This window comes from Mobula birostris, chromosome 8 (assembly GCF_030028105.1).
Source record: "Mobula birostris isolate sMobBir1 chromosome 8, sMobBir1.hap1, whole genome shotgun sequence".
Classification (NCBI taxonomy): domain Eukaryota; kingdom Metazoa; phylum Chordata; class Chondrichthyes; order Myliobatiformes; family Myliobatidae; genus Mobula; species Mobula birostris.
In genome coordinates this window covers 78445667-78504476 of record NC_092377.1, presented here as the reverse complement: position 1 = coordinate 78504476, position 58810 = coordinate 78445667, and the positions used below count along the sequence as shown (strand labels likewise).

General features: G+C 41.3%; 1 protein-coding gene across 1 annotated transcript; it reads right to left on the bottom strand.

Moving 5' to 3' along the window:
• Positions 1-6988: 6988 nt before the first annotated feature.
• On the bottom strand, positions 6989-57750 carry ankef1a (ankyrin repeat and EF-hand domain containing 1a). The gene is made up of 10 exons (XM_072265507.1): positions 57537-57750; positions 56935-57328; positions 33360-33559; positions 28309-28458; positions 23763-23886; positions 16003-16825; positions 14723-14949; positions 12135-12316; positions 9433-9561; positions 6989-7455 (listed from the first exon to the last, which is right to left on the bottom strand). The coding sequence occupies exons 2-10, from the start codon at positions 57281-57283 to the stop codon at positions 7315-7317; spliced, it is 2325 nt and encodes a 774-aa protein (XP_072121608.1). The 5' UTR covers positions 57284-57328; positions 57537-57750; the 3' UTR covers positions 6989-7314.
• Between the last annotated feature and the right edge of the window lie 1060 nt (positions 57751-58810).

The window sequence follows — 58810 nt, the reverse complement described above, 5'->3', positions numbered from 1 at the left end:
CCTTAAAGCCATGTCCTCTTGTATTGAGCAGTCGTGCCTTGGGGAAGAGGCGCTGGCTATCCACTCTATCTATTCCTCTTAATATCTTGTACACCTCTATCATGTCTCCTCTCATCCTCCTTCTCTCCAAAGAGTAAAGTCCTAGCTCCCTTAATCTCTGATCATAATCCATTGTCTCTAAACCAGACAGCATCCCGGTAAACCTCCTCTGTACCCTTTCCAATCCTTCCACATCCTTCCTATAGTGAGGCGACCAGAACTGGACACAGTACTCCAAGTGTGGCCTAACCAGAGTTTTATGGAGCTGCATCATTACATCGCGACTCTTAAACTCTATCCCTCGACTTATGAAAGCTAACACCCCATAAGCTTTCTTAACTACCCTATCTACCTGTGAGGCAACTTTCAGGGATCTGTGGAAATGTACCCCAAGATCCCTCTGCTCCTCCACACTACCAAGTATCCTGCCATTTACTTTGCACTCTGCCTTGGTGTTTGTCCTTCCAAAGCGTACCACCTCACACTTCTCCAGGTTGAACTCCATCAGATCCTCTGAGATGTTAACCAGAGGAACCTGAAGCTGCTCACCCTTATCCACCATTGACCCCTCTCCCGACTTCCCTTTTCTGCAGTCCATGATCAACTTCCAGGTTTGGAGTTGATGATAGATATAGGAGAAACATATGGGAGAATGAAGTGTTTAACCTGTGGGCAGAGCTGATATAAGATGGTCCAAGTTTAAAATTACCCTTCATATTTCAAGTGATTGAAAGAAAATAAATAACTTGCCAGTAACAGAGGTGTTATTTTACCACAAAGAGGCATTATAACAGTGAAAACTGGAAACTAATATTTATCATATGATCCTGCAGTATACATTTTCCTGCCTGTGTTTCCAAATAGGCACTTCTGTACCATTCTGTGGCTTGCAACAGATATGTGCAGAATTTATCAACAGTTGTTAAAATGTTTACTGCCGTTGAATTCTGAATTAGGTTTTCTCTACCATTCCAAAAATATGTGGATGACTGTAAGTCATAGCAGCAGAATGGGGTAATTTGGCCCATCAATTCTTCTCTGCCATCCAATCATGGTGGATTTATTAACCCTCTCAACCCCATTCTCCTGCCTTCTCCCCATAATCTTTGATGCCTTTGGTAATCAAGAACCTATCAACCTTCGCTTTAAATATACCGAAAGACTTGGCCTCCGCAGCCATTTGTGGCAATGAATTCCACAGATCCACTGGTTTCCTCCTAATCTCTCTTCTGAATCTGTGCCTCCTGATCCGAGACTCTCACACTATTGGAAGCATCCTCTCCACATCTACTCTTTCTAAGACCTTCAGTATTCAATTGCGGTCCCGCACCCCCATTCTTTTAAACTCCTGCAACTACAGGCCCAGAGTCATTAAACACTCCTCGTATGTTAAACCTTTCTTTCAGTCCCAGGATTATTCTCCTTAACCTCCTGTTGATCCTCTCTAATGCCAGCACATTTTCTTAGATATGGAACTCAAAACTGCACACAATACTCCACATGTGGTCTGACAAATGCTTTGATATTCTAGTCTTCTGGAAATTAATACTAATATCGCATTTGCCTCCCTTACCACCAACTCAATCTACAAGTTAACCTTTAGGGAACCCTGCACCAGGACTCCCAGGTTACTTTGCACCTCCAATTTCTAAACTTGCTTCCCGTTTAGAAAACAGTCTGCACCTGTATTCCTTCCACCGAAATGCATGACCATACACTTCCCTGAGCTGTATTCCATCTGCCACTTCTTCTTCCATTCTCCTAATCCGTCCAAGAGCTTCTGCATACTCCCTGCTTCGTCAACGCCACTTGCCACTCCACTATTTTATATCGTCTGCAAACATGGCCGTAAATCCATTAATTCGGTCATCCAGATAATTGACAAATAATGAGGAAATTAGTGGACCCAGCACTGACGCCTGTGGAATACCACCAGTAGCTGCAGCCAACCAGGAAAAGCCCCTTTATTCCCACTATTTGCCCTCTGCCAGTAAGCCAATTTTCTGTCCATGCCAGTATCTTTCCTGTAATACCACAGGACCTTCCTTGTAATACCACAGAAGCAGTGGAGGCTACCTCAGTAAATATACTTAAAGATAAGGTTGATAGAGTTTTGCATAGTAGGGGAATTAAGGGTTATGGAGGAAAAGGATGTTGGTGGAGATGAGTCCATGGCCAAATTAGCCATGATCTTATTGAATGGTGGAGCAGGCTCAATGGGCCAGATGGCCTACTCCTGCTCCTATTTCTTATGTTTTTATCTTGCTTAGTGGCACATTGTCAAAGGCCTTCTAAAAATCCAAATAAGTAACATCCACTGACTATCCTGTACCTGCCCTGCCTAATATTTCCTCAAAAGATTCCAATAAATCAGTCAGGCAAGATTTTCCTTTAAGGAAACTATGCTGATTTCGGCTTATTTTATTGCGTGCTTCCAAGTACCCCGAAATCTCATTCTTAATAATTGACTCTAGAATCTAGCCAACTTCTGAAGTCAGGCTAATTGGCCTATAATTTCCTTTCTTTTGCCTTCCTCCTTTCTTAAAGAGTGAAGTGCCATTTGTGATTTTTCAGTCCTCTGGAACTATTGCAGAATTTGTTGATCCTTGAAAGATCACTACTCATGCTTGTACAATGTCTTCAGCTACCTCTTTCAGAACCGTGGGGTGTAGTCCATCTGACTTATTTATGCTTGGACCTTTCTGCTTCCGAAGCACCTTCTCCTTAGCAATAGTGATGACACTCAATTCTGCCCTCGATACTCTTGAATTTAACACTGGTCACAAAAGAACAATATTTCCTACTCTTTGTTGCATGCATTGATCATATAAGAAAATGACAAATGAGATATAGGAAGTCCGTTTGACAAACCTTATCCAACTGAAAGCCACTACATTCCCTCCATCATTTCAAGTCAGGCTCTATTTCCTAAGAAAAACAACATTAATGAGCAGCAATCTAAAAGAAGTATTGAGATCCTGGTTTTCCAAACATACTTAGGGAAAAAAAAGCTGGAAAATTTGTCCTTAAATAGCTAACAGTCTGCAAAATTTGGCTATCAAAGCAAACTGGCTATGGTTTTGATTTGAGTTGAGAGATTGTCTGCAGTCTACTGATAAATGCCAGAAGCTCTGGCCTAGGCCAAGTGGTGGTTGCAGACTATCTGCCCACTACACTGGCCAACCAACTCTGCTTTCATTAAACACAATAGAAAGATTAAGCAGACATGGTTTCCACCAAGCTCAACCTCAAAGTCGCCCCTGTAATTTGCAGCTAACAATAACTTGTTATAAATTTTAGCATGTGGTGCTTTACACTCCAAAATGACAGATCTCAGATCATTAATATCCTCTGAATATAATCGTGTAGTTAATTTTCCATTTGTGATGCCCAGTAGATGGCACTACAAGCACAAAAATGCAGTTGCTTTAATGTCCATGAAATAGAATGTGAGAACTTTTTTTTCCAAGTGACCTAAGTCACAAAACTGCAAATTTTTTTTCAGGATAGCTGGACTCATAGAAATGTACAGTAAAGGATGTTCTTCAGCCCATGATATCCTCGCCAATTAGAAAAGTCTGTCATTATCTACAAAAATGTATCTTCTAGTTTTTGTTCTCTCATCTAATACGCTGTCTGACCCACTGACTTCTTCAGAATTTTCTATTTTTGTTCCAGATTTCCACCATTCTGGCATAAATTGGGTACCTAATGCCAAATTATAGATGAAAATTCTATCCATCATGAATGCTTCCTACATCGTTGCTTAGAGAATGCACCCAAGCATGGGAGGGAATTCATCCAGAAATGAACCAATCATTGGGAAACCACAGTCGTAGGGCCATGGAAGAAATACAGCATGAAAAGAGTCCCTTCGGCCCATCAAGTTCATGATTACCATCAACCACCCACTTACACATCCAACAAACCCATTAACTCCCCCAAATTCTATGGCTTACACACACACTAAGAGGCAGCTTACAGTGGCCAATGAATCTACCAACCTACATGACTTTGGGCTGCAGGAGAAACCAGAGCACCCGGGGGAAACCCATCCAGTCACAGGAAAAACGTGCAAACTCCACGCAGACCCTTGGAGACTGTGAAAATCTCTTTTGCCACTCTTATGTACGAGACTTCTTCACACATGTATTTAGTCAGAGCTTATTCTCTTTCACTCCACAAATGATTGATTGTTCTCCTTTGATCTCAATGACTCACCGAGACTTAGTTCACATTCGTTCCACCAAATGAAGGCAACTTAGTCGTTTTTGCCAAAAGCAGACACCATTTCAGTGACACTGTGGTTTTGATGATCACCCATAACATCCGCTCGGTTGAGAATGGTGATGGAGAAAACAAATAAAAGGAGGGAGACTCTGTAACCATGTGGGAGCCAAACAAGAGGCAAGAGCTACAGTCAGAAGTGCCCAGTCTGTAAGTCCCTAGTTTCTTTTGGTGCTTTATGCATTTGCTTCTGTTGGTTTAGATTGGTATTTCCAGCTTCTCCACTTCTGATTTATTGTAATGTCACTTTCAATCAGCCAACAAAGTTTACTGCCTAGAATAATGCATTACGTTCACAGTCTCAGGTAAATTATGCAGATAAACATGTTAAGCCGTCTGCAGCAGTATCGTGTAACAGGATCACTGGACTGGAGTGGCTTTCCCCTTTCTGACTCTAGCGCATTCCAGCATCAGCAACAAAAACTGGTCTAATTTCACTGGAATTCATAAATGTAGGTGAAGGATGGAGTTAAAAAGAACTTGCTGGGCATCAACCTTAAGAACTTGAAGCGATAGAGATGAGGTGCAGGTAGCTAGTGGGGGAAAGTTAAAGAAAAATATATATTTGAAAAGGAAACGTACCAAATTAAATAAAGAACCTGCAGTTAACTATGAATAGCCTTGTTAGTTTGACAGTCTATTTCCCACAATAACCAAACTGAGCATATCATATATCAAAATGGAATTGAAAGAGCGATCTTGCATGTTTCAATATAATTATATACAGTAATTTAAAAATAGTTTTAATCCTGAAGTTGGGGATGTGAGGGTGCAGGGGAGGGGGAGGGGATTGTTGGTGGTAGTTAATCGCTCGTCTTTGTCTGTTAGATCCCATTGAAATTCATAGGTTCTTATCTAACTTAACCCGCCTTTTCTAAGCTGATGTAGGAGCCATATATTGGAACTTTTTTAAACAAGTAAATCAGTGTCTAAGGATGCCATAAAGACTAACTCCTAGTTTAACAAGCCTATTGAAGTGAGGGGAGTAACCAGGGCCTGATTAACTCCAAAATGTTGTACATTGGGCTGGTTGGGAAGAATGACAGGGTTACCAGGTGTTCCTGTTGGAAGGGACCTTTGGGAAGTTTCAACTTACGGTATTTTGGAGGTCAGCTGTGAGTCAACAAAACTCACATTTGCTACAAATTCCTGAGTCAAAATCTCTCACCACTATGTTTGTTTAGGACTCATTCTTTGTGGATTTCTGTTCCACTTTCACTCACTCCCTTCTCTTCTGTTCAGCCCCTCCTCCCTTTCTTTGCTTTCCTCTTTTTCCCTTATGTTCCCCTAATCTCACTTACCCACCATCACTTGCTCCTGCTTCTTTCTTTTCCTCACCTTCCCTCCTTTTCTTCACGCTGATCTCTTCCTTACCGTTCTCACAGTCCTACTCTAATCCCTTCATCACCCCACCTTTTTTTAAACCTTCCTTCCACCTTTGTTCTCCCTCTCACAAAGCTCCCTTAAAGGAGTACATCTGCAGAATAAGTAGCCCGGTAACAACAGATTTTATTTGGATCAACGTAAACTCACTTCTCCTGTAAATGCTCCTGGTGTTGCACTCGGATAATGTCATTATATCTGCATCCATGGTGGAAGACAGTTCAAGTGATCATGGACAACTCACAACTGATCAAATTTATGGAGTGATGTGGTTAGGCCCTGAAGCCACCATAATTGCCTTGTACTCCGTGAAACATGGATCTTTATAGTTAAGGTGCTAAAAAAAAGCAGTGGTGTCATGTGAGCAAATTTGTAAGCAAAGACTTCCTGATACAAAAGATGAGACTGCTACCACTGAGGCTGTCATGACACATTTAAACCTATCGTGACTTATCAAGACCAGTTTTTAATAAAGAATGTGATTATTCTATTTGAGGGAGAATGGGAATATTGTGGGGAGAAATCTCATTTCCCGATTCACCACTATCCCTGTTTCAGAGAGGATGCAGAGAAAATTCACCTCACGAAGTCCAGAATCAAGCAGTGCCAATATACTTCACTATGCACTAAGTATCGAAGTACTTAAGCCATTCAGCCCATTAGATTCCAACAGAACATCCAATAGTCCCATCCCCTGTTCCTTATGTTCCTGGTACCCCTCTGAGATGCATATCAACTCCCCTTTGATTCTTTGTCCCTTAACTACACAAATTTACAGTGCCGTAGTGGATTAAGAACTGCAGTTAAGAGAAAAATATGCAAAATTCATACATATGACAGCTGAGGTCAAGGTGTAAATGGGTTGGTAAAGTGAAAGGGTTAACCATTAAACCACCAGTTGGTCACCTTCCCCTTCCTTTAGTGCAGGCTGACAATGCATAGCTTTCCCTCTTGTACCTGCTCCATTTTGGCAATCGGATCATATGTGGGAATGCCAGACTCAGAAGGATGGAATGCATCTAAAGATTCCTCATTTAAAATTGCTGATAATCATGTTGCTCTCAGAAATGTTGTTAGGAAATAATGGTTTGACGTGCTTCGATTACTGCATGTCTGAAGCCTCAAGATGTGGAAAGTTAAAAGCCTTTGAACTTGGGGCTTTCATGGTTTGGCATATCACCCAAGAAATGTGGACCTTCTTTTCTGCAACTTATGCATGTGCTAAATCCATGATGTTACTTCTTGTAGCTCAGAGTCCATCTAACTGTACACATCCATGCCATATTTCACCATTTTATTACTTTAAGATACAAACTGACAAAGTTCAACAATGCAGACATTACATACTTCAAACAGATATTCAGTAAGATAGATGAGATGTTGTAGAAATTGACTTTACAAAATAAAATAGATCACATTTTTTAAAGTTTTAAACACCTTCCAATCTTTTCTCAAAATACATATTCACATACATTTTTATGTGTATTTGATAGTCCTTCCAATCAAAATATTTCTGTTGCATCTGCCTTTAATTCGCAATTTTCTGTGAGGTTATAAATTCTACAGCTGCTTTGTGCATTATTCTCAGTACCTGCCACCTGTATTTTACAATTCTTCCAGTCTTGTTCTGATATTTTTTTTGAAAGGCATTAGGAAGTCACTAAAATCGACTTCATAGGTGAACCTCTCCCGGTTTTCAACTCTCTTCTGAATTAGTTCTTCAGTTGTTGGTGGATTAGACCATATCTTGGAGGAAAGGGAAAATACTCTTACCACATGAAATTCAAATAAAGCAATTGTCAAGCAGAACAAGTTTATGCATCAAAAAGCAAAAAAAAACTTGCAGATGTTGGGAACCTGAAATAAAAACAGAAAATGCAGGAAACACTCTGAGGTCTGGTGAAAGGTCATTAATATAAAATATTAACTGTTTCTCTCTTCACAGATGCTGGTTAATTTGCTGAGTATCTCCAGCATTTTCTGTTTTTGTTTGACCCTTCATTTGTCAGTTATTGTGAATAAAAGAAAAATTAGGCTGCATTGCCACTACCTTTATTCTGACAATGTTCACCTGCATATTTATTAAAACATAAATTGTACTGTAATACCATTTCCACTGGATATGTAGTTACAATTGGAAGCAATTTCTATTTATGTTAATCTAGTAACAGTACTATCTTGTACATTCAGAATGTTTATGTGTTGCAATTATGATTTAAGCTAGCTGCATCTCCCCACCTTCTTCATGTGATTTGGGAGTAAACCCCGAGGAAAAAGCCAGAGCTGGAGTCCCTTAGGTCGTCCTACGTTGAGTTCAATGCAGACTGGCATCTCCGATACCGCTGGTGCCAAACTGTATTGGTCTCTGCTGTTCCTTTGGATTAATCAGCAGCGTGGAGAGGGGGAACCTGCTGCACGGGCAACAACTTGCTCTCCATATCCTACTGCCCTGGCTCACATATCACAGACAGCTGGGATGCAACATCCATGGCCAACCTGACCAATGGTGGGCCTCAATAGATAAAAGGTACATTGGGGATACAAAGGAAAACATATTTTATACAAAAGTAGTTGTGACTTGTAAGAGTGGTGGAAACTAAACTTTCGAGAAGGGATAGGACAAGCACTTGCAGGTGAAGAATAGGTGAATTGGGCTGACTGACCAATAAAGAGCCACCAGCAATGTTATGAGCTTAATGTGTTAATGTATTATAAATGTGAAGCTTTTCACATTTTCCAAATAACTCATCCATTACCTTGTTCCAGTGGATTTGTCACACCGCAAATTAAACTGTAAGTGGCTGGTGGGAGATTTGAGGGTGGATTGTTAATGGGTATATATGAGTCGAAGCAGGAGAATAACTTACAGTTGAATAAGTGCAGACATAAAATTTGTGGATTGCTTTTGCAGTCGGAGACCTGATGGCTTCCTTCTATGTTGTATGGAAAGAGAGGAAAGAGTGGCAAGTGTACTTCTGACATTTTAACAGCTATTGCCCAGTTTCTGCTGGAATGAGTTAAAATCCCTTCCACAGTAACCCAAAAAGAGATTTGCTTCTATTTAATATCCCACTGCTGTTCCTAAATTCCTGTTGAGCTCTAATATAGGCCTCAACTCCACCAGTCACCTATGATATTTCAGGGAATCTGTATCTGTTGGCTTTTCATTATGTCTTTCAACCTCCATTTTACCAACCAAAGCTTCGAGGGATGAATAAGTTCTGTTCTTGGGTTTATGCCCAAGATAAACAGTGTGTTCCATTCGGCTGTTCTTCCATATATTGAATGCATTAATAAGCATATTTTCCAACCTGCTCTTCCCCAAAATAAAACCTGAACCAGCTGACAAAAAATGGTGGGCCTGTTGATGGGTTAATTGCAAAGCTATGCTGACCTCAAGAGATTACACTTGCAGGATTCATTCAATAAATCTGAGAGTGCAGGATTCATTCAATAATTTTCAGACATTTAGTTTGCAAAAATTTTTCAGCATTTGCAGTTTGCCTTCCCAAAAATTGAAGCCAAATTGCCTTAAATCTTTCTGTGGACTTTAGTGGGGAGTTCGTGGTAAACACATTAACATTTGATTTCTTTTGCAAGCTCCAACTATTCAATTATCTGCCACAGTAGATCCACTAAGAATCTGAGGTTGTATGCCAGCTTTAGGAGATTTAATAGTCTTAAATGTGTTAAAAAATACAGCTTTGCAGATCTTGTACTTACACTTTTTGGTACAAAGGTTATGTCCACTTTCTTGGCCACTCCACTATTTAACATTTCACTTTTATGTGCTATGCTCTCCCTGTGGGTTTCACTCTTTGGGGTTCTTGCTGTGGGATGCTGTATTGAAACCTGTATTTGTTAGAGAAAACTGTGTTTAGAGTGAAAGATTGACATTTATTTTGAGTGGGACTTCACCAACCATAAAATATTCAATATTAGCCAGAAGATCATGTACATCCACAGCATTAAGCCATAGTTTGCTAGGAGCAGAGAGCTGCAGTTACATTTATTCTCAACTCATTGAAACCTAGAGTCGTTATATGTTATAGGATTTACAAACTTTGAACAGCAGTATCTCTTGGAGCCATAAAGTATGCAGTGTCTTTTAGAGGAAAATGGACTTGGGCATGGAATTGTAATGACATCAGCATTCATTATCAGTATTTTTTGAAACTGACAGCTACTTTTTGAGCATGTGCAAGTGGAAATAGAAATCCACTCAGTGATTCCCTGCTTTTTTATAATGCTTCAAGTACAATCGTCCAACATAAACATTACCCTCAATTCTTGCTCCTAGACAATCAAAAAGTTAAGTCTTACGAATCTGATTTGTGAAAATATACTACATCAACTTTACTGGTGAACAATCTATCTGGCCCTGAAGAACTGTTTACATGTATGGGGTTTAATTCTCTCAAACCTATTTGAATTTGATTTTGCAAAATCATTCCAACATGTCAATACATGGTCTCCTCTATGAGTACGATGATGCCACACTCAAGGTGGCGGAGCAACAACTCCAACCTGATGGCATGAACATCAATTCCTCTAACTTACAGTAATTTCTGCCCCTCCTACTCTGATTCCCTTCTCAAACTTTCTCTTCTACTAATCTGCCCGTCATCACCCTCTGGTGTCCCTTCTTTCCTTTCTTTTATAGTCCACTGTCCTTCCCTACCAGATCCCTCCTCCTCCTGCCCTTTACTTCTTCTACCTAATACCTCCCCCAACCAAACACCTCCTCCCCCATCTGCCACCGGCCATCTTGTACTCCTCCACCATCCCCCCCTCCCAATTTTATTCTGGCTTCGAGTCCTGATGAAGGGTATCGGCCAGAAACATCAACTGTTTATTCCCTTCCACAGATGCTGCCCGAGTTGTTGAGTTTCTCCAGCATTTTGTGTGTGTTGCTCAAGATCTCCAACATCTACAAGATCTCTTGTGTTTAAAATTATATGAGGTTTATTTTTATTTTTAAGTTATATTTTATTTTAGTTATACTTCCAATTTTTAAAATAAATTGGTTGATCACCTGTTAGATTAAATTGCTGGATGCCATAAATCCATTTGAAAAGCCCCAGCCTGAAAGCCAGACTAAAAGAATCCATGCCAGAGCCTTCCAAATCTTAATGTAATGAAATTGTTATGTCCCCTTCTCACCAACAAAAACAAAATTCTTTCAAGGTTTGGCAGGATGGAGATGGACAGGGTATTTCCTCTGTTTAAGGAGTTCAGGAACCAGGGATCACAACCTCAGAATGAGGGGTTGTTTATTTAGTGCTGAAATGAGCAGAAATTTCTTCACACAGAGCACCCTAGACCTTTGGAGTTCTCTGCTCCGAAGATCTATCATAACACGTTTGATGAGTTCATTCAAAACAGAGATTGTTAGGTTTCTGGATATGAAGGGAGTGAAGGAAAATGGAGATAGTGGTACAGAGATGGACAACCATGATTTTAATGAGTGGCCAGGCAGGCCTGAGGGCCAGATGACTTAATCTCATTCCTGTCTCTTAGGATCTGTGCCAATGTTTCAAATAACCTAATAACCTGAAAACTGTATGTGCTATGTACATCCCTTGTGTTTAGATTTTGCAACATTTTTACCCTCCAACTGTGTTAATTCCTTGCTGAAGGGAGGGGTGCCCACAGAGGTCTGAAGAAGCATCACTCATTCTGTTCAGCATTGACTTCAGGAGTTTCAGAGAATTCATCAAACAAATCTCTGCCACAAAGAAAATGATTTACCCCTTAATGTAATCAAATAAGAGCTTTACCTTTCACTGATCCAGCTAACTTTCATCCGGCATGACCCTTCCAAAATTTCTGGGATTCTCAACTCTGAATGGTAGACATGGTCAGAATGATTTCTGGGGCCCTCAAGAAATAGGTTGCAGCCTTTACAGTTTTGCAACTGCAATACTTTTAGAACTGAAATCTCTACTTAATTTCATACCCAACAACCCACCCCCACCCCCTGCCCGATAACTTCCTCACAAACACAATGTGGGGAAAATGGTATCAATGAGGGTGAATAGAGGGTTAGCATTAATAGCTGGTTTGTGCTTAGCATGGAATCAGAGGGCTGACAATCCTGATTTTGTGGGGGTAACTCTCTATGCCCATCATCATCCCACATCAAGTAGAAAGGTTACCTTTCCTGGTAGCTGCCCAGGTAGGGACCCAGACTGTGGCTCTCAGACACCCACCCTGGTGCTGTAACCCCTGTAGCTTCCACATGCATTAGTAAAGCCTGTAAAGCATTGGTGAGTATCGTCCCGTAGTAAGCATCAGGACCAAGGCCAGGTTTGTGCTCTTTATTTTCACATTTACCAATTAATAAAAAACTGGCTCCAAATTCATAAAAAAAAAACATGCTACTGGAAAGACTTCATAGGCAAGACAGAAAATGTGTTGCCTACCGTTTCTCCACCCAAAGCTGCAGTGGTCTGAGGCCTTGAAGAAGCTGCACTTTCCCCTTTTGCTCCTTTTCCTCCTTTGTCTTTTGGCTTCTCCTTCTTTGGAAGACTATCCACCTTGGTTTTGACCACTTCAATTATCCTTAAGTCAGCATAGACATTTGCAATATCCAAAGCATTTTGCCCTAGTTTTAATGAAAAAAATAGTTTTTGATGTAATGTGATATTGTCAAGATGTTCAAAGCATATAGAAACTGTCATTTACCGGTGTTGAAAACAATTCCACCACAGCACTAGAAGCAACTGAGCATAAAGCAAAAATATGGCTTTAGAAGTAACAAAAAGACAATGAAAAACTGGACAAAATATACATTAGTCCCTCGTTTCCTCAGGGTACCAAGGAATACTTCAAAGCCTAATAAGTACTTCAAAAATTAGACACTGGTGTAGACAAACATGAGAGTGAATTTACAGATAGTAAGGCATGCAAAAACATCAATGAGATAAATTGTTAATCATTCTTCAAAAAGTTGGTTTACGGGATATAAATATTTACAAGAATACTGGAACAACTTCACGTTGCCATGGGGATTTTTAGCTCTTGACTGCATACAATGCCACAGATTAATGTTTCATCAAAACACATCAGCAATGCAGATCTTCTTTTTCCAATGTTCATGTTAAACTTCTCTTAATAACAATGCTTACAGCAAATATTGATGCAGTGAGCAGCAAGTCAAAGCTTGTTGTGAGCAAAATTATCTTATTTTCTGTTAGTACATGTAGGCATTATTGCCATTGATTATCCAAAAAAAAACCCCAAATAAGGCAGAAAGAACAAAGTAAAGGTGCTTTCTTTACTCTTACTTTCAATATATAATTTCCAAAATTGTTGTATATCCTGCTCACCAATGTCTTAGGCATCTCTCGATGGTTACAGTTTACATTATTTCAGGATTTTAAGGAGCTGGGCTGGAATATCCAATTTCGAAAAAAAAACTGTGATTGACAATGCTTGTCAGTAACTCAAGATTTTCCTTTGGTGAATAACTGCTGAAATCTCCTCAGCCGAGGCATAGGAGCGGACGGTAAACAGGACAAATTTTGCTGGAGTCTGAAGCACAAGTGGAATTCACCAGGTATCTGTGCTGTGTAAATTCCAAACTAAATTCTGGTTGAGGGTAAAAAAATATACATCTTCTATCTTTTTTACTTGGAGGGGGCGGGGCAGAGCAGGCGGAGTCGGTTGTAGTAGGGCAAAGCTTTGTGGAATCTGGTACGTTTCTATAGCCATTCTCAGATCTATCACATTACAATCTATCACACCACCATTAGGCTCCCTTGGAAGAACCGCTGCATGCTTGATCAAACGGAGTTTGCATTTGAACTGTGATAATACTGAAATAAAACAAGACAGGAAATGTTGTATATGTTTAGGGAATATGTCTACACTTTAATGGAAGGCACAGTGCCAACTCTGCTTCTCTTTCTATATACACTCCTGATGTGTTGAGAATGACAAGCACATCTATTTATTTTAAACTTGCAGCATCTGCGAAGTTTTATGAAAATCATCATTGCATGAGCTCAAGTTCTGGGCTATTGCAGTGAATGGTAAACTGCCCAGTAACACTTCTGTCAGTTGAGAGAAAGGGACATGGAATAAATTGCTCTATTAATGGGACTGCACTGTAGTGTAGTGGTTAGCACAATGCTTTACAGTGCAGGTGACCTGGCTTCAATTCCTGCAGCTGCCTGTAAGCAGTTTGTACGTTCTCCCTGTGACCGTGTGGGATTTCTCTGGGTGCTCCGGTTTCCTTCCACAGTCCAAAAATACCAGTTGGTAGGTTAATTGGTCATTATAAATTGATTAAGCTAGGATTAAATTGGAGGATTGCTGGGCAGCGTAGCTTGAAGGGCTGGAAGGACCTATTTCATGCTCTATCACAATAAATTAATAAACAACCAGCTGTCTTAAGGAAACAACTATGGAAACTTTAATTCAAAGTGATCTGGGATGATAAGTCTTGATTTCTCACTTCAGACACTTTCAGAAGTTTCTCCCTTGCACAGAATGCAAGGTCTTTCTATTACTGTGCCTTAGTTCCACAATAGCATCTGAGCCACAACAATGATGGCTTAGAGTTGGCATGAACACTTGGGGCATCTTGATGCTGCAAAGATAAAGTACAACTAGTTCTTTATTTACATCGAATGAGCATTATTTTTATTCAGCGCTTGGAACCAAAGAGGGAAAGAGAACATCACTGGTGCCATAGAAATAAACAATGAAAAAGAAACTTGCTCCATTTTGAGTTATGAAGGATGATCTTTTTAAATGCTTCTTCAGTTATTCTAAATTTCTGGGGATATCAGCCAGTTAACTGTAGTTCATAATAGGTCAACAAACCTTTGAATTATCTCAGACGTGTGCTAGAAGTAAAAACCAGCTTAGATACAAGGCATCTGACATACCAACGACTATTTTGCTCCACCATTGCATGTTAAAATCTAGACAGGTGTAGTTATTAGAAATATTTCTACTTTTGCAGTATATCATTTGCCAAACACGTCGCACAGTTCCAGCCTACCTTTAGAGTTCTCCAGTTCAACATTAGCACCTTGGCTAATCAAATATTTCACACAATCCAGTCTGCAGCTTTCTATTGCCCTCATTAAAGGTGTGGCTCCATTGATGGAAACTGCATTTACTGATGCACCGGCCTTCACTAGCAGTTCCACGATGTCTAGCTGTCCTGCATGGCATGCATGGTGAAGGGGCGTCCACATTAAATTGTCGTATGCATTTACATTAGCCCTAGAAATGCACAACGCATTGTAAGAATATGCATTATAGAGGTATTTCAAATGGAGCTACTGATTTATTTTGTGTATGCTTATTCCAAGTGATATATTTAACAAGACGTTAATAATGCTCTCTTTTCTATCATTCTGGTGATAGACAATAAACCCCAGGGCCTGCTAACATGAAAAACAGAGTTACAATTGTTGATTCATCAGTCCTCAATGATACAAATAATGATGCAGGTCAACTTCTTTTAATGCTTTACTTCGTGAGGACAATAGTAAATATTTATTAAATGTAATTTATTTTTGTTCCTTTTAAGGGGTTTTGGCTGACTGAAGTCAAGTGTTTAATTTTGCAAACAGCTCCAAATATTTACTTCCAGTTGGACAAAGATTCATTATGAAGAAGGCAAGGTGTAATTACAGTATCATGCATTTTGTAAAACAGTACAAGTGCAGGGTAAATTTTGAGCAATGAACTGAAATGATGTCAGATGCTTTCCTGGAATTTGGTTTATTAGCGTAATATTGGCAAGCTTGCAGCATTACATTTTGGCTCCAAAAGAAATGAGGAGGGGAAGAAACAGTGGCTAGCTACTTGCCTGTCACAGCCTTGTAGGAGATCCCACCAGGAGAAAACAACTTTAAACCAACAGAATAAATTTTGAATACCTTCCACTCAATCCAATGTGATCAATTATGGGTAACCCTCGGTAATTTCCAATGCAAGTACATGTTCGGCACAGCTTTGTGGGCCGAAGGGCCTGTATTGTGCTATGTTTCTAATTAATTCTCCTGCAATCAAGCATGTGGAGCTCTCTGGAACTCTGCATGCTGTGCCATTGCCAGGAACTCTAGACTGATACCAAATGACATGAAATACATGGTCAGCTACAACCCTATTGTCTGTACTCTATATGGTGAGAGATGACAGTGCAATTGGCTGACCACTTTTCACTCCTGAATTCGCTACAAAGTTTTAAACTAGTTTGCAGAAAAATATACACAAGATTGATGAAAATAAATTTAGACATTTTCAATGTCAGCTGGAAAAGAAACTTACTTTGCTTCCACAAGGTACTTGGCAAGTGTAAAATTGCCATCTGCACACGCTGCCATAAGTGGTGTTGTAAAATATTTGTCCTGCACATTGACTGGTATTCCCAGATAAAATGCTTTCTTTAAAGACTGCATATCATCAGCTTTTGCTGCATAGTTAATGCTCGTGAACACTTTCTCTGGTTTTTCTAAGTACCATGAAGAATCATCCTGCAGTGGATGTTCTGGTGGCTTATCACGGGTAAATCGATTTGTGTCAGTGAAATTCTTAAATAGTTCTATCATAAATTCTGGTGGACCTCCATCTTCACGTCGAATTATATATTCTTCTGGAACTGTGCAGATTGGTATTGGTATATTCAGCTTGCCTTTCTTGCCTTTTCTGCCTTTCTTTCCCTTTTTCTTCTTTGGTTCATATGAAGACATAAGGTAAATCTTTTCAAGGTATTTAGTACCTTGGAAGAATTCATTGACATCAATAATTCCAGTACGAGATTTGTCAAGTGCTGCTATTAATGTACTGACATTCTCTTCATTTATTGGTGCATTCCTTTCCAGCAAAATTGCAGCGAAATCCTCTCGGGTAAGCGTGCCATCCCCTCTGTCCATTGTTGCAAAAGCATTCCGGAGAGTATTTTCATGGTACAGAGACCAGTCATAGAAATGGATGGCCCAGGGTGGACTTGGATTTTTCACACCGGGTTTGGAATACTTATTGTAGAGTCGTTCTGCCTTGCGTAGCTCTTTCGACACAGCTTTAAAGCCAAGTGCTTTGCCTGCAGCCCTAGGAGTTTTTAACTGTAAATTTTTTACTTTGGGATTGCTCCCTGAGAGAGAGAGAAAAAAAAGTTAGAAGAAGAAGAATTACAAGCTTTGCATTGTGGTAAACTTCCAGATATATTGCCTTGTTTCTCTCTTCCAGTTCCATCATGACAATGAGGAACAATATGTTCTGACTCGACAATTCAATGTTTTTGACCGTGTTAAACATATTTAAGAAATATACACTAAGGTGATGCATTTTGGGAATTGAAGCACATAAAACTGAGGTGCTGCAAAAGTTTCCCATCATTATAACTCACAAAACTGCACCTGAGCTACTGTACTTCAATGACTTAAAATACCATGAATAAATGATGCTGCCTGAGCTGCTGAGTTCCTTAATTTTGTTTGTGTTGCCAGACAAGCAAGGCTGGAAGCAACCACAGGAACCAAAGGTCTATGATGTTGTTCAGTGCTCACAGGATGTCTCTGAGCACCTGGAAGGAACAGGACTGCTCCTCTGCTCTCTGGGAAGAGATCCTTGGGACTACTAAACATCACATCACTGCAACCTCAAATTCCTTCAGCGAGTTACCACACATCAAGGACTATTTCTTTAGGGTCACCAGTTCCCAGTCCTGTTGCTACTCCTAAGTCCCCATTCAATGACCTTCTTCAATCCCTCCCACTTTCTAAGGTGGTGCATTTTTGGAATTGAAGCATATAAACCTGAGGTGCTGCCATTATATTTTTCTTGCCATTATAATGTACAAAACTACACCTGAGCCACAGTACTTAAATGGAAAAAAAAATATTGACTGGGGATTGTTTTTAATCTACTTTAGAAATAATAGAATGTGGGAGGTGTTGAAGCAGGCCACTTAATAAGAACGAAGCTAAATAGGGACCAGAATTGAAGGTCAATTGTGGGAAAAAAACATGAAAATGGGACTAATCAGGGAAATTGCTCAAAGCATTACTGAGCCACAATGATCTAAGAAGCCCCTATCTGATAAAACCATGACCCCGTACTATGGCAAAATAACTGGAAACTTGGAACCTCAATGAGACTCCTCATGCAAGTGTTTATTCAATTTCCTTGCTATTGAATCGGCTTCCACCAAGCAGTACAACACGTTCCAGATTGAATGGCTCTGAGTTAGGCAGCTGAGGCTGAGAAAAAGAAAACATTCATTGCTGGGGAACCTCTGGTAACCACCTAGGGAGGTGAAGGAAGCAGAATGATGGGGATTCATGCCATTGTGGGAACAGCTATTGTTGGAGTGGGGAACTGAGGCTTCGGCAAGGAGAAGTCCCCGAGGCCATCTTTGGATGGTCATCTATAAGTGAACCAGTGTAGGAGTCTGAGGTCTGAGGCTTTGGCTTGAGAGCCTTCAGTACACAGGCACAGGTGAATAGCTGGTAAGAACTGGTAATATAGTAGTTACCTAAAAAGAAACAAATTACAACTAAGTAAATAGAGTAGGATTGCAGGATCAGGTAACGTGTCGTAGCTGTATGATGTGGGAGCTGGTGGACTCCATTGTAGTTAACCCAATTTCAATGGTTGGCAATAAGGCCAAGATCACCAAAACCATGTTGGGTGTGGTCAGTGTGTAAGTGGACCAGTGTCGGAGTCTGAAGTCTGAGGCTTTATCTCAGGAGCCTTTGGCAAGCAGGCATAGGCGTTCTGCAGCGGACTGTATGGGGACCACTTCTTCTCACGTTCTATGTCAATGACTTTGCTGACAGAATTGATGATTTCGTAGCCAAGTTTGCAGATGATACAAAGATACATGGAGAGGCAGATAGTGTTGATCAAACAAGGTGTCTGCTGAAGGTCTTAGACAGATTGGGAGAATGGGCAAAGAAGTGGCAGATGGAATATAGTATTGGGAAGTGTATGGTCTACACTTTGGCAGAAGGAATAAAGGTGTAGACTATTTTCTAAATGGGGAGAAAATTCCAAAATCAGAGTTGCAAAGGAACTTGGGAGTCCTTGTGCAGGATTCCCTAAAGGTTAAATTGTACATTGAGTTGGTGGTAAGAAAAGTAAATACAATATTAGCATTTATTTCAAGAGGACTCGGAACTTTAAACATAGGATGCAAAACTGGGCTGAGAAGTGGCAGATGGAGTTCAACCCAGATAAGTGTGAAGTGGTTCATTTTGGTAGGTCAAATATGAGGAGATTTCCAAGGCTGTTGCCTAGATTGGGGAGCATGACTTATGAGAATAGGTTGAATGAACTCTGTCTTTTCTCCTTGGGGTGACAGAGTATGAGAGGTGACCTGATAGAGGTGTATAAGATGATGAGAGGCATTGATCGTATGGATAGTCAGAGGCTTTTTCCTAGGGCTGAAATGGTTGCCACAAGAGGACACAGGTTTCAGGTGCTGGGGAGTAGGTACAGAGGAGAGTCAGGGATAAGCTTTTTACTCAGAGAGTGGTGAGTGCATGGAATGGTGCTGCCGGCAATGGTAGTGGAGGCGAATGCGATAGGGTCTTTTAAGAGACTTTTTGATAAGTACATGGAGCTTAGAAAAATAGAGGGCTATGTGTAAGCCTAGTAATTTCTAAGGTAGGGACATGTTCAGCACAACTTTGTGGGCCGAAGGGCCTGTATTGTGCTGTAGGTTTTCAATGTTTCTGTGTAGAATAAAAGAGTAGGATGTGATGCTGAGGCTTTTACAAGGTATTGGTCAGAAAACACTTAGAGTATTGTGAGCAGTCTTGGGCCCCTTATCTAAGAAAAGATGTGCTGGCATTGGAGAGGGTCCACAGTGGTTCATGAGAATGATTCTGGGAATGAAAGGGTTAATGTATGCGGAACATTAATATTTGATGACTCTGGGCTTTTATTCGCTGGAGGTTAGAAGAATGGGGGGGGGGTGGAATCTAATTTAAAACGATTGAATGTTGAAAGGCCTAGATAGAGTGGATTTGAAGAGGATGTTTCCTGCACTAGCCATGTTGAGGACCAGAGGGAACAGCCTCAGAATAGAGGGATGGCTATTTAGACCAGAGATGTGAAGGAATTTCTCTAGCCAGAGGGTGGTGAATCTGCAGAATTCATTGCCATGGATTGCTGTGGAGGCCAAGTCATTTAGTATATTTAAAGTGAAGTTCGATGGGTTCTTGGTTACTTAGTGTCAAAGGTTAGGGGGAGAATGCAGGGAAGTGGGGCTGGGAGGGATAATAAATCAGCCATAATGGAATTGCAGAGCAAACTCAATGGGTCAAGTGGCCTAATTCCACTCCTGTGTCTTATGTTACAATCCATTATTAAGATTGAGATTTCAAGTTATTTGGAGGCACACAATAAAGTAGGCCAAAGACAGCATAGTTTCCTTGAGGGGAAAACTTGCCTGATAAATCTGTTGGAATTCTTTGAGGAAATAACAGGCAGGATAGACAAAGGAGAGGCAGCGGATGCATTTACATGGATTTTCAAAGGCCTTTGACAAGGTGCTGCATGTGAGGCTGCTTAATAAGATAAGAGCCCATGGTATTACAGGGAAGATACCAGAATGGAAGAAGGTTGGCTGTCTGTCAGCAGACAAAGTATCGGAGTTAAGGGAGTCTATTCTGGTGGGCTGCCGGTGCCTAGTTGTGTTCCACAGGAGTGGTATTGGGACCACTTCTTTTCACGTTATATGTCAACGATTTGGAGGACAGAATTGATAGCTTTGAGGCCATGTTTGCAGATGATACAAAGACAGGTGGAGGGGCAGGTAGTGTTAAGGGAGCAGGGAGTCTGCAGAGGCTCTTGGACAGATCAGGAGGATGCACAATGAAGTGGCAGATGGAATACAGTGGAAGAAGTATAAAATCATGCACCTTAGTAGAAGAAAAAAAATTGTAGACTATTTTCTAATTGGGCAACAAATTCAGAAATTGGAAGAGCAAAGGAACTTAGGAGTGCAAGTGCAGGATTCTCTAAAGGTTCACTTGAGTTGGCAGTACAGAGGGCAATGCAATGTTAGCATTCATTTCAAGAGGGCTAGAATATAAAGCAAGGATGTAATGCTGAGAGTCCGCCTACAATTAGAGTGTTGTGAGCAATTTTGGACCCAATTTCTAAGAAAGGATCTGCTTGCATTGACGAGGGCCCAGATGATGTTTATGAGAATGATCCCGGTATAGAGGACGCAGCAGAATAGAAGGCCATCCCTTTAGAGGAGGTGGAGGTCCCTTCCCAACCCATCTTCTTATTGTGGCTTCTTCGCCCTCCTTTCCAGTCCTGATGAAGAATCTCAGCCTGAAATATTGTTTGCTTATTCATCTCCTTTGATGCTGCCTGACCTGTTGAGTTCCTTCAGCACTTTGTGTGTGTGTTGCTATGGACTTCCAGCGTCTGCGGAATCTCTTGTGTTTTTGTTTTTCTGGCAGTCTTGACAACAGCCATAGTTCCGGGTTTAAAGCTGATACAGTACTCAAAAAGTTGCCAAATATTGACTCTCTCTGGATAGGTAAGTGGATCCATAAGAAGGAGGACATTTAGACATTGGGCGTGTTCCAAGCTTGTCAATAGCTATAGAAAGGAAGCTCTATAACCTTCTATTCCCCATTTCCATAAGATGATGAGACATAGGAGAATTAGCCTCTATCATCTGATCATGGATGACTTATTTTCTCTCTCAATCTCATTCTACTACCTTTTCTCCGTAACCTTTGACATCCTGACTAATTAAGTATCCATTAACCTTCATTTTAAATATACCCAATAACTTGGTCCTCCATCTATGGCAATGAGTTCCACAGGTTCAGGACCCTCTGGCTAAAGAAATTCCTCTTCTTCTAAAGGGACATCCTGGTATTCTGCAGTGTCCTCTGTTCTAGGCTCTCCCGCTGTTGGAAACATCCTCTCTACACCCACTCTTCTATCTGAGCCCTTCCATATTCAGTAGGTTTCAATGAGATTCCCCACTCATTCCTCTAACCTCCACTGAGTACAGGCCCAGGCCACCAAATGCTAATATATTAACCCTTTCATTCCAGGGATCAGCCTCATAAACATCCTCTGGACCCTCTCCAATGTCAGCACATCCTTTCTTAGATATGGGGTCTGAAATTGTTTACAATACTCCAATTGTGGTATGACCAGGGCCTTTTAGAGTCTCAGCATTATTTTCTTGCTTTTATATTCTAGTCCTCTTGAAATGAGTGCTGACAATGCACTTGCCTTCCTTACTAACAACTCAAGTTAACCTTTAGGTCCCATTGCACTTCTGATTTCTGAATTCACTGCCCAATTAGAAAATACTCTACACCTTTATTTCTTCTACCAAGGTGCATGACCATACACGTGTTTCACTATATTCCATCTACCACTTCTTCGCCCATCATTTATGGTTCTATTACTATTTTTTATTTATGGTGCAATTGTAACGAAAACCAATTTCCCCCCGGGATCAATAAAGTATGACTATGACTATCCTAATCTGTCCAAGTCCTTTTGCAGACACGCTGCTCCTCAACAATACTCACCCTTCCACCTATCTTTGTATTGTCCACAAAGCCGTCAATTTTGTCATTCAAATCATGGACATATAACATGAAAAGATGTGGTCCTAACATCAACCCTTGTGGAATACCTCTTGTCACTGGCAGACAATCGTAAAAGGACCCCATTGTTCCTATCCTTTGCCTTCTGCCAGTCAGTCAGTCCGAATCTTTCCTGTATCATGGGCTCTTATCTTGTTAACCAGTCTCATTTTTGGCATCTTGTAAACAGCCCTCTGAAAATCCAAGTAAACAACATCTACTGACTGTCTATCCTTTATGTTATTTCCTCAAAGAACTCCAAATGATTTTTCACACATGATTTTCCCATAAGGAGACCATGCTGACTTCGGCCTACTTGATCATATGCCTCCAAGTATTCTGAAAACTCCTCCTTAATGATGGACTCTTAACATTTGCCAACTGCCAAAGTCAGAATAACCACAATGGAGTTCACCAATTCCCACATCACACAGCTACAACACGTCACCTGATCCTGCACCCTTACTCTATTTAGTGTGTCGTAATTTGCTATTTTTAGGTGACTAGAATACATTAAAAAAACTTAACCTGTTCTTACTTGCTACTCACCTGTGCCTCCTTGCTGAAGTCCTTATGAAAGGTCTCAAACTGAAATATCAATTGTTTATACCTCTCCATACATGTTGCCTGAGCTGCTGCATTTCTCCATTTTGTGTGTGTTGCTAGAGAAGCAAGGCTGCAAGCAACCAATGGAACCAAAGGCTTCTGATGCCTTTTAGAACTCACAGGATGCCTTTGAATACCTTGAAGGAACAGGAGCGTTTCTCTGTTCCCTGGGAATTAATCCTTGTGACTACTAAACTTCACATCATTACAACCCCCACACTCCTTCAGCTAGTTACCACACATCAAGGACTGTTTCTTAAGGGTCTTCAGTTCCCAGTCCTGTTGCAACTCCTATATATATACCGGTGGAGGAAGATCCAATGATAATTTCAGAGCGGGATGCAAAAAAATGCTTGAAAAGCTGCTATGGAGAACGAGCAGAAAAGTGGAAGACTAATTGGAAGGTTCTTTCAAAGAACTACCACTAATGCATTGGCCTAATCCTTATGAGCTCTCATCTTCTTACAGAGTTGATCTCGGCAGATTTTTTAGCAAGAGGTCAGTTTCAGATATTAAAGCAAGTTCAGTCATTAAAATTGGCTTGTCTTGGAAGCTTTAAATGTGAGCTACACATCAATAGGTGCAAGGCGACTAAGGCCAAATTTTAGAGCAGTAACGAAATGCAGCTGCAATGAGTCTAATAAATATATTGCACATTATATAATACAAAAAAAAATCAGCATTTATCTAACACCTTTAACATTGTAAAATGACATACATTAGACAATTGGAAGCCTTCAACTTTTGCCATAACTCTATTAGATGTAAAAAGATGTAATTTGGAAAATGCACTAAGCTGGAAGTATCTGTGGGAAGCACTTGCTTGCCTCATAGGCTTCGTAACTGTACCTCGTTGTGCCAGAAACTTGGCACAGTCAGCAAATCCTCCCATTGCTGCAAGGTGTAAAGGAGAGTTTCCATCCATGTTGATAACATTGATATCGCAGTCATAAGCAACTAAAGCTCGAAGGACCTAAAATAAAATAAACATATTAATAAACTGCCAGTTTCATTTATTGAGCCAATGGATCAAAACCTTTTATTCCTTCGGTGCTATGAATCTGAAAATGATACAACCTGGAGTAAACTACGTCAGCAATTGTTTCCAAGTCACACCAGCGGTAAAATTGTATGGAGCCTGTCCAGTTGGGATCCATGGAAGTGCATCGGGCATTTTCTCAGAGCAGCTGATGACTTCAATTGTCATGCAATGCATGACTGAATATTTCCTAACATAAACTGGAGTCCAGAAAGTAGGGAAGGGAAACGCAAGCAGGCTTTTTCCACTGAGGAAGGGTGAGACTAGAACTAGAGGTTAGGGCGAAAGATGAAATATTTAAGCAGATCCAGAGGGGGACCTTCTTCACTCAGAGAGTGGTGCAAGTGTGGAACAACCTGCCAACGGAAGTGGTGGATGCAGGTTCAATCTCAACATATAAGAGAAATTGAGATAAGCACAATGGTGTGAGGGGTATGGAGGGCTTTGCGACTAGGCAGAATAAGAGTTTGGCACAGACCAGATGGGACAAAGAGCCAGATTTTGTTCCGATAGTTCTCTATAACTCTGTGACTCTATAAAAGAGAGAAGCAGCACAGCCTGCTGAGCTCTGTAGTTAGCTATAATTGAAGAGCCACCTCACTCACAGTCGGACACCTCACAGGCAACTTCAATGCCACTGCCAATAGCTCAATACTCAAACTGCGCTCAAAAAATCAAAGAGTGCTTTCTGGAGATTGTAAAGAGAGAGGAAATCATTCAAAGAGTGCCTTAGAGGGTTCATTCCAATGTGGATAGTTCCCTTTCTATTCCTGGAAGCTTCCATCTCAACTGAAGATATAAAACAAATAATCTTTATTGTATATTTATTGACATATAGTATCTTGGTATTGACAAATCTACACTTTGAAAAGAACAATAGCATTGAACAGAGCCATGGATTTATGAATGGAAAATCTTGTTTTAACTGTTGTTGGAGTTCTTTGAGGATGTGACTAATTGAACTGATTAGAGGTAACCATAGGAACGGACTATTTCGACTTCTCTAAGGATATTGATATTCCAGCAAAGTTGGTCATTGGCATTAGAGCAGACAGAAATGGGGTAATATGCTGATATGATTTGAGGATTGGTTATCTGAAGGAAAACAGGGTTGGAATAAGTAGATCCTTCTCAGATTGGCAGGCTGTGACTAGTGGATTCTGCAGGGAGCACAGAGATTGGTGCTTCATGATCTGCTGGCCATTTCCAACTGTTCTATGAAACAGATCTGACCTCAATTTCATAGCTTTTGCATGTCCTTTTGTTTACTTTCTCTCCCAGTATCCACATTAGCAATCAATTTTAAATGAAGTCTATCACTATGATAACCTTATTAGAGATAGTTCCTTTATCCTTTACACTCCTCCCCCTACAATTTCAAATTTAATTTAAATTTTCCCTGTGCTGGTTCTGACAAAGGATCTTTGACATGCAACTTTAACTTTCTTTTTCCCCAAAGATGCTTGATCTGCTAAGTGTTCTGGCATCTTCCTAGATTCACAGAGTCATACATCAACTTGAATTGAGCTCCTTTTCTCACTTTCCTAGTTTCTACAAAGTGTCTTCAATCTGAATCATTATCTCTGTTTCTCTTCTCACACTGGCTGCCTGACCTGCCGAGTGTTTCCAGTAAATTTTGACTTCATTTCAGAGATGAATAAACTCTCGCTTACTCTGAGAGCCTGAATTATCTCATTTCAGTAGGTAATGGCATAGCCAAACTTCCATCATGAAGCCCCATCCCCTCCTCCCCTGCCCCACTTGATAAATGTTTCTGCCGTCAGAAGAATTAATGCTGATGGGCTTATGGACTCAATGCTTAGATTTTCCTCTAGGAAAAAGACAGCTAGACAGTTTCAGGTTGAAAGATTGGCTATTTACAAAAGAACATAATTGAGCAGAGTGAGTCAGCCAATCCCTAAAGCCTGCTCTGTCCTTTAATAGATGACAGCTTATCTGATACTGGCCTCAAATTCCACTTCCCAGCTAATTGTCTTAACTCTTGACTCTCCTAAGGAAAACGCCTGTTCTTTCTTAGATGGATTCATAGATTGGACCTTTACAGATCACTGGCGTAGGGAATTCCAAAGATTCACAACCTGCTGATTAGAACCACCTCCTCATCTCTGCCTTAAAGTGTTCTAAGACAATGAAAGAAGGTGAAGAGAAAATCCGTCACTCAGAGGGTTGTAGAACTTTGGAATTCTCTATTCTTGAAAGCTGTAGTTTATTTCTAATAAAAACATTGTTACTTCTCATTTTACTATCCAGCACATTTCAATAAGTGGTTGAGTCAACCGAGAGGCAACATCAGGCAGTTGTCCAATCCAGCACATGCCAGGTAGTGTTTACTGTAAGTCACTATATTCAGTGATGAGAATCATAAATTTTTGGACATAAAGGAAATCAACAGAAATTATTGCACGGTGGGTCAAACAGTTTTCAGCCAAACACTAGAATAGGTTCAAGGGGGCATTCCACTTTCGCCTGCTCAGTCCTCTTATGCCTATGGCGGACACCATCTGAATGGCTCTTCACATAGCCTTAGATGACCTGAACAGTACAAACACCTATGTCAGGATGCTGTTCGTTGACTATAGCTCAGTGCTTAATACCATCTTTCCCACAGTCCTGATCGATAAGCTCCAGAACCTGGGCCGCTGTACCTCCCTCTGCAATTGGATCCTTGACTTCCTAATTGGAAGAGCACAATCTGTGTGGACTAGTGATAATATCCCCTCCTCGCTGACAATCATCACTGGTGCACCTCAGGGGGGAGTGTGCTTAGCCCACTGCTCTATACCCATGACTGTATGGGTACACCATCTATAAATTTGCTGATGATACAACCATTGTTGGTAAAATCTCAGATGGAGAAGAGAGGGTGTACAGGAGTGAGATATACCAACTAGCTGAGTGGTGTCGCAGCAACAACATTGCACTCAAGGTCAGTAAGATGAAAGAGTGGACTTCAGGCAGGGTAAGTCAAGGGAACACAAACCAATCCTCATAGAGGGATCAGAAGTGGACAGAATGAGCAATTTCAAATTTCTGGGTGTCAAGATCTCTGTGGATCTAACCTGGTCCCAACAGATTGAAGCAGCTATAAAGAAGGCAAGACAGCAGCTACATTTCATTAGGAGTTTGAAGAGATTTGGTTTGCCAACTAAAACACTTGAAAACTGCTACAGACGTACCATGGAGAGCATTTTGACAGTCTGCATCACAGTTTGGCATTCGGGGTGGTGGTGGGGAGGGGCTATTGCACAGGACCGAAAGAAGCTACGGAAAGTTGTAAAATTAGTCAGCTCCTTTATGGGTACTAGCCTCCATAGTATCCAAGACATCTTCAAGGAGTGGTGCCTTGGAAAGGCAACATCTATCATTAAGGACCTCATCACGCAGGACATGCCCCCTTCTCATTGTTACCATCAGGTAGGAGGTCCAGAAGCCTGAAGGCATATATTCGGCGATTCAGGAACAGCTTCTTCCCCTCTGCCATACGATTCCAAAATGGACATTGAACCCATGAACGCTACCTCGTTTTAAAAAAAATAGATATTATTTCTGAGTTTGGAGTATTTTAAACTTTTCAATATACAGTACATACATACTTACTGTAATTGATTTATTCATTTTTCTTTCTGTAGTATCATGCATTGCATTGTACTGCTGCTGCTAAGTTAACAAATTTCATGGCACATGCCAGTGGTAATAAACCTGATTCTGATTCTTCTAGCTCCCACCAATTTTCTTGAACTGGGGTTACTTGCTGTGCAAGGCAGTCATTCTACAGCCTCAGCTCCCAAAGAACTCTATTTCTGATGAATAGGGAAACCTCACTTGTGCTCTTGCAAACCGCAGAAGAATTTAACTCAATGCTTGACTTTGTATAGAGTGTGCAAGATACCCCTGGCAGGCTTTTAAAAATTCATGGCTGGAACATTCAGTTCTTTACTTTAAGTTGTCTTTGAAGCAGAGATGATAGATTACTTAAAAACAGCTTTCAATAGTTTCAACAAGGGATATTAAAGAGCATAGGAAGATCGCAGGAGATTAATGGAACTAGTTCATGTGAAGAAAAATATCAGGCTTGACTTGATGGTTAATTACCAGGTTTCTAAGCAATGTTTTTATGGTTCGGTGCCACTTGAATTACTTCAGCTTCCTGCATTCAATAATACAACATTAAAATAGCATGTATTTAACTTAGTTTGAAGTTCAGACGGAAGCTAATGCTTATTAAAAAGCCTTACAATTTTTACAATTTTATTCTGATACCAAGAAAAATGCAACACAGTTGATTCAATGACTAAACTTACACAGCAGATGCTTATAATGTTTTGATTTTTGTACCTCAAGGAATCCCCCCTGGGCAGCAAAATGTGCAGCATTGTACCGATCCTTTTGTAGAAGATTAACCTCGCAGCCTTTCTCCAGGATAGCGCGCACAACGTCAACGGCACCTTCTCTGGACGCTTCCATTAACGCTGTATGGCCCGTTGCCTGTGGAAGCATGCAAAAGGTGAAAAGATTGGAATATCAAGCTCAATCAACAAAGGAAGTTCAACTTTGTCACTTGCAGTATACGGCTTGCGTGGAACAGATTACACTAAACAACTTATCATGAGGTGTATCATTGTTGCATTAACTTATCATTGATAGTGTATGAAGACCAATTAAATTTCAGGTAGGTATTTCCATGAATTATAATCAGTGACGTGGCTCCTCAGAATGCCAACAAATGGAATAGGATGCTGATAAACCTGGAAAACTTATCTTATATATCCCTCAAAAAAATGTATCTGGGCGTTTGACATGGGTTTCCCAGCCTACTGCATTAGTTGAGAATGATTCCCCTAGGAAATGCCAAGAATGGCTTTAAACAACTACCTACACATTTTCCAGGTGAGAATTTTGTTGGATTTAAACCACAGAAATGACAAGAGATCAAGAGAGCCCATGTAGAATTTAAAGACCTTCACAATACTCTCCACTGCACCAGCTAACACTGCAAATAGAATTGTGTAGCTTTTCTGATGTTCCTAAAACTGAAAGCATACAAAGGTCATCTTTATCATTTGAGTAGATTCTGATCCTTGCTCTCACAGACATTCAATGGTACTGTACTATCATCAGAAAATCCCTTTACTTATAACAAAGAACTTAAATGTACTGACCATGTAAGAATAGTGCTGACATATGCAGGTTAGATATGCATTTGCCTCCTGAACCTGGAATCCCTTTCCACCATCTACATGGCACACATCATGGGTGCGACATAATTACTCCCCGCTTGCTTGAATAAGTACATGTTGAGCAATTCCCAAGAAACTTGACAAGATTCAGGAGCAACCAAAGCATTGATTTGCCATTTACTCTCTCCACCACCATCACAGTGTGTAACATCTATAAAATGCACTTCATCAACTCTCAACCTTCAAACTCTTTCCCGCAAACTATTAACCCTCCTGCCTGCCTTCCACACTCACCCAACCTAATTCAAAGTTTAGAGACAGTGTCTAAGATTGGGGTTAAGTTTAGGCCTCTAGGCCTTGTGGCCTTCCAAAGTCTGGGGCTTTAGTTTCCAATTACAAACTAACAACAAAATTAGAAATGATTATTATTTTGCATATCAGCTGCAGCCGCTAATTCCTCCTCCTGCTCGAAACAACTGTACATGATTATGTGCATCCAGCACTTCACCTTTATAAATTTGGTTAAAGAACATTGAATGGAACACAGCATAACACAGCATAAAAACAGCCTCTTTGGCCCATCAAATCCATACCGCCAACATATATTTGCACTAATCCTGCATTTATCTCATTTTTTAATATTCTCTCAGATTCTAAACCACTAACCCCAGATTCTAATCCTTAACTATATTCTTAATTTAGACAATAAGAGCGCCAACTGATCCATGTCTTTGGTGGAGGATCCAGGGCAGCCAGAAGAAGCCACATGGTCACAGAAGGAACCTGCATGTCAGCATTCGAGGTCAGGATTGGGTCTGGGTCTCTGGCACTGTGAGGCATCAGTTCTATTCATTGTAAAAACATAGACTGGCTTTTTCTGGTGAAAGATGACCAGTTCCCATACAAGTAAATACTAGAAGGTAAATTATTCTATCTCATTTCTAGCTTCCATCAATTTTCTTGAAGATGGGAAAATGGAATACATTTCTGAAATGCATTCACGGAGACCATCAATCCTTGCAAGATAATGGGCCCAAAACTTCACGAAGTGTTTCTTGGTGCAAACCCCTAGCATGGGAGTGAAATTACAGTAAGTCTACCCTGTGTGTTTGCCATGAGGATACCAGGGCTAATTCCCTAGAATGCAAAGAACGATGCTTACCAGAAACAGGTACTTTGAAAACTTTATTCTGATCTGCCTACATTTTAAAGGAATGATTTCTGTTCTGAGCTCTTACTTGAGCTCTAAATTCTTGATATTCATGTTTCGTCTAGAAGAACTAAATTGGAGAAATATACCCTTTCTGGTAAATGACAGAGCATGATTTACAAGGCCAAGAAACACTATAATTTCAGATTCAGAGATTTAAATTAAATCTCAACTTGCTTTCGGGAAGGAGGGAAGAATTGTGTCATATTTGTTAAGTTTTAAAACCCTCAAGTTAAAACTAACTCTCTTCCTCCCCCTCCTATCCATTCAGTCCTTCTACTTATTCTATCCTTAATTTACACTGCACTGTCCTTCCCTGGATCCCTCCGCCTCTGCAATCTTGTACATCTCCTGCTCCTGTAGCTGAACATTACAGCTCAAGCTAAAGTTTCAAAGGCTGGTGAGGATTGCTGCAACAAGGTCAGAAATAGAAAGTAGGAACTGAAGCAACTGGATGATAGGAGTCACCACATGGTTAAATTGGAACTCTGTTGAAGTTTATAACATCACAACTGTAAAAATATGCCTGAGATACCTGTTTGTAGTGTGCAAAAAAGATACTTAGCATCAGTAATTGAGTTAAAAAATTTTCAATTTTGGGATAAGGAAGGTCCGTCTAGTCTATAAATCAGCTAAGGAATTGGAGAATCCTTGTGTCACAAAGGTTATCAGGCCTACCACATCCATGAAGACTGTTTTATCTATCTACACTCTTCCCACTTGCCTGCATTAGGTCTGTATCCTTCTTGCCTATTCAAGGGCCTGTCTAAATATCTTTTAAATGTTATGATTGTATCTGATTTCACCAGGTAACATGTTTCAGGTATCAACCATTCACTGTGTAAAACTTTCCCCTCGGATCACCTTTAGAACCCCTTCCTAGGTAAAGCCCGGAATGGACAAAAAAAACTCAGCATACACAATAGCAACATACTGTATATCAGACCTAACAAAAACGGAAGTAAGAAATTAATTAGAGAGGTCAATCAGCTCAATGTAAATCTATCCATCTGTTGTTGCCTCTAATTGTATCTCTAATGATCCTATGGTTTTCAGGCGAACTGATCTGTCCTAGGATCTTTTTAAAGTTTAAATGTTTGAGATTGTGTTTCTGAATCGTCAATCTTTAGCATGTCTGACAAGCAGTTGAGATTTTAGCAATTGCTGTGAAGTTTTAATCCCACTCCCTTAATGATTTTATTTCAATTGGATCCTAATCTGATAGGCAGGATGCTGGGTTCTAATCACCAGTTTAGTAGGTTAGTTTGAGGGAATAAGGTTCACAGCAGTGCTGGAAAACTTCCAACTATCAGTCCCCACCAATCTTTTGCTGCCATTTTTTCTATGTACTTTACCAAGTGACTAGTGAGATCTGAGCACGTGAGGCTCAGGCTCCGAACTCTGTGCTTCCTTTCCCACTTTGTTCACACACAGTAGAGAGGGACAGTTCATTGTAAAGGTTAAATTTCAATAAATATATTGTTTCTCACTAAATCCAAACCCCCATGCTTCTGAGATAACTTCCAGAACAGATTTTTTCATTTTAAATTTATATCTGTTTAATCTTTGGGCTGAGAGCCTCTCCATCTTTTTTTTTGTCCTCTGAATCCAGTTTGATGGAGTTTCTCAGAGGAATTAATGAGTAAACTCCTTGCCTGATGTTTCCAATCAGAAATGTGATTGTTTATGATCTACATTTAAAAACACTTAATTAACAGTTTGGATTTTATATTCCGCCTGTTTACCAAAGTTTAGCTTTAAGGAGGAACATGTTTCCAATGTGGAAATATTATTAATTGCTTCCATCAGGAAAGAGGTACAGAAGCCTGAACGCATACTCTCAGTGATTCAGGAACAGCTTCTTCTCGACTGCCATCCGATTTCTAAATGGACATTAAACCCATGAATACTACGCTTGTACTTTGTTTAAAATTTCTGTTTTTGCAAGACTTTTCTTAACTATTTAGTATACATATATATACTTAATGTAATTCAGTTTTTTTCCTTTATTTATCATGTATTGCATTGTACTGCTGCCACAAAGTTAACAAATTTCACAACATATGCTGGTAATATTAAACCTGATTGAGATTCTGATTATCTAGTGTGGAAATATTATTAACCAGTGTTCGTAATAGAAGGGACAGGCAGAAACACGTTTTTAAACAAAGTGACGTTCTGGAGTGCTTTGTCTGAAAAGGTGATGGAATTGGATAAATATCTGTGGGGAAAGCAGAAGGTGATAGAACTGGATAAACATTTCTTGGGAAAAGAGGGGCAAGATGGTGCTGAGCTGAAGTACCTGTCAAGATGGCCTGGAGCTCTGGCCCTCTTTTGTCATCATCTGCAAGTTGGGAGTTGATACTAAAGATTGAAGCCCAAAGATTGATGGGAGGTTCAGATTGAGGTCCAAAGGTCAGAGTTCCAGATCTAAACCCAAAGGTCAGTCAGAGATCCAGATCAAAGCCTGAAGGACAATCGAAGTCCAAATTGAAGCCTGAAGGTTGCTCGGAATTCCAGAAGTCGAGGCTGGAAGGTCAAAGCCGCAAGTCTGTGAATTTCTGAGTACGCTGGAGGCTGAAGGCCGGAGACGGCCTCTCCTGGGTTCAGAGGACCATGTATGCGTGTGGCTGGGTGGGTGATAGGGAAAGGAGAAATGGGGCTTGTTCACTATTGTTGTTTTGTGTGTTCTGTGTTGTTCTACCGAGTATTATAATCATGCAATGTTGGTGCTGGAATGTGTGATGACACTTGCAGGCTGCCTCCCTGCACACCCTTAGGTGTGTTGGTTATTAACTCAAATGACACATTTCAGTTTATGTATCAACATACACTTGATCAATAAAGCTGGACCTGAGTCTGATTAATTTTATAGCTACACTCCAGTAGCTGAGGGGCTTCTTTTTTGGGAATAATTCTGTTACTCTGTGATTTCACATTGCTCTTTAATGGGTGTTCTTAGGCAAGCTGTTCAGTTTGTCCATTTGGAGCATCCTTACCTCAAATTTAGAATTTGGATCAGCGCCCCTCTCTAGTATCTGTAGACACATTTCGGAGCACGCTGCAGCCTGTTCACATGCGAGCAAGAAGACTGGCTTCCCCTCCTTTGAACAGTTGTTAACATCAGCTCCATGTGCGAGGGCAATTTCCAAACAATGAAGATGACGGAGAGAAGAAGTGATGCAGTAATACAGAAGACCTGAAAGAAACCGGTTAAAAGAAAGTTTGACACTGAAGAAAAGTCATGGGCCAAGTCAAATCTATGGTTGTCAAAGATGCTTGGATACTTGTTTACTTTGGCTATGATGTTGGCCATGAACTTTTAGAGGATTATGTGCAATATCACAAAGAACTTGTTCTTTCTCTGCTTGCTCCCTATTCACCATTAAACTGATCCAAGTGTATAAAACTACAGGTAATTTCAAACACAAAACAGACCTTGCAGTAAGTGAGTATGCTTTATCTGTCATCTGTACAATACTGGCCACTCTGCCAACTTGCAGATGAGCCTCTCAATAACCAGATTTGTATCTTTAGTAAAAAGGAATTGTTCTCTCAGTGGTTTCGTCTGCGTCAAAGTTCAAAGTACAGTTATTATCAAAGTATGTATAAATTATACAACCTTGAGATTCATCTCCTTACAGGCAGCCACAAAACAAGAAACCCAAAAGAACCCATTAAAAAACCTGACAAACACCCAGTGTGGAGGGGAAACCCGGAGCAGGCCCAGAGCCCCAGCCTCAGTTCAGCACATAGTGGCGTAAATGTCATGGAGTCTGGAGCAGGCCCAGAGCCCCAGCCTCAGTTCAGCACGTAGTGGAGTAAATGTCATGGAGTCTGGAGCAGGCCCAGAGCCCCAGCCTCAGTTCAGCACGTAGTGGCGTAAATGTCATGGAGTCTGGAGCAGGCCCAGAGCCCCAGCCTCAGTTCAGCACGTAGTGGCGTAAATGTCATGGAGTCTGGAGCAGGCCCAGAGCCCCAGCCTCAGTTCAGCACGTAGTGGAGTAAATGTCATGGAGTCTGGAGCAGGCCCAGAGCCCCAGCCTCAGTTCAGCATGTAGTGGCGTAAATGTCATGGAGTCTGGAGCAGGCCCAGAGCCCCAGCCTCAGTTCAGCACATAGTGGAGTAAATGTCATGGAGTCTGGAGCAGGCCCAGAGCCCCAGCCTCAGTTCAGCACATAGTGGCATAAATGTCATGGAGTCTGGAGCAGGCCCAGAGCCCCAGGCTCAGTGTATCGAAGAGTGGAGTAAACGTTGTGGAGCAGTGAGCAGAACTGGCCCTCCCCTCCTCTCTGGTCCTGACAGCTGGCCTTTTCAATCCATCTGGTCTGGCGTTTAAATCGTCCAAACATCAGTCTTTTCTTTGCTCTAGGACTCGGGCCCTGTCACTTCAGCAGGGTTTCTAGGCCTGGATCGCGCTGTCATGTTCCAGCCCATACCCAACCTTCCCAAATCAGTCCGCTGCTAAGATCGATAAAACCTTGCTCCCAGCTTCTTCTGCTCCGACTTTTCTCTGCTTTAGACACACCGACTCTCTCTCGTACCCGCACGCTTCCACCCCCAACTCAGCCTCACCTTTGCACGCCTCTTCATTGCTTGTGGTGATTGTTTACCATCATTTTATTTTTCAGAAAAAAATGTTATTAATAAAGTATTTCTCACTTTGGGAACCACCAGCAGATTGTTGCTTGCCTTCAGCAGTTCAATCTTAAACCAGAAGTAAAAAGAAGCGACATGCATAGTTTTGCCTAGAAATTCATGTTCAGTTTCAAGCATTTAATAGCAGAAACTGGGCATTGTTTTCATTAGCAGATTACAGAAGCGTGGAACAAGTGTCCACTGCTATGTATCGCACTTAATGCCATTGAATGGAGATGAATATCTATACCAACATCTTTCATCAATACACAAAAGATGACACAAAGCAAGAAGCCTGATCCTCCATAGAGTTACTTCATACTGCAAAGTCGTTGTCTTAACAATTATAAGCAAGCAACAGAGGAAAAAAAATCATTCTTAATGACAAAATTGAGTTTTAACCATGATCACCAGTGGAGATTGAAAATGTCTGCCACAAAGGTACATAATGATAGTTTTTCAAAACTCTATTTACAAACCAGTTATTTATGTGATTATCATCAGAACAAGTTCAAACATGTTAATCTTTTGTTACAGTGAAAGTAAGTTGTAGAAATGGTAGGCACAACACAATCAAAAGATTATATTGCTCTCTGAATTGGAGCCAATAATGTTACAGCCAGAAAGCTGCTCTGGTGACACTTATAAAAATGTAACTGTTTCATGCATAGTTTTCAGATTACATCCAAATTTCTTTCCTCTATTTACGGTATGCAAATGCTGTTTAAATTGTGGAACTGTTTCAAAACTGCTTTGCAACAGTGACTCAGAATGCTAATGTTTTGGAACTGTTCGGTTTGCATTGCTGGTCAGATTATCAAGGTCATGCTGTTTCCTGAATAGTCTATGAGACAACTCTCTCAGTTTTGGCACACGTCTCCAGACGTTAGCAGGAAGAACTGTTCAGGGTCATTGGGTTATGGGGTGTGCCTTGGTGCTTGTTAGATTCAGAACTAAGGTTTATATCATAAGAACATGACATAGGAACATAAGTAATAGGGGCAGGAGTAGGCCATCTGGCCCATCAAGCCTGCTCTGCCATTCAATAAGACCATGGACTCATCTCCACCAACCTGCCTTTTCCCCATAACCCTTAATTCCCCTACTATGCAAAAATCTATCCAACCTTGTCTTAGATATATTTACTGAACTAGCCTCCTCTGCTTCATTGGGCAGAGAAATCCACAGATTCACTGCTCTGTGGGAAAAGCAGTTCCTCCTCATCTCCATCCTAAATCTAACCCCCCCCCCAGAATCTTGAGGCAATGTCACATAGTTCCAGACTCATTCACCAGTGGAAACAGCTTTCCTACCTCTATCTTACATATCCCTTTCTCCTCTTATTCTTCTGAATTCCAGCGAGTACAGTCCCAGGCGACTCAATCTCTCCTCATAGTCTAACCCCCTCATCTCTGGAAGTAACCTGGTGAAACTCCTCTGCATCGCCTCCAAAGCCAGTATATCCTTCCTCAAGTGTGGAGACCAGAACTGCACACAGTACTCCAGGTGCGGCCTCATCAGTAATTTGTACAGTTGCAGCATTACCTCTCTGCTCTTAAGTTCAATCCCTCTTGCAATAAATGCCAACATTCCATTTGCCTTCTTGATAGCCTGCTGCACCTGCAAACTCACCTTTTGTGATTCATGCACAAGCACTCCCAAGTCCCTCTGCACAGCAGCATGTTGCTATTTCTTACCATTTAAATAATAATCTGATCTTCCATTTTTCCTTCTAAAGCGGATAATCTCATGTTTACCAACATTGTACTCCATCTGCCAGACCCTTGCCCATTCACTTAACCTACCTGTATCTCTTTGCAGATTCTATACATCTTCTAAACAATTTGTTTTTGCACTCAATTTAGTGTCATCAGCAAACTTAGATACACTACACTTGGTCCCCTCTTCCATATCATTAATGTATATCATGAACAGTTGCAGGCCCAGCACCAACCCCTGTGGCACATCACTCACCACTGATTGCCAACCAGAGTTACACCCATGTATCCCAACTTTCTGCTTTCTATTGGTTAACCAATCCTCTATCCATGCTAATACATCACCCCCAGCTCTACGCATCCTTATCTTATGGATAAGTCTTTTATGCAGCACCTTATCCAACGTCTTCTGGAAATCCATCTGCTCCCCTCTATCCACTGAACTCGTTACATCCTCAAAGAACCCCAGTAAGTTTGTCAAACAGGACCTGCCTTTGCTGAATCCATGCTGTGTCTGCCTGATGGATCCGTTTCTTTCCAGAAGCCTTGCTATTTCTTCTTTAATGATAGCTTCAAGCATTTTCCCGACTTATCGTAACTGGCCTATAGCCTACATCCATTTTTGAACAGTGGCATGACATTTGCTATCTTCCAGTCCGCTGGGACCTGCCCAGAGTCCAAAGAATTTTAGCAAATTAACACCAAATCCTCTACTATAACTTATGCCATTTCTTTCAGTACCCTGGGATGCATTCCATCAGGACCAGAGAACTTAATCTATCTTCAGCACCATAAGTTTGCTCAACACTACCTCTTTACTGATAGCTATTGTATTGAGGTCCTCACCTCCCATCGCATCCATATCATCTCTTTTTGTCATGTTAGATGTATCCTCCACCATTAAGTCCAACACTAAATAGTCATTCAAAGCCTTGGCCATTTCCTCATTGTCCACTATCAATTCCCCCTTTTCATCCTCCAAGGGATCTACATTCACCTTAGCCACCCTTTTCCACTTTATATAATTATAAAAACTTTTACTATCCATTTTTATATTTTTTGCTAGTTTATTTTCATAATCCATCTTCCCTTTCTTTATTGCTATCTTAATGGATCTTTGTTGCTTTTTAAAGTTTTCCTAAACTTCCAGTTTCCCACTACTTGGTGACTTTGCACACAAGAGCTTTTAGTTTGATGCCTTCTTTTATTTTCTTAGTTACCTCCAAGGCTGGCTCTCCCCCCCGCCCCCCCGTACTGTCCTTGCTTTTAACTGAAATATACTTTTGCAGCACACCGTGAAATATCTCTTTCACTGTTCCTCAGCTGTCTCACTGTATAGCCTGTGTTCCCAGTTTACACTAGCCAAATTCTCCCTCATCCCATCGTAGTTGCCATTGTTTAGGCATAATACACTGGTTTTAGATTGAGCGATTGCACCCTCCATTTGTATGAGAAACTCAATCATACTGTGATCATTCTTTTCAAGAGGATGCCTACTATACGATCACTAATTTTACCTGTCTCATTGCACAGGACCAGATCTAAAATAGCAGCTTCCCTTGTAGGTTCAGTAACATGCTGTTCAAGAAGGCCATCAGTTGCTCTGCCCCTTTTTATTTTAATATGGGTTTTGGTAGTGGTTTAGGGCATGTCTGCAGGTTGGTTGTTCACACTAAAGACCCAAGTCCTGAAGAAAGGTCTTAGCCTGAAATGTGGACTGTTTATTCCTCACAATAGATGTCGCCTGTTGAGTTCCTCCAGCATTTTGTGTGTGTTACTGTGGATTTCCAGCATCTGCAGATCCTCTTCTGATTAACATTCAGCATCAAATCTCTCCTTCACTACTGTTGTATGGAACCAGCTAAGCACTGAGTCACTAGTTTTAAGAAATATTGCTCCAATTTTGCCTAGGGAACATGTACTGCACATGGTTGGGTTAAAATCGCAATTCTTGGCTTCAATAACATTTGAATAATCTTCAAATAAAACTGGGAATTGTAGAAATGTGACGCTGCTGGAGCAAGAGCTAATATGCATCAGAGAGTGAGGGTGATAGATGGTGGGCCTGGTGCAGGTTAGGATACTGCCAGAAGGATTATGTATCTAGAGTTAATGGAGGAACTGTAGAGTTGTCTGTTCATTAATGTCTGATTGTCAACGGCCATAAACCTGGCAGCAATCTACAACCAGGCCCTGGTGCTTCTCCAATTGTACTAGCACTCAGGTAGCAGAAAATGGGGCAGAACAGAATTTTGGCCTGTTTAGAGATGAAGGATTTTCTCTACGAAATGGTACTTCTGAATGGAATTAAATTGACAAAGGTGGACAAGATCTTAAGCAGCATTGATCCAGTGGACAGCCAGCAACTTTTTTCCAAGGGCGGAAATGGCTAATACAAGGAGCCATAATTTTAAGGTGATTGGAGGAAAGTATAGGGGGGATGTCAGAGATAAGTTCCTTACACAGAGAGTGGTGGGTGCACGGAATACCATGCTGGGGGTGGTGCTTTTGTTAGACATTTTAGGGGCTTTTAAGAAACTCTTAGGCAGGAACATGGATGATAGAAAAGTAGGGGGCTATGTAGGGTTAGACTGATCTTAGAGTAGGTTAAAAGGCCCCCACAATGTCATGTGCTGAAGGACCTGCAGTGTGCTGTGTTGTTCTATGCTCTATGTTCCATAGAGACAATGTACACTGGTTGCGTTAGCAACAACGGGTATCTAGAAGGAGCATAATGGCTGGAGTCGCACTATCAACTGCTTTACAATTTCATAAAATTTCATTGCAGTTTTATGATTTTTCTCCAAATAGTAATCCTATGTAAAGGCAGAATGACAGGAGACTTTATGTGAAGATAGTTGGCACTTGTTTGTTTTATAGAGTCACTACTCAACACAAATGACTAACCAAAAAAAAAACTGCTTACAACTATTACTGTGTAGGATTTCTGTGGGATTCTCCTGATCTCTATCAAATTTAGCCACTCACATTTCATTACAAAGACTTCAATCAAATGAAAAGCAGGACCTCCACAAGTGTGTAGGTTTTGTTTTGCAATATAAAATAAAATTAATGGAATGATTCAAGTGCCCACAAAGTGGTATGCATTGCTTTGGTCAGCTCTTATCATAAGCATTGCTCTATATAAAAATAGTAAATGGAGGGATGCCTCAGAATAATAGAGGGTAGAAAGCAGAAAAGTTAAGATAGTACAGTGATTCGGCTACGAGAGATGCTGCCTCACGTCTCCAATGATCTAGTTAACCCTAACCTCAATGTCGTCTGTGTGGCGTTTGCACCATGACCGCATTGGTTTCGCCCAGGTGATCCTACATCCCACAGATTTGAGTACTGGTAGGATAATTGGCAAGAAAAATTTGCCCCAGGGTATCGGTGAGTGGTAGAATCTGGATGGAACTCATGGGAATGCAGGAAGAATAAATGGAGTTATTGTAAGATCAGTATAAAGATGAGTTTGATGGTTGGCAATGATTCATTTGACTGATGGGCCTGTTCCTGCACTGAATGATTTTATGACTAGTATCATTCTAGGAGGTCACTGCCATTTCTATCAGTCATGAAATGACAGTGTATAAGCAAGGGGAGACAGTCACTGGTGACTGCACCTCAAGATGCCAAGGCCCTGAGAAATATAATTTTCCCTCAAAACTAGTTGGATTCAACTAATGATAATTTATCCTATTGCAGATATCCCACCCTGCAAAAACTCATTTCTGGGAGGTAGCACCCCCGCCCCCCACAACCCCATATCTTCCCCCCCACCGCCCCGTCGACCTCCGAGGGTGTATGTAATACTTTGTTTAGTGATTTTGTCTAATCTGTAAACCAAGTTGGGTATATGCAGCAAATGTGACATTAAAATACGTACTTATATTATATTACCATGTTTATTCTATTACAACTTTAAGCAAGTCTACAGGGAGTTTGGCCTCATCACGTAGGACATCAATAGTGTAGCTCCTTGGCAGCCAGCCAGCTAATTTAAATCAAGGGTCCCCAACCTTTTTTTGCACCACGGACTGGTTTAATATTGACAATATTCTTGCGGACTGGCTGACCCGGGGGGGGGGGGGGGGGGGGGTAAAACGCGACCGGAATAGGTGATACGTCAACTATAAGTCACTTGAAAGTGGCTAATACACTCAATTTTGTTTCTAAAGGGGTTTATCTAACGAACTTAATATTAAATACACAGTGCATATTTTCCTCGCATGAATGTAGTGATAAGTCAATTATAACAGTAGTCCCAAACCTCCGGGCTGCGAAGAATGCAGCGGTACAGCGGTAGCCGGAACGCACCCAGTACATCTTTAAGAAAAAAGCCGAAATAAACAAGCTAATTGATTAGGTGCCGCCCGGCACGTAAATGTCGGCCCAGATCAGAGACGACGCTTGTTTATTAGCTTGTTTATTTTGGCTTTTTTCTTAAAGATGTGCTGGGTACACTCCGGCCACCACTGTATTCTTTGCGGCCCGGAGGTTGGGGACCACCATAAATCACTTACAAGTCAATAGCATCATAACATTTTAAGTAACTTTTGATATTAAACACATAGCGCATATTTTCCTCGTATGAACATGTAAAATCATTGCAACACACCAATATCGCTGCATCAGTGGGAGCCCTGGGCTTGTTTCCCTGCAACAAGACGGTCCCATCGAGGGGTGATGGGAGACAGCGATACTCGAAGGGGGTTCCTTATGTCCAGTCTATACTGCAACTTAGTTTTCGTTGCATTCATTGTAGAAAACTCCACTTCGCAGAAATATGTTGGAAGTGGAAGCAACGTTTTCAGTGATTTCGTGGCTATCTCAGGATATTCAGCCTTGACTTTGATTCAAAATGCTGGTAGAGATGTTATGTCAAACATAATTTTCAGCCCACCGTTATTTGCAAGCCCACCATCTTCTTCCTGCACTGACATGGTTGATTCACCGGGGACATTCACAAGTGGGTCACGGACCCATTCCTTTGCACGTCTTGGGTCACTGATGACCTCGCATGCGTTAAAATTCAACAGTGCGTGACAGGGAATGAGGAAAGGTGCAGCTGACTCATATCGTTTCATATCGCCAAATCATATTGTTTCCTCATGGCCCGGTGGTTGGGGACCACTCTTAGCACGAAGAGAGACCAATCAGGATGCTCACTCTCCCTCTCCAAAAAATCTATTTCCGGATATTGTATATAATTTCCGGGTGTCAGGGAGCCACTATCGATATGCGGTAGGCTCCCGAAACTTCCAGGAGAGGTGGGATGTCTGCTATTGGTTTCTTATGCATACAAAGACAGATTGCAGTCAAACCTGTTTTCCTTCTTTCTGCAAGTAAATCATCTTCCTTCTCCAAAAGCAGCACATTTATTACAAGAACTAGAGTAATTCCTGTGTTTAAGTCTGGAGTCATTGCCAATGTAAAATGAGAAGGAACATACACTTACAGACATAGTACGTTCAGTAATGAGCAAAATTTATTCCACAGCCTATTCAACTCTTGGTCAAGCACCCTAGGGTTCATTTAGGAAAACAGTACACAGCAAATAAATATGTAGAGCAACATTGTGTCATTGTGAATTATTCAGTCTGATGGCCAGGTGGAAGAAGCTGTCCTGGAACCTGTAGGTCCTGACTTTAGTGCTTGGTACTGTTGGTAGCAGCTGGAACGGTTTGTGGCTGGGGTGAGTCGGGACCCCAATGATTCTTTGGGCCGTTTTTATGCACTTGTCGCTGTAAATATCCTAAGGAGGTGCACATCCACAGAGATATAATCGAAACAAGCCTGTGCTTGAAATGAAAAAGCGCCAGCACCAGCTGCAAGGTTAATGTGAAATATTTGGGGTAAAAATATTCACAAGAAGAAAATGTCCAACATTGTCAGTCACAGTTTTAAATCCTGAACCTCACGGGGCCAGGCTGAGGGAGACAAGCTGCACTTGCTTTAACCAAAAGAATTCAACAAAGGACTCACAAGGAGACACCTCTCTTTCCCTTATTAGGGAGAGAGGGAGCCTGTGGTATGTCAAATACTGAGTGAACAAGGGTACTGCAAGTCTGTGTCTTCACTGATGCTTTGCTGCATGCTTGAGTGCTCAGTGGGGTGATGCAGATGTTTTTTTTTTGCAGCTGCTTATGCATGGGGGGGAGCTGGGGGGCTTTTGGGGTTCTAACATTTAACTGCCATTCATTCTTTGGAGCACTCCTCTGTTTTTGTGGATGGCTGCAAAGAAAAAGAATTTCAGGATGTATATTTTTCACATTCCTCTGACAATAAATATACCTTTGAAACCTTTGAAGTATTAAGTTCAGTTGCAATGAAGCTTTACCACATGAAGGGTCTAAACTGTAAGAAAATTTCAAAAACAGTGATACCATGTACGTGAATTGGTCACAGTATGCTAATGACCCAAAAACAAGGGGGGGTGGGGAAGGGGGGATATCTGTCATGCACCATTTGGCAAAAGACTACAATGAAATCACATTGCAAACACAAATAAATGTTTTTGTTTAATTGAAGCACATTTTATTTTTGTACCAGGCTATTTTTGGTTGTGGTGTCAAAATGCAATGGTATCGGTAAAGAATTAACTTAAGACAAGTTTTTTTTTACTTCTCACCGGTCCACTATATAGCTAGGAAAATAGTAAATGCAGGCAATTGGTGAACCATCCACAAACCTCCAGAAAACAAAGAGCTGCTCGAACAAGTATCGACTGTGCTAAAAACTCAATCTCTTGTTCTTTTAACAACAGCACATGTCAATATATTTTCAGTACTAGTGTTCAGTATCAGCCTGTGCCTTTTTTTAGTTGTTCATGACTGTATCTGACAATAGCCTGTGTGTCAGTGTTTGTGTTTCAAAGCCTCTGTTTGAATGGCTGTTTTTTTAAAATAACAATATAACAATGTGGGGGGGGGAAGGGGAGGACACATGTGCACAAGAGAATTTGTCAGCCTCAGTGTGAGCCCACCTACCTCTATATAAATATCAGAGAAAAAAACTTCAAATGTTGGTAACAATAACATGTGACAGGGTCCTGAATTACCCCTATGAACTGTGCTTTTGGAAAGAGAGAGAGGTGTCCAACACAGACACCTTGTTAAAAGACAGAGAAAGAAAGAGAGAGAGAGATGAAGACTGCTCACACTTTGTTTATACTTTTTGCAAGGACACTGGCAGCTTCCAAGTTCTTACAGAGAAAGAGGGGAGGAGCTGTTTGATGGAAAGCTAGTATTCAGCACGGTGAGATAAATAGAAGGTCAGCTGTTAGACCTACAGACACATGGTTTTGGACGCTGAATGAGCTTTATGGTGCCCACAGAAAAGGTGGGTTTTGGAGGATCGATCAGGCGGACTGATCAGTGGCTCTCACAGTGTGAAAAGGGTGTGACCGGTGGGGAGTTATTCGTGTGTTCAACTCTCACCTGGGTTTATAATTCCACCACAGAAGAACAGTCCCTTTTGTTGTGGTCACAGTTGGTGACTTCTAAAGGATTTCGACGGCGTCAGCTCACCTGAAGACTCAAATCTCTCCCTCTCTCTCTCTCTCTCTCTCTCTCTCTCTCTCCATTACTACTGAACTTAATACCATGAACTGAACTTCACTCATCATCATAAGACTATCTATTTACCCCTAGACTTGAAGCTTGGTTTTCATATTGCTCCACACACACTCACACACACATGCACACACATATGTATGTATATAAAATCATTGCTAACCTGTTTGATATATCTGCATTTATATTACTGTATTGCATAGTTACTAATAAATACCATTAGTTGATAGCAATACTGGACTCCAAAGTGTTTTCCATTTCTGCTGGTTCTTTAACCCTTCACAGGGTATGTGACAAACAGGAAATCAAAAAGTGCTAGAAAAGCTCAGGTGGTCAGTGGCATCAGTGCTTCAGGTCACCAGCCCTTCATTCACAATCTATTTATGTGAATCTATGTAACATTGAAGACATTCCTGAACCTATCTGGACCTTGGGACTTTAACCATATATGCTAATTCTGTTTGTCTTCCCACAGATGCTGCCTGACATGCGAAGTGTTTCCAGAACTTTAGATTTCCAGCATTGGCATATATATTTTAAAAATTTCCCATTTACAGTGAACACAGCTGTTTGCTTTCTTCTGTCAAACATACCAGTTGTATTTTTTATTCCCATTACACTGCTAATTCAAACAGCTGAGACTAGACCTATTACTGTCCTTATTTATTCTAAATATGTAGAGCAATGGAAATGGCAGTTGGGGCAGTGGAGTGCTCCTGTGCAGCATGTGGAAAATCAGAGAGACCTCTATGTCCTTATTGACTACACCAACGCATCGGCTGCAGCCTCATACATATTGTATGAGGGAACCACAGCTAATTAACTATGGATCATTTGGGAGGCTGAGGGGCTGATAACACAGGAATTACATGGAAGCCATCACATCTTGGTTGCAGGATGCAGGTAGCTGGGTGACTGTCAAGAGAGGGAAAGGGATTTGGCAGCCTGTGCTGTTTATGCCCATGGCTGTTCGCCTCAATAACAAGTATACTGCTTTGGATACTATCGTGGGGGTGGGGGGGGGGAATGACCTCCCAATTGAAAACTGTCGCAGCCAGGTCTCTGGTTCAGATGGGAAGGGGGAAGAAGGGGGGAGTAATAGGGGATCCATTGGTTAGAGGAACAGACAGGAGATTCTGTGGAGATTCCCGAAAGGTATGTTGTCTCTCAGGTGCCAGGTTCAGAGAAGTCTCAAACTGAGACCACGACATTGTTAAAGGGGAAACTGAACAGCCAGAATGTGTTGGTACCAATGTATTGTGGTACACATCGGTACCAACGACATTGATAGGAAAAAGATGTGTCCTGAAAAGTCAATACAGGGAGTTAGGAAAGAAGATAAAAAGCAGTGTTTCAAGGGTAGTAACCTCTGAATTGCTGCCTGTCTCATGTGCCACTGAGAGTAAGAATAGGAAAATATAGGGAGATGAATGTGTGACTGAAGATTTGGTGCAGGGGGTATGGTTTCAGATTTGTTGGCCATTGGAATTTCTTCTAGAGAATGTATGACCTCTAGAAAAGGGACAGGTTACATATGAACTTCAGGAGGACCAGCAGATAGCAAGCTGTTGAGGAGGATTTAAACTAGGTTGGCAGGGAGATGGGAACCAGGTGTAATGTCAGATGATAGGGCAATTGGTGTAAAAGTGGATGCAATGGCCAGAGAGCCTGTGAGGAAGGTCAGGCATTAGATAGAGTATATATACAGTCAGTGGATGGGTTGAAATGTGTTTACTTTTTAATGCGAGAAGTATTAAGAATAAGTGTGATGAACTTAGAACACAGATTGGCGCGTTACGATGTTGTGGGCGTTACAGGCACTTAGCTGTCACATGGGCTGCTTGATGTGCTGGTGTTTAAAAGGGATATGGAGGGATGTCAAAGAGTGGTAAGAAGTGCCATTGCTAATCAGGGATAGTATCGCAGGTGCAGAAAGGGAGGACATTGTGGAGGGACATCAGAGACATTTAAGAGACTCCTAGATAAGCATATAGGAGTTAGAAAAATGGAGTGAGTGAGTGAGATTGATTGTAGAGTAGGTTTATAGGAGTTGGTCCATACTGTGCTATACTGTTCTATGTTCCATGAAAGGAAACTCCAAGATTCCTTCAACTATTTCTGCCTTTGTTACCTGTACAAAATTTATCACCAAAAGGATCTTGGAAATAAAATACAAAAATTAATATGGGGGAAAATATGATAAAATGGACAGAAAGGTCACAAAAGCCGTTCAATATAGAGAACCATAATTTTAGGACAAATAGTGAAAGGCAATGTGCTCCATTAAGATTGCTGACAAGAAAAGGGAATTCTTCTTTAACAATAAGAATAGGCCAAATTGAGGTGGTGTGGCCTGAAACAACACCAAAGGGAAACACTGGCTCTCTGCCACTTGGAAGGTCAGCGTATCCTGGGCTTACATGCCTCTGCAGTAAGTCCGGAACAAACTAAGCAACGGATGTCAAAGCACCTGTCACTGCACTCCATCATCAAGGAGACCACGGATGGAACCCAGTCATGCTGGGATTCATTTGAATGCGAGTTCACAACTTGGAAATTAGGAAGAGAATGTCAAGTTCTGTTACTCTTTTTTTTTTAAAAGCACTTCACTTTAATTTAATGTTTTTTTAAAAACCACTGCTGTTACTACTTTAAAAAATTTATTTTTGTTTCTTAAGACTGCAAAGGAGTGTCAGACTCCAAATTCCTGTGATATACCAACTGAGGCCTTCACATTATTGACACATTGCCATACATCAGCACACAATTACGAGATTGCAGGGATGGTCTCTACATACCAAGCTAAATGGAGAATAATTCAAACAGTTCTTCGTTGAGCAAAACAAAACATTCAAATAAAAAAGATCTTCGAAGATGGGATTACACATCAAAGAGCTATAAAATGACAAGTTGTTCTCCAAATTGAAACTGTGAATATACTCTGAAAAGGAAGTGATTTGAAATAGCAGGTTATATATGGCTTAGGCCCGAATTCATTTTCTTGTTCTCCATTTATAATGGAGAGCCACAGTTAGGGTAGAGCACAGACTCACTAGAAATATTACACAAATGAAGCATTATTCCTGTGAATGATGATCGAGGGGATTTAATAGTGGCATTCAAAATTCTAAATTCACAGCAATTAATCATTAGATTATTGTTTTATTTGACATCAAATTAGTAACAAATGATTGTAGGTTGTAGATTGATTTTACAACAGCACAATAAATTACAGTACTATTTCTGGAAAAGTAACAGCTGCAGTGATAGAAAGTCCAAGTTCACTGATCATAAAACATATGGCACAATCCAATTTCATTGCATCAATAAAAAAAAATACATTCATACTGAGAATAAAAGGGGTGTCGTGCTGTGTGACAAACTGAATTAACACTGTATGCAACCTGTATTTATAGCACTCATATACTGTACCAAGAGGTCCCAAAGCATGCTGTCAAACAAAATTTGACACTAAATGATCAGAGAATATTAGGGCAGCCAACCAAAGGCTTGGTTGACGAAGCAGGCTTTAAGGATACACAAGAGTGACTGCTGATGCTAAAATGTGGATCAACACACAAAACACTGGAGGAACTTAAAGGTTCAGGCAGCGCTTATGGAAGAAAATGCACAGTCGCTCAGCTGAAATGCTGACTTACAAAAGAGCTCCCAAAATATTATTAAGAAGTCATATACATGTAAATTTCCTACAAATGTCAAAACTAGTTTCCGCTCTGAAAAGTAATTGTTCCTTATGTGCTTTTGAAGCCATTTATTATTACACTATGAAGACATGGTTGCCAGTATTGAATGATTTCTGTGTACTTTCCAACTTATGGGCAAAATTGATTTATGAGCATCTGTAAAAACAGAACCTGTTTGTTATTTGGGAACAGTTCGTGAATTGTTCCTTAAATCAGGGCACTAAAACTGTATTCAGTTCTGCAAGTGTGGTCTCACCAATGCTCTGTGGTAGGAAGACTTCATTATGTTTATACTTTCATATTAAGGTATATTTTAATACTTTATATTAATCCTTAAGCTCTTAATACTTCATATTAAGCTCCTTAATAATTAACATTTATACTTTATATTACTTTATCTCCTTTATATTAAGGACAAGCATTCCAAACTTGTATTAATTGCTGCACCTGACAGCTTACTTTCTATTTCGTGATTGTTTGCAAAACAACATTGTATAATTTGTCATGAAGGAAAAAAAAATGCAGATGCTGTAAATCTGAAATAAAAACCAGGAGTACTAGAGATACTCAGCAGATTAGGCCATGTCTGCACAGAAAAAAAGAGAGCTCGCATGTCAGGTGGATGACCTTTCATCACTCTGATCTATTAACTTTATTTATTTTTGCTGCCTGATCAGCTGAGTATTTCCAGTAAATTCTGTTTTTAATTCTTAAGTCTACATAGTCATCCATCTGGGAAGCCCCAAAACCTCTGAAGAACCATATTCTATTTACACCAAAGCAACTGTTGCAAATAAAAACATTATAACGTTAATTTCTTTCGGAATTGGTGGTATACCCTTCAAGATAATCAAAGAGAGGAACACTGTTGTTCAGCTGCCCAGTGAATATAAAAATGCCTAGTAGAAGCAAGCTTGAAGAAAGACTGAGAAATATAACGTGATCATTTGAAGTAGCGAGTGAGAGAGAGACGTCATTGCAAGGTGGGAGTCATGTGAAAAGAACAAGTCTCAACAGGAGTGAGTTTTATTTGAGCCAATAAAAAGAAGGGAGGTGTAAACAGAGCAGCTATTGTTGGAGCGGCCATTGAGTGAGTGGTTTGGCTTTGGCTCAGCAGGCTTCAGCGAGAAAAAGCCTGGGCAAGCTCATGCGGAGGTTCTAAGTTTTCAATAAGGTTTCTTTTCTCTTTCTTGTCTATTAGTACATAGCTAGGGTGCTGAGAATGGGTTTAGAGTTAATCGCATATTATTTGTGGGAGATGTCTAAACTTGGGGAGACCTCCAGTGTCTCTGATAACTACATCTGTACGAACTGCATCAAGTTGCAGCTTTCTAGAGACGGTGTTACAGAACTGGAGATGAAGATCGATGACCTTCAGCTCATATGGAAGAATAAGGAGATGAAAGATAGGAACTACAGGAAGGTAGTCACCCCTGAACTGCAGGAGGCAGGTTGATGGGTGACTCTCAGGAGAGAGAAAGGGAATAGGCAGCCAGTGGAGAATACCCCTGTGACAGTTCCTCTCAATAATAAGTGTACTGCATTGAATATACTTTGGGGTGGGGGGGTGGAATGACCTACCAGGAAGAAGCTGAAGAGGCAGTTGGTATATATGTAAATGCAGTGTGTAGTGAAACTGTGAGGAAGGACAAGCAGACAACAGGTCAAAATTGCAGTCAGTGGTATGAACTGAAGCCTAACATGGGGCAAAATAGAAAAGGGTGATGAATACAGACCTGAAGATGTTATATTTGAATGTATGCAGTATACAGAACAAGGTAGTTGATCTTGCAACACACTTAGAATTTGACAGGAACGGCACTGTGGACACCATGGCTGAGAGAAGATCATAGTTAGGTGCATAACATCCAAGGATACACCTTGTATGAAAAGGACAAACAGGTAGGCAAAGTGGGTGATGTGGCTCTGTTGGTAAAAACTGAAATCAAATCCTTCAAAAGAGTTGACATAGGATTAGAAGATGTAGAATCCCTGTTGCTGGAGTTAAGAAACTGCAAGGGTAAAAAGACCCAGTAGGGAGTTATGCACAGGCTTGCAAACAATAGCCAGGATGAGTCTACCAAATTACAAAGAGAGATTAAAACCGACATGAGAAAAGGTCAATGTTAAGATAGTCATGGGGGATTTCAAGAGTGAAAAAAATCAGATTGGTGCTGGATCCCAAGAGAGGCAATTTATAGAATACAATATGGCTTTTTAGAGCACCTTAAGGGAAAGACAATTCTTGATTGGGTGTGATGAAATGAATTAGATTTGATTTGAGAGCTTAAGGTAACAGAACCCTATGAAGACAGTGGTCATAGTATAACGGATTTCACCCTGCAATTTGAGAAGAAGATAGTCAGATGTATCAGCATTACAGTGGAGTAAAAGGAACTTCAGAGACAACTGTGGCAGTCAAGGGAAGTCAAAGACAGTAAATAGCAAAAAATTAGTGGGAAGTTAGAGGATTGAGAAGCCATTAAAACCAACAGTAGGCAACTACACAAAAACAAAGAGAAAAGATGAAATATGATGGGAAGCTGGACATTAATATAAAAGAGGAAACCAAAAGTTTTTTCTGATAAAAGAGGCAAGAATGGATATTGGACAGCTAGAAAATGACACTGGAGGGGTAGTAATAGGGGACAAAGAAACGGAAGATGAACTGAATAAGTAATTTGCATCAGTCTTCACTGTGAAAGACACAAGCAGTATACCAAAAATTTGAGCGTGGCTGGTGACAGAAGTAAATGTGTTGCTATTTCTAAGAAGGTGCTTGTGAAGCTGAAGAGATTGAAGGTAAATAAGCCACCTGGGCCAGATGGACTACACCCCAGCATTCGCAAAGTGTAGCTGAAGAGACTGTGGAGGCATTTGTAATGATCTGTCAAGAATTACTAGATTCTGGAATAGATCTAAAGGACTGGAAAATTGCAAATGTAAATCCACTCTTTAAGAAGAGAGGGAGGAGGCAGAAGAAAGGAAATTATAGGCCGGTTAAATTGACTTCAGTGGTTGGGAAGATGTTTGTGTCCATTGTTAAGGATGAGGTTGCAGGGTACTTGGAGACACATAGTAAAATAGACCAAAGACAGCATGGTTCCCTTAAGGGGAAATCTTGCCCGACAAATCTGTTGGAATTCTTTGAGGAAATAATAGGCAAGATAGACAAAGGAGAGTCAGTGGATGTTGTTGACTAGGATTTTCAGAAAGCCTTTGATGAGGAGCCACACATGAGGCTGCTAAACAAGATAATAGCCTGTGGTATTACAGGAAAGATACTAGCACAGATAGAAGATTGGCTGATTGGTAGGAGGCAACGACTGGGAATAAGGGCAACCTTTTTTGGTTGGTTATCAGAGACTAGTGGTTTCCCACTGGGGTTGGTGTTGTGTCTGCTTTTTTTTCCCCACATTATATGTCAATGATTTGAATGACAGAATTAATGGCTTTATGGTCAGGTTTGTGGACAATATGAAGATAGGTGGAGGGGCTGGTAGTGTCGAGGAATCAGAGTCTTCAGAAGGACAGATTGGAAAAATGGCAAGGAAGTGGCAGATGCAATACAGTGTAGGGAAGTGTATGGTCATGCACTGTGGTAGAAGGAATTAGAATCAGATTTAATATCACCTGCATATGTTGCAAAATTTGTTAACTTTACAGCACCAATACAATGAAATACACAATAAATACAGAAAGAAAAAACTGAGTTACAGTACATTAAGTATATATAGATTAAGATACAGGTTTCTGTATCTCCCTCCCGATGGTAACAGAGTGAAGAGAGCATGTCCTGAGTGGTGGGGATCCTTAATGATGGATGCTGCCTTCGAATGGCACTGCTCCTTGAAAATGTCTTGGATACTACAGAGGCTGGTACCCATGAAGGAGCTGACTCATTTTACAAGTTCCTGCAACTTATTTTCAACCTTATGCAGTAGACCACCAATACCACTCAGTGATGCAGCCAGTCAGAATGCTCTCCACGGTACATCTGTAGAGGTTTTTGAGTGTTTTAGTTGATACAAACATTTGTAAATGTCCTCAAACTCTGAATGAAATATAGCCACTGTCTTGCCTTCTTTATAGCTGCATCAATATGTTGTGTCCAGGTTAGGTACTTGAGACTGGGACACTCAGGAACTTTAAACTGCTCATTCTCTCCACTTCTGATCCCTCTAATGATGATTAGTTGTGATCCTTTGTTTTACCCTTCCTGAAGTCTACAAACAGCTCTTTGGACGTCGACATTGAATGCAAGATTGCTGCTGTGACACCACTCAACTAATTGGTATATCTTACTCCTGTATGCCCTTTTGTCACCATCTGAAATTGGTTGTATCACCAGCAAATTTAGAAACGGCATTTGACCTCTGCCTAGCCACACAGTCATGGGTGTAGAGAGAGTAGAGCAGTGGGCTAAGCACGCATTCCTGTGGAGCACCAGTGTTGATTGTCGGTGAGATGGAGATGTTTCCAATCCACAGAGATAGGGGTCTTCCAGTTAGGAAGAGAAGGTTCCAGTTGCAGAGGGAAGTACATGGGCTTAGGTCCTGTAGGAATGATGGTGTTAAGTACTGAGCTATAGAGTAGACTATTTTCCAAAGGGGAAAGAAATTTAAAAATCAGAGGTGCAAAGGGACTTGGGAGTCCTCATGCAGGATTCCGTAAAGGTCAATTTGCAGACTCTGTGGGTGGTAAGGAAGGCAAATGCAATGTTAGCACTCATTTCGAGAGGGCGAGAATATAAAAACAAGAATGCAATGCTGAGGCTTTACAAGGCACTGGTCACACCACACTTGGAGCAGTTTTGGTTTCCTTATTTAACAAAAGATGTGCTGTCATTGGAGCGGGTCCAGAGGAGGTTCACAAGAACGATTCTGGGAATGAAAGTGTTAACGTATGTACGTGGAGTATTTGATGACCCTGGATGTACTCGCTAGAGTTTAGAAGAATGAGGGCTACCTCACTGAAGCCTATCAAATACTGAAAGGTCTGTATAGAGTGGATATGGGGATAATGTTTCCTATAGTGGGTGAGTCTAGAATCAGAGGACACAGCCTCAGAATATTGGACGTCCATTTAAAACAAAGATGAGGAGGAATTTCTTTAGCCAGAAGGTAGTGTACCTGTGGAACTCATTGCCACAGGTGGCAAAGGTGGGTTCTTGATTACTCAGGGTGTTAAAGGTTATGGGGAGAAGGCAGGAAAATGGAGTTGGGAGGAATAGTAAATTAGCAATGATGGAATGGTGCTGCAGACTTGACGGGCCAAATGGCATAATTCTGCTCATATATCTTAGGCTCTGATGAAAACCCATCCACCTGAAACATTTCAACTTCTGCCTGAGAAGCGACTAAGATCGATGCCAATGTTACTGGCACAACAGCTCCCCAACAGATGCCATTTAGTTACCTCTTTTCTCAACCCTGGAACATCTGGGCAGCAAAAAATGCATACATTAGAATGCTCTTTATTGACTACAGCTCAGCATTCAAATATCATCATCCTCTCAAAACTAATCAATAAGCTTTAAGACCTTGGCCTCAATATCTCCAGGTGCAGTTGGATCCTTGACTTCCTCACTTGCAGACCCCAGTCATTTTGGACTGGCGACAACATCTCCACTTTCCCCATCTGCACAGGTGCACCACGAGACCATGTGCTTAGCCCCCTGCTCCACTCGCTTTACACTTAGGACTATGTGGTTAAGAACAGCTCCAATGCTATTTTACGTTTGTTAACTACACCACTGTCTTTGGCCGAATCAAAGCTGATGACAAATCTGCACATGGGAGAGAGGCTGAAAACCTGGCTGACTGGTGCCACAACAACCTCTCACTCAATGTCAGCAAGACCAAGGAGCTGCTTACTGACCTGAGGAGGAGGAAGCCAGCAGATCAGCAACTTTAAATTGCTCAGCATTATCACTTCAGAGGATCTTTCCTAGGCCCAGCATGTAAGTGTAATCATAAAGAAAGTACTGAAGCGCCTCGACTCCCCTGAGAAGTTTGCAAAAATTCAGCATGACATCTAAAAGTTTGACAAACTATGTGTGGTTGGGAGTACATTGACTGGCTGCATCACGGGCTGGTATGTCAACACCAATGCCCTTAAGCAGAAAATCCTCCAAAAAGTTGAGTGTGGCTCGTCCATCATGGGCAAAGCCCTCCCCACCATTGAGTACATCTACATGGAAAGCAGCATCCATCATCAAGGACCCCCACCACCAGGTTCAGGAACAGGTATTACCCCTCAACCATCACGTTCTTGAACCAGAGGGATAACTTCACTTAACTACATTCACCTCATCACTAAACTGTTCCCACAACCTATGGACTCACTGTCAAGGACACTTCATCTCATGTTCTTAATATTTATTACTTATTTATCATTATTATTTTTCTCTCTTGTATTTGCACAGTTTGCTGTCGTCTGCACACGGGTTGTTTGCGGACATGACTTTTGCTGCGCGCCAACTCCAGGAAAAATGCCAGGAGCAACACAGCGACCTCTTTGTGACCTTTGTCGATCTAACCAAGGCTTTCGATACGGTCAGCAGAGAAGGCTTGTGGAAGATCATGGAGAAGTTTGGCTGCCCCAGCAAGTTCATCACAATCATCCGGCAGTTCCACGATGGTATGATGGTGAAAGTTCTGGATGACGGCGACGAGTCGGAGGCCTTCCCAGTGACAAATGGCGTCAAACAAGGCTGCGTTCTTGCCCCGACTCTGTTCAGTATAGTATTCTCTGCCATGCTGACAGATGCCTTCCGTAACTACGAAGAAGGAATCCATGTCAGGTACAGGACTGACGGCAGGTTGTTCAACCTTAGGCGCCTGCAGGCAGTTACAAAGGTGCAAGAGACTGTCATCAGAGACTTCTTGTTTGCTGATGACTGCGCACTCAACGCCAGCACAAAGCAGGAGATGCAGCGTGAAATGGACTGCTTCTCACAAGCCTGCGACAACTTCGGTCTCACTATCAGCACCAAAAAGACCGAAGTTATGTACCAGCCTGCCCCAGGAAAGCCATACCAGGAGCCGCGCATCACGGTGAAGGGCCAGAACCTCCAGGCAGCCGACAACTTCACCTACCTGGGCAGCATACTCTCTCGCGCAGTGAACATAGACGCTGAGGTCAACAACAGGATTGCCAAAGCCAGCGCCACCTTTGGGAGACTCCGTGAGAATGTCTGGGAGCGGAGAGGACTCAGCCTTACCACCAAGCTGAAGGTCTACTGTGCAGTGGTCCTTACCACCCTCCTTTACGCCAGCGAGACCTGGACTGTCTACAGCAGACACGCCAAACAGCTCAACCACTTTCACCTGAGCTGTCTCTGCAGACTCCTCCACATCAGCTGGCAGGACAAAGTCCCCAACACGGAAATCCTGGAACGAGCTGGGCTCTGCAGCGTCTACACCCTCCTGCTGAAAGTCCAAGCCAGGTGGGCTGGACATGTGGTCAGAATGCCAGACAGCCGATTGCCTAAGCAGCTGCTGTACGGAGAACTGTGTCAGGGCAAGCGCTCAGTCGGGGGGCAGAAGAAACGTTACAAAGACTGCCTGAAAGCGTCCCTCAAAGGCCAGGGTGTTGACATCAACACGTGGGAGACGTTTGCCCTCGACCGTCCAGCTTGGCGCAGCAAGATCACCACAGGAGCCCGTGCAGCTGAAGTCAGGCGCATCATCGAGGCGCAATGAAAGCGTGCTGTGCGCAAGGCCCGAGCAGCATCCACTGCCACGACAGCACCCATCCACTTGTGTCCCACATGTGGGCGAGCCTTCAGGGCCCGGATTGGCCTCATCAGTCACCTCCAGGCCCACAGCCACCAATCTCCCATTTGACTTTGAAGCCATGGTCATCTTCGACTACGAAGGACGAACAACAACTGTTCCCACAACCTATGGACTCACTGTCAAGGACACTTCATCACATGTTCTTAATATTTATTACTTATTTATCATTATTATTTTTCTCTTTTGTATTTGCACAGTTTGATGTCGACTGCACACGGGTTGTTTGTGTATCCTGTTGGGTGTAGTCTTCCATTGATTTTCAATTATGTTTCTTGGATTTGCTGTGTATGCCCACAAGAAAACAAATCTTAGGGTTAAATATGGTAAGATATGTGTTTCGATAATAAATTGAACTTTGAAAGGTTAATTTTTTTTCTGTCTAGTCTTGACCTCCCCCCCCACCGTAAAAGCAGCATTCTGTTTTTAATTCAGCTTTCCAGCATCTGCAGTTTTGTGCTTTCAGTATAAATCAGTTTAATCCAGTTTAATCAGCTGCTACGATAATCAATTTGTGACTGTCTGCTGGAGGAACACAGAAGATCAAACAGTATCTATGGAAAGGAATAGAGTCAATGTTCTGGGCCGAGACTTTTCAGGACTCTCTTTGTACAGATGCTTCCGGATCTGCCGAGTTCCGCAAGCATTCTGCGTTTACTACTCTGGACGTACAACATCTGTAAAATATCTTATGTTTGTGGCCTGTGATTAAAAAAAAAACGTGGTTGGTTGTTTTTAGTCCAATAATTACACAAGTACATCAAGAAATCACTATGATAAAATTTCAGCTAAAGCTAACAGCATCGCTGGGATGGCACGGTAGCGGTCAGGACATCGCTTTACAGTGTGTAACCAGTGACCAGGGTTCGGTTCCCGCTGCTTTCCGAGATGAGCTTGTACACTCTCTGTGGGTTAATTGGTGTTGTTGGGGGGCGCGGGCTCTGTTACTGTGCATCTCTAAATAAATCAATGCGACGTGCGCTAAAATGAAATTTCCTCCACAGAAATTCAGCTATCTATTACTTATGATACCTAAGTTTTAATCAATATTTTCAAAAAACATCAGTACCACAATAATCGAAATGATATTAGCAATTTAACTTGAGGACAGAATACATGTTAATCGCTGCACAGTACCTTTCCCGTCCTTGTCTACAATTGTCATGTCTGCGTTTGCCTCCGCCAGTACCTCCATCGTAAAGTCATGCCCGGCCTCGGCAGCAATCATCGCCGGCGTCCTGCCATTCAGATCCACCACGTCTGGTTCAGCCCCAAGCGACAGCAGCAGTTTGCATATTTCAACATCGTTAGCGAGGGCAGCCACGTGCAAAGCGAACTTCCCTTGGCTCGGCTCACTCAAATTCACCAAGTGTGGGACTCCCAAAGCAATCAACTTTTCTATCTCGGCTTTCTCCCGCTGCCTGACAAACTGGAAGAGTTTGTAAACTTGCAGAGTTTGAAGACGTCCTTGTGCAATGTGCGACATTTCGCCATTGCATGACAAGTTACCCTTCTTCACATTCGGGACATTCTAAATAAAAGGCAAGAGTATTTGACATTTAGAAACAAATTTTCATCTGCTCTCGTTTCCTGTAATGTAGGTGTAATTTCCTTCTAACTGACACTTCGCAAATGAAGACTAGGTTTAGCTGTTTGCAATGCGTTTATAAAATAATTAAAAAAAATCGATCCGTTGAGTCCAAAGTTAAGCATGTTAACATAGAGAGAAGGTAACTTACCTCGCTCCGAGAAACTTCATTGCCTGTCTGTTAACAAGTTTACACTAAGCGAGCCTAGCTGAAAACTGGTATTGTCAACGGTTTCACCTCGCTGCAATTCAACACTGAGAACAAAACAGATAAAATACGTCCATAATAATTTAATCTGCTGCACTGGACGAGATACCTCCAGAGACAAACACAAAATAGGGAAAGGACTTTCAAACTGAAGCACTCTGCTGCTATGACAACAAAGTGCGACATCACAAAGAACGCTCCGTAACAAGGAAGTGGCTAGGTTTTATGCCACGTGGGAGCAAAGAAGGAACTATTTAAAAGGACACCTATTCTCAATGCAGATTTTTAAAAAAAATTTGCGCATTCTGAGACTCTGATTAAAAAGTGCCGGAACTAAAACTGAAAGGAGTGGGAGGTTTCACAGAAACGTTGGAAATTTCTGACACCCAAAAAGCTGTTTGACACACTGTGTCCTTGTTGGTGTAATTAAAAGCTACCTAACCTAATTCAGCTTCGACACCTGATCTGTGGTTCTTTGGGTTACAGATCTTTAAGAAAACATCCAGGCATGTTTTTGAAGAGCCGAAGTGTTGTGTTTTAAAAGTGGAGGAGAATTCTGCATGTACACTTTTTAAGGCTGTGAGTTCTCGCCAATGAAAACACTTTTCCTCATTTTCACTATAAAATCATTTTATTCAATGCTCACTGGTTTTTAAACACACTGCCAAAGAAATAGTTCCTTTTTGTTTCCTAGTTTTAGGCCCTTTATATACCTAAATGAGGTTGTAAGTCATCTAGCCATATGAAATAAATGGCAGTCTTCTTTGGCTCATCACGTCAATGCTTTTCATCAATTACCTTTGTTTTACTTGGATTATCAGATGTCCTTTGACAAAATGCCACATATAAGAACATAAGAAATAGGAGCAGGAGTAGGCCACCTGGCCCATGGAGCCTGCTCCACCACCCAATAAGATCATGGCTAATTTGGCCATGAACTCATCTCCACACGCCTGCCTTTTCCCCATAACTCTTGATTCCCCTACTATCCAAAATCTATCCAATCTTGTCTTAAATATATTTACTGAGGTAGCATCCACTGTTTCATTGGACAGAGAATTCCACAGATCCACCACTCTGTGGGAAAGGCAGTTGCTCCTCATCTCCATCCTAAATCTATTCCCCTGAATTTTGAGGCTATGTCCCCTAGTTCTAGTCTCACCTAGTGGCAGAAACAGCTTTCTTGCCTCTATCTATCCCTTCCATAATTTTATATG

Bases quoted from the DNA above. Each gene is read 5' to 3' on its own strand.
- ankef1a (XM_072265507.1), bottom strand. From the start codon at position 57,283: ATGTCGCACATTGCACAAGGACGTCTTCAAACTCTGCAAGTTTACAAA. The intron at 28,459-33,359 runs GTAAGGATGCTC...ATGCTTCCACAG, and splicing joins ATCCAAATTCTAAATTTGAG to GCAACGGGCCATACAGCGTT. The intron at 9,562-12,134 runs GTAGGCAACACA...TAACAAATACAG, and splicing joins CAGCTTTGGGTGGAGAAACG to GTTTCAATACAGCATCCCAC.